This window comes from Panicum virgatum, chromosome 3N, assembly GCF_016808335.1.
Source record: "Panicum virgatum strain AP13 chromosome 3N, P.virgatum_v5, whole genome shotgun sequence".
Classification (NCBI taxonomy): Eukaryota; Viridiplantae; Streptophyta; class Magnoliopsida; order Poales; family Poaceae; genus Panicum; species Panicum virgatum.
Window position 1 is genome coordinate 34558902 of NC_053147.1, and position 72089 is coordinate 34630990.

At 44.2% G+C, this 72089-nt stretch overlaps 2 protein-coding genes and 1 long non-coding RNA gene across 4 annotated transcripts; 1 reads left to right on the plus strand and 2 right to left on the minus strand.

Annotated features, from left to right (window-relative positions):
• Positions 1-19282: 19282 nt before the first annotated feature.
• LOC120668129 (LOB domain-containing protein 12-like) lies at positions 19283-20336 on the plus strand. Its single transcript, XM_039948056.1, has 2 exons — positions 19283-19630; positions 19753-20336. Exons 1-2 carry the CDS (start codon positions 19475-19477, stop codon positions 20224-20226), a joined length of 630 nt encoding a protein of 209 aa, XP_039803990.1. The 5' UTR covers positions 19283-19474; the 3' UTR covers positions 20227-20336.
• Positions 20337-32057: 11721 nt separating this feature from the next.
• Positions 32058-38775, minus strand: LOC120667764. The gene is made up of 5 exons (XM_039947768.1): positions 38768-38775; positions 38702-38710; positions 34610-35081; positions 33627-33724; positions 32058-32497 (listed from the first exon to the last, which is right to left on the minus strand). The coding sequence occupies exons 1-5, from the start codon at positions 38773-38775 to the stop codon at positions 32488-32490; spliced, it is 597 nt and encodes a 198-aa protein (XP_039803702.1). The 3' UTR covers positions 32058-32487.
• A 448-nt stretch (positions 38776-39223) lies between these two features.
• On the minus strand, positions 39224-40393 carry LOC120668130. 2 transcript variants are annotated; one of them, XR_005672248.1, is made up of 4 exons: positions 40340-40393; positions 40173-40245; positions 39486-40095; positions 39224-39383 (listed from the first exon to the last, which is right to left on the minus strand). It is a non-coding gene; the product is annotated as an uncharacterized LOC120668130 (long non-coding RNA). The 2 variants fall into 2 exon arrangements; XR_005672247.1 differs by lacking the exon at positions 40340-40393 and having other exon boundaries at positions 40173-40333.
• Between the last annotated feature and the right edge of the window lie 31696 nt (positions 40394-72089).

Sequence of the window (72089 nt, forward strand, 5' to 3'; positions counted from 1 at the left end):
AGGATAAGGCATCGGGAAACACTGCATCCATATCCCCCCATGCTCCCATGCCGGATTTGTTGCATTTGAAGCCGGTGGCATCCACGACATGGTAGCATACATCTTCTGAGGAGTATATAACGTGACAACATCACCTCTGCGCCTGCTGGATTCCCTCCTTGGGGACGCTGGCCGATCTTGACGCGGTGGTGAATGCGGTCTCTTTTTTAACGGCCGATCATTTTGAACGGCCTTTGTGTACTTGTTCAACAACTGGTTGAAGGTGGGCTTCTTATTAACAGTTCTTCCCTGCACCTTCACTTCGTTGGTCTTCCAAGTACCCACTTCTGGATGTTTTGGCTTGAAGGCCCGGGGACGGTCACCAGGGCGGTCTGACCGGTTGGAAGAACCGGCCTGAACGGTCGGACCGGTCTGACCGGTCGCAGACACCGGTCTGACCGGTCGTGCCTGATCAGCAGACCGATTTTTTGGTGGAGAGCTTCCTTGCCCCCCGAGTCTGGGATTTCTGACAATGATCTTTAAAGTATCCTTGCCATCATCAGTTTTTTCTTTGACAACTTCACGAGGAAGGATTTTATCACTTGTATCCATCGGTCTTGGATCACCGATGACAACATGCTTCCCCTTAGCTCCTTCGGCTTGTTCCGGCCGAATGAGCACCTTTGGATTGTTCAATTCCAGCGTATGAACAGGGAAAGGAGCTTTGTCAATTTGCATCTCAGAAAGTACCAATCGTCCTTCATTAATGGCCGATTGTACCTGTCGACGAAAAACATTACAATCATTAGTAGCATGAGATGTAGAGTTATGCCACTTACAATATGCATGTCGTCTAAGTTCGTCGGGAGATGGAATAGCATGTGACAATCGGATGTTACCATTCTTAAGGAATTCATCAAAAATCCGATCACACTTAGAAACATCAAAAGTAAATTTTGGCTCCTCTTGCTGATTCTTTTGAATCGGCTTGAGAGACGGAACCGAACCGGGTTTGGCCTTTGATGGCCAAACAAATTCAGCGGCATATACTTCCTTACTATAATCGTCCGAACCATCTGAATCAGGATCAAAAACATGTGTGTTGGACCGATGAGGCTTGAAAGTATCTTTAAGATTTTTATACTTAAATTCGGTGCCAATAGCTCGCATTTGCAAATGATTAACCGTAATGTAATCAAAACCTTCAAGTTTTTCCTTCAAGTAAGAACGCAAGCCATTAGTCGCTAAATCAGCCAAATCCTTTTCTGAAAGAGATGAATTAAAACACCGTTTTTTCAAAGCTTTAAATCTCTGAAAGTAATCCAAAACTGTTTCATCTCGAGTTTGTTTAATCGATGTCAAGTCTAGCAATCGAACTTCGGCTTTCCCACTATAGAAGTGATCATGAAATTTGCGCTCTAATTGATTCCAATTTAAAATAGATCCCGGCGCAAGTGAGGAAAACCAAGAGAAAGCAGTTCCAGTCAAAGACAAAGAAAACAAACGAACCCGCAAGGCATCATTAAGACCCGCTTCTCCCAATTGCAAGACATATTGGCTAACATGTTCCCAAGTCGTACGAGAATCTTCACCATTGAATTTGACAAACTCGGGAATACGCCAACCAACAGGATATGAAATAAAATCAAACTCAGGAGGATATGGCTTTTGATATAAACGCGACCCACCCATATCAATCCCAAGTTTAGATTTAAGCACCCCGGCTAAATCTTCTTTAAATCTACTAAAATCGGCCTGATAAGCTCCACTGGCCGAAGTATTCGGAGAAGATGAAACACGTTACATGGTAGGACCGGAGTAAGCCATGTTAGTGTTAGAAATCGGCCCTCGATGAGGTCCATATCCCTCTTGTGACGTAGCATGAGGCCCTGTATACATCACCATCTCATTAGTTCGGCTAGGGACGGCCGAACTAGGGTTAGACGTATACGGTACAGAGGGCACTGGTTGCTGTCCGGTCATACCGGTCTGACCGGTCGAGGTGACCGGTGGGACCGGTCGAGTAACCGGTCTGACCGCCTGCACCGGTCTGACCGGTCGAGGTGACCGGTGGGACCGGTGGCGCATGAACAGTGGACGGCAACGGAGATTGCCCTGGAAACAAGTTTGGCGGCATCCCATAGAATTGATCTTGGGTAAAAGATGTGCCAGCCGAATCTGATTCCGTGAATTGAGCGCCACCCTCGACAGTTTTACCTTTTTTGAGTGCTGCAATTTCATCATTAAGCCCAGCAAGAGTCTCTCCCGAAGCTACTTGCGCAGCAGATATTTTCGAATCTACCATGAGAGAGAATTGCCTAACTAGTTCAGAGGGATCATTAGGAAGTACCTCGACCTTGTCTTGGTTTAACTTGAATGATGGCATCACGAACTCCCCGACCCTCTTGACTAGGCCTCCTCGCTCCTTCTTGAATCCCTGAAGAAACTGCTCCTTCAGGTGCTCTTCAGCGACGAGGTAGGCCTTGCGCTCCTCTTCAGCGAGCTCCTCCATGGTCGCCTTGATGATGTTGTCGTTGTGGATCTCACCATGAGTACCCATCTTCTTGGAGAATCTAGACTAGATCGGTTTTTGAAACCAGATTAATCTGTTCCCCAGCGGAGTAGCCTAAAAAGTGTGTTGACACAGAATCGCGCCAACACACTCAAATGCACTAGAACGCACGAACGATCGTCAAAATGATCAACACCCGCGAAACCCTGGGCGGACCGGTCTGACCGGTTTCGCCGACCGGTCTGACCGGTGCAGGCAGGGGCTCGCTGGAAACCTAGAACAGCGAGCTCGGGAGGGACCCCGTTGGAGCTCGTGAACGTAGGGTTGCTCTGAGGTCAGTAGGCCACTCAGAACGTCTTCAAACGCCGCCGGGACGAAGGAAGAAAGCAATCTAGGGTTGGAAAAGACTAGGGTTTGAGAGGTAAAAGTAATGCGATTTTTTCTATTGATTCGATTGGGAATAACCTCAATCGGCCTTAGCCTTTATATTTATAGGCCGGGGAAGACGTACCCCTTCACGAGTAGGATTACATGAGGACTCTTTACAAAAAACCTAATTCTACTCGGACTGCACAGACCCGACCGGCCGGCTCGACCGGTCAGACCGGTCGGCCTCAGCAGATGCCAAATTTGGCTGTCAACACATTCTAAGAGAACTGATGGTCACAATATACTACTAGAGACTTTGTAAAATACTAATGCGCATATTAAAAACAGATGGGGGGTAATTTTGCCACAAGTTAATGAGTTAAAATTCCTTGCAAAATGCAAATGCGCGCATCCTGTTCACATAGAAGTCGAGGCATTGAAAATCTCTGGTTGTTATGGCTTGGGTATAGGGATGAAAACGGTCGGGAATGGTCGGGAAAACCTCCTAACTGTTATTGTTCCTATTTTGTTTTGCCGTGAACGGGAGCGGGAACGGGAATTACGGACAAGAAAACGAATTCGATATTACAGAATATCGGGAACGGAATATATCGATCGGGAACATGTCAATTACGACCGGGAAATATCAATTACGATCGGGAACACGATACAAGTAACCACTTCATACAGTTAGCTCGACGTAATAGTAAGGATGGCAATGGGTCGGGTTCGGATCGGGTGGAGTCTCCGTGCACCCAAAACCGAAACCCGAAATCGAAACCCGAACCCAAACCCGGAACCGATTCGGGTGGAAATCCATCACCAAAACCAAACCCGTGGATACCCGAAACCCACGGATAAATATACACATATTCACATGTATAAACAAGAGGCAACAAGTAATAAATATTTTCATGAGTCAACTTTCAAAAAATTAATAGTCCATGTAAACAAGTTATAATTAACATATTATAAAACATTAGTTTTAATTCCAAATGATTTATTTCGGATATCCATTGGATATCCATGGGTGGAAACCAAAACCCGAAACCGAACCCGAAACCAAACCCAAACCCGAACTTGAAAACCGTGGGCGAAAAACCAACACCAAACCCGAAATCCGAAAAACCAAAACCCGCGGATACCCGCACCGAACCCGATCCGCTGCCATCCCTACGTAATAGTTACAAATATATATGCATCACACATAATCAAGGTAACAGAGAGGCAGTTCAGGCGATGCTTTGAGGCCGAAGAAGCATCTTCAGATCTACAGTGGCCATCGCGCGCGCCTTGAAGCCCGACAACAACAATGTGCCATCGCTCGGCCCGCCCGCCCGCCCGAAGGCGTCGTCGAACGACCGCGCCGAGAACTGGCCACCGCCGTCGTCGCGGAGGATGGGCGGATTGTGCCCGTGCCGCCAGTCGCCACCGTCCAACCTGCCGCAGTTCCAGGACTCCTCGTCGAGCTCCAGGTCGTTGCCGGTCTCCTCGTTGTCCGGCTCAAGCTCAGACTTCTCCTCGAATGAGTCCACGAACACGATACGGAGCGGTGCCCGCCTGGTGGTGGTGGGGTGGCGCGCTAGCGGCAGAGGGGCCTTGGCGACTAGGCGCGGTCGCGCAGGGACCGCTAACCTAGGGAGTGGCCGAGTGGGGATGGCCGGACGGCGAGATGGATGAGGCAAGTGCGGCGGCCGACGTTGGGAGGAGAGGAACAGAGGGTTGCAGCGGCCTGCGACGGGAAGAAAGGAGTGCGGCGGCCGGCGGCGGCCGGTGGTGGGAGGACCGGAAGAGAGGGGTGCGGCGGCCGGTAGGGTTGGGTTAGGGTGAGTGGGCGGGGAGGCGGGGATGGCCGGACGGGGAGCCTCCGAGCCTGCGCTGGCGCTGGCGCACGGCCGCCGGGCTGCGCGGCCTGCACGGCTGTGCCTGCCTGGGTGGCGAGCAGCGGCTGGTGTAACACCCCTGTGTTAATTGTGCTCGCTAATCACGTGTTTAATCGCTAATCATGGCTTAAGTGCGTCATTAGTGTTAACCGAGTCCGCGCGTTAAACTTTGTTTTAGCCGTGTTCGTCTACGTTTTTCTCCTTGATCCGAGCCTCAAATCAACTTTCGCCCAAAACGAAAGTTGTAGATCATCTTTTCCTCTACAACTTTTATTTTGGCCAAATTTCAAGTTGTTATGTGAAATTATGAGTTTTGGGTGGTCAAATCGGGTCAAAACTTTTCAAACGTTGGCACTGTTCTTCTCCTGTGCGTTACTGTGCTCGTACGCGAGCCCATCCCGTGACCGGCGATGCGCCGGCGACTCCACGCATCACGACCGCCGGCGATCCTCGCCCTCCGTGCGCCGCTCTTATCCTCGTGCACGCCCTGGAAGCTTCCCGTTCCATCCAGTCCCTTCCCTTCCCTTCCCTTCCCTTTCTCGAGCTCGCGTCGTGCAGAGCTCGAGCAAGCCGCCGCCGAGCCTTGCGTCGGCCATCTCCTCGCCGCCCCGCTTGAATCTTTCGCGCTAGAACCTCCCTCACCTCACCCCGCAGCTATGCCGACCCATCTCATGCCCGTTCGAGCCGCTCCCTGGCCAAATCGGCTTCCAGACAGTTGGCCGCCATTGCCAACCTCGCCGAGCTCCGCCCCTCTCTGTCGAGCCCCCTCTCCGGCCGTCCTCCGCCCGATTCGAGCCCGTGGTGAGCTTCCCCGCAATTCCCTCCTGCTCTCCGGCTCTTTCCCCCCTCGAATCCGCGGCCGCCGGTGTCGGAACGCCGCTGCGCCGCCATGGCTTCCGCGCGCCACCGCCGGCGCATGCCGCGGGGCCCCTCCTGTGCATGCCCGCACGCCCCACCGCGCGCCCCAAGGCGCGCGAACCCGCCCTGCCTCCCCGCCGTCCTTCGCCGCGCCGGCGAGGACATCGCGCGCCGCCGTCGCCCTGCCACGGCCCCGCCGCGGGCCGCCCTGCGCTGCCCCATGCTCGCGGCCTGCTCCGCCAGCCCGCCTTGGCCGCGGCCTTGCCGCACCGCGCCACCGGCCGAGATCCGCCGGCGGGAGCGCCGCCGCCGCCGTGCATACCTGTGGCCACGGCCATGGCCACGGCGCGGGCAGAGTAGGGGAGGGGGAGCTGGGAGCTGGGCCGGCGCCTACTGACATGTGGGGCCCGTCTGTCAGTTTCCCCCCTTTTAATGTTTTATTTATTGTCTTTTTTCTGAAAACTTTAAGAATTTGTAGGAAAATATCAAAAAATGAGATAAATGCAAAATAAATTTTGTTAGGTTTCTAAAATCGAGATCTTCATAAGAAAAATACTTGTTCATGGGAAATGTCACTTTTGCCCATGCTAAAAATTCGGGTTGTGTTTAAGCTAGTTTAATTATTACCGGTTGTTCTGTTGCTCTAAAAATTATGAAATTTATTCAGTAGATTTTTCTTTGTATGTGTAGTCCACTGAAAAGTTTTCAGGTGCATGGCCTATGTGCATGTTTGTGGATCTATTGTTGTTTGATTTTCTTTGCTAGGGTTAAAGTAAATACTTTTCTATATCAATAAATGTTGGTAATTTTATTTATGCACTCCTTATCAGTAGTTTGTCATGATAGAAAGGTTTGCTACTAGATCCTTGTGGCGTGTTAAGTTTTGATCTTTAATTAGTTTCTAGCTTCAGTTTTTATCCCCGATTCTCGTGGTTAGTTAAATTTTCAGTCTGTAGTTTATATTTTTCCTTGTGCTCGAGGTGTGCGATTAGTCATCCTATGTAAGTTTAATAGCCTTGCTTGAAAGGAAACACTTCAGGCTAAACTAGGTTGGAAATTAAACTTGCCTAGCAGCGCCAAGCCGTTTCCTTTATTGCTTGGTTTCTTTGTTGTTCGTTAAAGGATTGCCAGTCATGTCATCCTTTAATCGCATTGCATTGCATCCTGGCCGCCAGGCATCGTTTAAGTTAGTGCATGACATTCTTTTTCATACATGTAGACGCCACGAACGATGCCGTCTACGAGCTGATTGCTGAGCCGATCCCGGAGCCGCAAGCAGGGGAACCGCAAGCCGAAGCAGCCGCCGAGCCAGATCCAGAAGACCTCGTTAACCCCGCTGACCTACAAGGCAAGCCCCGAAGCATAACCCTAATTTAAGTATTCAATGTTTAATTAAGTAATTGTGCATTTACGTTCTAGGAGTTGTATGGAAATCTAGTATGCATGTTCTCCCTAGATAACCGAGGGTCAATACTAGTATGCCGATGTCGATAGAAATGCTCTGCTAAGTAGGATCTCGGTAGAAGTCGAGTGATTCCTGTCGCTCGCGAGAATTAAGATCTTGTTACTTGTGGCAATGTGGTTTGAGAATGAATCAATGAGGAAAAAGAAATGAAGACCGGGCGGAGATGAAATGGGTTCTGGATATAAAATGGATGGAATTTAGCCTCCGCCTGTATCGATTGAGGACCGTACCGTTGCTGGCATTGATGATCGAGGATTGAACAGTACTAACCATATGCCGGAAGTAGGAGGTAGTCAAAACCGGTAAGGTAATTACCTGACTTGCACCGATACTTTGAATCGCGACCCGCTACTCTGGGAGTGGAATGATGGCGGGTGTTGGATAGTATGTCGCCTCCTGGTTCTCCGGAAGTTCGCTGTGAGGGACCCTTCACCCGGGTTTTGGCAGGCGTGATTCAGACGTCGGGGTGATGATGGGAACAGTTGACGTGTGGGGCCCGATGGGGCTTACATGTGTCGTGTTGGTTAGGTCCACCTTGCAAGGTTAAATCGGATCGATTCGCCGTGACTCGCGGATATGAGAGTCTTGGTCACTGTGTCACATCATAGTAAGAAAGTGGAATGAGAACGGAATGGAAAAGGCTGGTTTGGGAGTTACTGAAGAATAATCTGATCCACCATGTGTGCTCTAGATGTTTAGGCGAATTTAGTTAATACTCGCTGTACTAAATGGAGCTAAAATATTGAAAGTAAGGATTCACTGCTAGCAGCCTTTCAGCAAAAGAACTTCAGAGCCAAAAAGCTTTGCATGTCTAGGTAATGGGCTAAATATACCCAAAGTCGGGTAAGCCTTGCTGAGTATTAGTATACTCAGGGTTGTTGTTGTAACCCTCCTGAGCAGGTTGTGTCCCAGCTGATTTCGAGGAGGTCTGTGCGTCCTGGATTGGACAACCGCTTCCTCCTGGGTGGACCGTCGAGTGGGCCCAGCTGTCTTCTCCGGGAAGATCGGGCAGGTTGGCATTACATCGGTGGGCAAGATGTGGAGGTCACCTTTGAATCGTCGTCGTGGTTATCGTATTGTATTTCGAACTCGGTTTTAAACTTTCGCTGTGTTTTTGAACTCTGTCGTTTCTATTTAAACCTTTTATGTAAAACTCGTGTTGTAAATTAATTTGAGGTTTTCTGTATGCTTGTATCACCAATGCTCGTCTTCGTACGGGTCTACTAGTGCAATTGTGATCCTGGAGTATAGTAGTTAATCGGGATTTACTTGACAGCCTGTCAGATTACACCGTTTTAAGTGCATAGTAACTTGATTAAGTATTAAGATGATAGTTAGTGCATTTAAGCCGGTCTAATTTAGGCGGTGCTGCTACAGCTGGGTGGCCGGGTGGGAATGTGATGGGAGTGGCCAGTGAGAGCTAGGTTTTAGAGAGTGGGCAGCAGTTTTGTTGGAGTCAGATGGGCCAGGCCGCCAGTGAGAAGCCTGGGCCTCTAAGGGGACTCTGGACTGGGCCTCAAAACGGGTAGATCCTGACGGGAATTCCCGTATAAAATCCAGTTACCGTGAAAACGGTCAAGAAAATACTTCTCCTGTCTCTGTTCCTTTTCCTGCCGGTTTTTTCCTGTTTTTTTTTCCTGTTCTTGTTTTTTTTTGCCGAAACGGTATACGGTTGGTTTTCATCCCTGCTTGGGTATAGAGAGGGAATCCAAGGTTTCAGCATCTCATTGAACTCAGCATTGGAGAATGCAGTCAACGAGTGAAAGATGTCTGTTCCATTCGCAAGCTTTATTCAAAGTAAGACACTATCAAAATATATAAACGATGGATGATGAAATCGAGAGCGTATCGGGCGGCTCTGAGTAGCCCTTGCAATCCCGCGCAGCACACAACAGCGAGGCGAGTTCGTGCTAGGGACTCTACACATGTGTACCTCTAGCTAGCTGGCTACATGTGTACGCATAGAAAAACATGTTTTTTGTTTTCTACGGGAATCCATGACAGCGCTTTGGGGTCCGGTGTCAGAGTGCAATTAAGAGGCTCCGACCATTTGATTCTGTCTGTTCTTCTTCGATGGCTGAGTTGTTCATCGAACCCTATGTCAGACAGCTTAGCTAGCTTTGCATTCTGTCCAAACAGTAGTTTACTCCTACATATGCTGCCAATATATTTTGCTTTTTGGTTGAGCATACTAGATGGGATCAGTACCACTGGTCCTAGCCAATCAACAACCCAAAACTGAATAATCTTTGAACAAGTGAGAAAGAAGGCTTTGTTTTTTGATACGAGTAAAAAAAATAGAATTGATAGGGAGAGAAAGATTGTTACATGTACAGCCCATGAATATAGCTTCAGCACAATATAATTCAAGATCCAATTAACGGTTGAAATCACTTGATTATGAAACCCCACAAATGTACTAAATGGTTTAAATGCTTATTGGTGTACTCAAGTAATACTCGTTAGGTCGCACATAAAGGCATCTGTGTTTTGCCACAATATATACAATTTAAAGGCTAAAGGCTTAGTGTTAAACAACCGTATTCAAGCTTAAGCACAATTATAAGATATGGTGTTTTAACATGGTTAGACAGGTTTTATATCATCCCCTGTTTCCAATAATATTCATCAAGACCAAAAAGATTTTCCAGCATGCATTACATTGTTACCGCTGTGGAAATATTCAAAGTAATGACAAAGAAACTAAATAAACCAAGACCATGTGTATCAATAGTTCAATACGGGTCATGCAACTTCCACAATCTAGGAAATATATAGTATACGTACTTCGACATTTACGTTTGTCAATGGAGATGTCATGTCACAATTAAAATAGTTCAGTTTCGTCAACTTAGTGTACTAGTGGTGCAGCGAACAGCAAACCTAAATGTAAAAGGAAATCAACAGTCATGCATGGTATCAAAATTATTTACCAGAGTTTCATGTATTATGGTGTTTTCGGCCCTGAATGAAAGAAACACAAATCAAAATTCGGTATTAGTCGGTATTAGGTAGCTTTGTGTCTATGCTTTGTTGCAAACATTGCATATTATATTATATTGATCTCTGACTCACAATCTCCTTTTGTTTTTGTCTAATAAATTTCTCCTAATATATGCATGGATACACGATAAACAAACGTGCCAAGATTTAAAATACTTGAGAAATAAATAATGTATATATTGTAGAAATCTGCATGATATCCGGCCTTCTCACACGCAAACAAGAAAAACAAAAGAAAATTCAAAACTAAGGATATCGTATATAATTTGAAATAAATATTAAACGTATATGTACCTTCACTGATAAATCATAATGTTGGAGAACTTGCTACAACTACAAACATTTCTACTGTTGGACGACTGCTACAAGAATTTAAATATATCTTGCACTTGCACGCATATATGTAACCCGCTCTCAAGGTGGACCTACATGTCCTATGGCTAGCTATATATATGTTAATCGGGACTTTACCACGGATTAAAATGCAAAATATTAATCGGGGGAAGAGATGAGGAGACGTAGTGCCCACGTGAATGTCTCCCAAACAAACATTCACGTCGAGCCTTCCTCGATCTGTATATATCTCGATCGCCCTGTTCGATTTCTAGGGTTAGGTTTGCTGTTGGTAGGGTTTTCCAACAAGAACACACATACACATGCCGCCACCCTAGCTCCGATCCTCTCGTGCTTGCAAGCTCGGTAATTATTGTGCTTGGACTCTTCCTCTCACTATCTGCTCGAAGTTTCCGTAAAGAAATGGGTCGAAGGAATCGTGTCAGGCCTTTGGTCAAACTGCATATGCATGCTGGCAACGTGAGCAGCACACCATGACAAGCACATCTATGTTTATTTCTACTGCTCCCATGCGAGGGCTCGTTTTAAAAGTTTGTACCTTAAGGCATGGAATTATAGTTCAAAGGTTAAACCTGCTTTGGCACACCAGCTAAAAACTCGATCCACATGTTCATGACCAACTTTGTTTTTTTGAGCTATGCATATATGTGCAACTTTTTTGTGTGTTTGTATTTGTTCAGAAAGCTTATATATGTTTGGCTCACAATAAAACTCATCATCAAGTTCTGAAACCATATATACTGGCTGGTATGTGTATCAATAAACACACTATTTGGCTCATTACGGCCAAGACAAGAAATGGACATGGTCTATATATGTGTCTGCTCTACGGCTCTACCCCCTGAGCTTAGTCTTAATCAACTCAACCCAACAAACTGATCTGACCTTGGCGCGTTAGACCCTTCCAAATTGTAATTAATGGCGCCAGAGACAAAGCAAGTGCAGTGTATTTATATATACTATATATACTACATGGTAATGTGTCGACAACATATATTTGTGCTCTGGTTAGGTCCCAAGTCGATCTGATTTTCTATGCATCGATGCTTCATCTCGTGCAGTGCACATGATGGGCTCTGTAAACTAGTTGAGCAAACGAATCTAGTTGCAGGTATTGCTTCAACTTGCAATCTCTGCAAAATTATTTGAACCATTAATGCAGTTCTGAGATGAGTTGTACTGATTGATTCTCTTCGTTAGCAAACTGAACTAGTACGTGCACGTTGTACTGATTGATTCTCTTCGTTAGCAAACTGAACTAGTACGTGCACTTTCGTCTTGAGTAGTTGCATGACTTGTACTATAACTGAAAACCATTTTGCTTCCTGGCGACCGAGTGCTATTATTTACTTTTACCTATTTTTATGAAGCTAACTTCAATAATCATAAAGCTCAAATAAACTTTGCGTAGAAATTGAAATCTATTCTATCAAAACTCAACGAATATAATTTATTGAGTTTTACTAGCTTCCAGGGGTATACACTATAAAGACTAGCTACTAATTAAGTTTATTTTTCCAACAGTTCCTTTGCAAATGGCCAGCAATTTCTAGTACATTTGTCAGCTACCTGCTATTAAACTATAAGCAATGATTTATGAGATTTTACAATCACTACTGGAAACCGGAATTTCCCTGAGGGTGTATATACCCACAGGGAAATACAAGAAACCGACAGGGAAATTGAAAAATAATGTCCTTGTGTGTGCACCGACACAGAATAACCACCAGTGATAAAACGACCGGGAAATTACAATTTGCCCGTCGATTTTTTTATCCCTGAGGGTTTGTTAAATTTCCCCGTTGGTGAGCTTCCCTCAGAGAAATTCCAAGCATCCAAACCTGACCATTATTTTCCCGTGGACAAAAACCCACAGGGAAATTCCAAACAACCAGACCTAACCATTCTTTCCCTGTCGACAAAAACCCACAGGAAAATTCCAAGCAACCAATAAAAAAATATATTTCATACCAGCTAAAACTGAAACATTATTGTTTTTTCTTCTAATGTTTCATTGATTGGGAATACATTTTCAGAATAATATGCTCAAATTTAATTTGACGGGTTCACAATCACATAAATTTCAATCAAACACATCGACAATTGAAACCCAGATGTAAACCAGAGCTCATCAAATATAGTATGTACAAATTCGATGTCAAATTGCTCGGCAGCAATAATTCAATTGGTGTTACAATATGGATGTTTATGGAAAAGGAACACTTCAATACTAAAGCTGCTTCACCAATTCCTCGATTACCCTTGAAATTCAAGAAAGAAACACTTCAATCAAAGATACATTAAACATTATGCAACAAACTGAAAATTAGTATTTCTGAATCTCAACAAGTGGTTTAATTGCAGAAACAAAGCTGCAAAGAAAATAACAGAAGTAATCTAGTTGCAGGCTTTAAAGAAAATAACAAGGCAGCTACCATCGATGAATCATATCTAATCTGACACTGGAGTTTCATAAAGTGAACAGATTTAATCACCCAGCAAGTTTGGTTTACACTATATAGAGTACATAGATTTAATCCCACAGCAAGCTTGGTTTACTAGCAAAAATAAGTGCAGACCACAATGTATAAAGTGCACAGACTTAATCACACGGCAAGCTTGGTTTACTAGCAAAATTAAGCATACTACCCTAGCTACATAAAGTTCTCAGCATTAGTCACACAGCAGGATTGGTTCATCACAAACAAAACTGAATCAGCACCAACATTAGAATGCGCAATAGGATATTAGCAATATTACCCGTGCAGAGACACCAATAGAACAAAAGGAACCAGTTGCATCCACGCAATTAGCCACCTCCCAAACAGTACATTTGTTCTGCAGAAATAAGATAGTTAAGAATCAGAGATAAAATAAAAAAAAGAACCAATGTCCAGCACATAGAGCTTCAAAATGAACCAAACATAGAATTTTTTAATCAGCTTCAGGATCCCCAAAGCATGGTTGATTTTCTCAATTCCTTCATGCTCTATTCGCATAATGACCTAGTCTCTTTCTCTAGCTGTGCCCTGTGTCCTCTCGTGCTGAAAATTAAATAAAAAGGAGACAGAATGCTAGAGATGAATTAATTGGATCAAAAGAAAATTCTCATCCTCCCCTAAGGTGAGATTCTGGGGCATATAACATGTGATTTCAAGGCAATTATTGGAGGACACAATATTGCTTAGGTAAGCTAGTGTATACAAGGGCTTAAAAACATCATGTGCTTTATCTCCATACTTTTTTGTTGATGTTCAATGTTTTCGAGCTCAAGCGAAGGGCTGTCGAAGAATGGCACTAGCAGATCTAGATTCTGAGAGAATCTAGATAGTCCTATGGGAGCAATAATGCACTCATGGTCACAAATTACTCAAATCTTTTTTTTCAAAAAAGGAGACATCAGACACAACAAACATACCCTGGGCGGCAGCCGTAGACGGCACCACGCGGACCAGGCGGCAGCTGCGGACGGCGGGCCACGCCGGGGAGAGGTGGAGAAGAGTCACCGAGTCGGGGGCCAGGACTGTCATCGTCGACCATCGGGGGTGGAGGCGGCGTCGAGCGTCCGCACAGGAGCCACCGTCAGACAGGAGGCGGCAGGGGGTGGTGGCGCTGGCCGCCAGGGACCGCGCGGCGGCTGCCGCCCTGCGCCCCTGCTTCCCGCACAAGCCGACGGGGACCCGCGCGCCGGCCGCCATCCCTGCACTCCTGCTGCGTGCGCCGGTCGCCGTCTTTGCACCCGTGCGGCTCTTGCCGGCCGCCGGGGACCGCGCACCGGCCGCCGTCCCTGCGCTCATGCTGCCCGCACCGGCCGCCAGGGACCGCGCGCCGACCGCCGTGCCTGCACCCCTGCTGGCCGCCGGGGACCGCGCCCTTGCTTCCGATTCGCGAGTGAGGCGGCGGGCGAAAGCCACGGGAGTGCGAGCTGGGGTTGCGAGGTGAGGCGGCGGGTGGAGGCCAAGGGAGAGGAGGGGAGGGGATCTGAGTCTGTGGAGAGGAAAGGGTTAGGGTTTCTGCTGCTTTTATATTACGAAAGTGTGATTGGAGCCATCGGATCAGAGATGAACGGCCAAAAATAGTTGGGCTCTTTGGGCTGAAATGGGATTGATTTGCTTAATATTTTTCTTTTTTCATTTTATTGCACTATTGTGAAATAACATACAAAAACAATTATCTTATCTATATCAATACTTTTTTACATGTAATAGACTGTATATTAGTTGTCTTTTTGAAGTTTCATTAATTTTGGAACTTATTTACTATTTTATGCAATTTAAATAAAATTATGTGTGTTTATTGAAAATAATTACAATTTGAACTACATATATCTCAAATAGTATTTAAACAATTATACAAAAATAGATTTTTAAGGATGCCTATTCTGTTATAGCTCATATCCTACAATGGATAAAAAGTGCAAATGTTTGTTAAGGACAATTAAAACTTCTATTTACATCCTCATTATACAATAATGATAATAATACCTAAAACATCTTTGAAAATTATGTAAATTGACATAGACTCATTTCATCGATGTATAAGCTTGACATTTAAGTTTCAAAGAATTATAACAAAGTTGGACTATACTTTGTTCATACATGAGTACATCACTCACTTAGTTTCATATAACTCAAGTCAAAATTTGAGATTTGAATGCCCTACAATATTTTTCGAACTCATATGACTCCCAAATTTGGACACAACCTTACATTTACTATTATATTAGAAAAATATGAAGTTACATCACTAATTATTATACAAAAATATATTTTCTATTTCCTATTAGGGTGGAAGAAAATAAGCCATATGTAGAAAACAAAATAACAGCAATAATTATACAAATAAATAACATTAAATGAAAGAACGTGATTTTAGAAAAAATAGGAAAAAAGAACCATCAAAATTGGAGTTCATATGAGGGAGAAATACAACATACAAATTTTAATCCAAGATTAAAAGAAGAAAGACGGACTATACATGTGTTACTGTGAGTTCATGAATTTCCCTGGGAGTATTTCCACAACCGACAAGGAAATCTAAATTTTCCTGTGTGTACAAGAATTTCCCTATGAGTTTTTTTTGCAACCGACAAAGAAAAGGAGAATTTTCTAGTGAGTTAGGTTATTTCCATGTGTGTTCTTTTATAACCGACAAGAAAATATGAATTTTCCTGTGGGTTAGATTATTTCCCTTTGTGTTTTTTTCAAAACTGACAAGGAAATATCAATTTCCCTGTGTGTAGTTGAAAAAGCCCTCAAGGAAATTGGACACACACAGGGAAAAGACAGTTTCCAGTAGTGAATGGTTGAAAAAAATAGGAGTCGTCCATCTGATAAAATTCTACGGTGGTGAAGGTAGAAAGTACCTAGGATAAAGTACCTGGTACTTCCAAAATATGGGACTAAGTAACAAAAAGTGAGACCAAATACAAATTTAATTTAATTTAATTTTTATAAATATTTTTCATAGATCAATGGCTAAAAAAAAGTTCAAAGTAAAAAACCTGATATATATATATATGTATATATTACCAATTACGTTAGCTAGGAATGCTACGGTAGAGAGCAGTTATTGACAAATCTCACGGTTGGAAATTTTTGAAATACACCATGTGTTAAGCTGACCAGCTTTTGTGGGCATCCAAACCCAGCTGCCCGATTAGGCCAGTATCAATAGGATTTCACAAATTTTGCTATTTGACAAGCTCATGAGAGAAAAGGGAAGATTTTTATGCGGTAGTGTATCCCTAAAAATGTTGTTTTGTCTGCCCCTACAAATCTTTTCTGCGGCAGTGTATCCCTGTGAAACCCAAGCCCCATAAAACATAAAGAAATGTGCACTAAGGATGTTATCGTTTCGTTGCATGATCCATTTGATCACAATATCATATAAGAATTAAATGCTGCAACTTATCTGTGAAATAGTGCAATGAAATAATGCAATAAGAGGCTGCTGTTTCATTCCATTGTAAAGTCTAATATGTCATTATTGGTAATAGTACAACAAGACTGTGCATTGAAACTGGTCTTAGACGTTTATCCGCTGAGAATGGTCTAATTTTTCTTGCGGGATGTACAAAGCGCAGCCAAAGGAGAACAAGAAATGGATCTCTTTCACGAGAGGGCAGGGAATAGATACATAGATTTGAGGCGCACAGAAGATCAGGAAAAACATGGCCTCGGGGGAAGGGAATTGTGAATGATTCTTGCCACAGCACGCAATGAGGAGGCATCTCTACTTCCAGCGATACGCGGGACCCCTAGCTCTTGCATGGGTTAACGCGACGGCGACGGGGAAGGAGGAGTAGACTCTCCGATCCACACTGCTCGATTGATTCTTTGCTTCAGGTCCACGATCGCGCACAGAAAAAAATGTCTGCAAGCTAATAATAAGTACACGGCCGGGTTACTTAGTCTATTTAATTAATTTAATCTACAGACCAATCAGCCCGTGTACTTAGCTTGCAGACTTTTTTTGTTGAATAATTCTTGCAGACACTTTTTGTTCCAATTATTATTCATTTTTGAGCTGCTGCGCAGCTGTGTGTCGTGCTCTGCCGTGCACGTACGTATATGTGTATTCTTCGATCGTGTGCCGCACACCACGTAGCACCGCACACGTACGAGCGGTCGATACCTCCAGCCATGAATCACATGCCTGCCTGTACGCAACACACCAATCTGACAGGAAATTAATTGGGTGTTTGAGCTTGCAGCAAGTGAGATTCCTGCACCTGTGCCTGCCTGAGTAGAGTAACACGGTGACTTTTGATTAGATGCTTCTCTGCCCAATGGAAGCCTGTCACCTGTGACGCCGCCTTAATTAAGCCCTTGTCGTCCAGCGGTCAGTACATACATACACGCCTGGCAAAACATGCATGCATCTATGTAGCTACGCTTCCGGGGTTTAGGTGATACCTGTACGACTACTACAAAAACTACCTTTTTTGAGCTCTGAGATGGAGGTGGTCATTTCATATTAACTGAGGCGGTTACAGAAACCACCTCGCAAAATCGATTAACACATACGGTCATCTTTAACGTGACCGCCTCTGTTTTTTTTTTTTGAGATTACACGGTACAACTCAGACCGCATTTCATGTGAGTATGCATACAACGCTTGGCCGCCGCCTGCCGCGCCTCCGCTCGCAGTGCTCTGCCGCCGCCGCTGGCCGCCCGCGGCCCGCGCGCGGCAACCGCCTTCGCCTGCAGCGTCCGCCGCCGCCGCCTCCCGTGGCGGATCCGCCGCCGCCGCAGCCTCCTGGGGCGGATCCGCCACTGCCGCTGCCTCCTGGGTCGGATCCGATGCCGCCGGGGTCGTCGCCCTTGCCGTCTGCCGCCGGGGCCGCTCCTGCCGCACTGCGCTCGGGACGAGTCGCCGCTGCCTGCCGCCGCGCAGCTGCCCGCCACCGCGCAAAAGGATCCGGGTGCGGCCCCGTCGGATCTGGCCCCCGCCGCTGAGCAGCAGCCGCCCGCCACCGCACAGCCGGATCAGGGCCCGACGCCGCCGGATCCGGCCGCCCCCCGCGCGGCCGCCCCTCCGTGTTGAAGAGAGAGGGAGAGAGAGCAAAGAGGAAAGAGGAGAGAGAGAGGTGCGGGAGGGAGAGGGAGAGGGAGAGAGAGAGTGTGTGGAGGAGTGGAGGAAAGATGACTGCGGGAAGGAGATATTTAGGATTTGGCACTATTTACTGAGGCGGTTACTATAATGCGTGCGGTGAAAATATGATGATTAACAGAGGCGGTCACGTTATATGTGACCGCCTCTGTTAATCGATTTTCTGAGACGGTTATTGTAACCGCCTTTGTTAATAAAAAATGACTGCATCTGTTAATGCTGGGCATTAACAGATGTGTTTATTTTTTGTGCCCGCCTCAGAGACCTTTTTTAAGTGCCTCGCAAAATCTAGCGGCGGTGCGGCAACGGCCAGCGGCGGTGCGGCAGCGGCCAGTGCGGCGGTGCGGCAGCGGCCAGTGACGGCCAGTGGCTCGGCGGGCTTGACTATTTTTTTTAATTTTTTATTTGATTAACAGAGACAGGCATCAAAACCGCCTCTGAAAATGTAGTATTTTCTGTGACCATTGCTTTGAGGCGTTTGCTATAACCGCCTCTGAAAATCAAAAATGCCTGCCCCTAAAAAGATTTATGTAGTAGTGTATGTTGCTGTGGAATTTCTAAAATATAAAATTGTAAGATGAAACTTAAAATTAGAAATACTAAGGTGATTGTATGGCAACATTTTTTTGCGAGCAACATTATATATGAAAATATGTTCATTTTGTTGAGAGAGAATTGAACGGCTCAATGATTGATCCTCCATGTATTTCTACTATAGGAATTTTGTAGTGTGATACTGGCAAAGGCTAATTAATTTCAGCACGGATGCTATTAGTCATAGAAAATTGGCGGAAGATATAAATAGATGGTCCTACTGGATGGTGATGTGGCGTGTCGTATAATAGGTTCCTATATGATGTGGATATATATCTTGCATGTTAAGAAAAATAGAGTTAATAATTTTAGTGGGTGTCATCTATATAGGATATATAGATTACCCTAATATTAGCTAGTATATTTTCTAGGATTTGATCTATGTGTTAGTTATTTAAGCTCCAGCATACATGCAATGCATGGCCAGGAGCAGGGCATCTCTTGAGAGGCCGGCTAGCTAAACATACACCGAGTAATTACCGTTGTCTGTCTGAACAGTGCTACTGTATTAGCTGCCACGACACATTCGTCGTCGTCGACTATAATCTTCCTATACCTACTCTTGTTATTTTTTACCAGCTGCGCAGGTGCGTGTGTGTGTCCATGCCGCTGCTTATAAATATCGCTCCTTCGTTTCACACCCTCGCCGGTCGCCATTGCATCAGTCATTCAGTCCTCACCACTGCTACACTCCTAGCAAGGAGCTCTACTGCCTAGCTAGCTCAAAGAGATCTATATATATAGCTACTCTAGTCTTGCCTTCTTTCCTAATCCGGTCGTCGTCGTCGCCGCTGCCATCGCCGGCAAGGCATAGGTATAGCTAGCAGGGATATCGATATCTACATGGGCGGCGGGTCGCCGTGCGCGTCGTGCAAGCTGCTGCGGCGGCGGTGCACCAAGGACTGCATCTTCGCGCCCTTCTTCCCGGCCGACGACCCCCACAAGTTCGCCATCGTCCACAAGGTCTTCGGCGCCAGCAACGTCGCCAAGATGCTCCAGGTACCTAGCAAGCTAGCTACACGCATGTGCATTACTGCTAGCTTTCTCGGGTAAAGTGAACACTGCTTAGAAGTTGCTGACGAGGACCGCCATGGATCGAATCCATGTGTTTGATCGATCAGGAGCTCCCCGTGCAGCAGCGCGGCGACGCGGTGAGCAGCCTGGTGTACGAGGCCAACGCGCGGATGCGGGATCCCGTCTACGGTTGCGTGGGGGCCATCTCCTTCCTGCAGAACCAGGTGTCTCAGCTGCAGATGCAGCTCGCCGTCGCGCAGGCCGAGATCCTCTGCATCCAGATGCAGCAGCGCCGCGACTGCGGCGGAGGACAGCACCACGACGGCCCCGACGACGTCGACGCGGTGGTCGCGGCCGCGGGCGGCGGAGGCGCCGGCGACCACCACCACCACCACGCGATGGCGGCGGCGATCCAGCAGCACCAGGCGGCGATGGTGGCCCCCGACGACGTGGACGCATTCCTGATGCAGAACGCCGGCGCCGGCGCCGGCGCCATGGTCCCGCCGCAGCTGATGGGCTACGGCGCCGCGTCGGCGGGCGGCATGGGGGAGCCCCTCAAGCGGGAGTCCCTGTGGACGTAGGCACACAAACTTGCAAGTCAACTTTGCATGTGCACGTCGTAGCTAGGAGCGAGCACACGGCCAGCTAGCGAGCTTATTAATGTAGCGGCAGCTTGTTGCTTCTGCTTCACTTAATTTGCTTGTAGGGGCTAGCTTAATTAGGTTATTAGCTAGTAGGCAGTAGTTTATCGGAGACTTCTTTTTTTCTCCCCTTTTTCGCCATTTTAACTCGGATCTCAGTTCTAATTTGTTTCTTCGTGTTCTTGTGGTGTGCCTTGTGATCAATCAGAAACTTAGTTGGAGATCATCCTTGATGCTACCTATTTGTGCGCGAACATGTATATATACTATCTCTGGCCTCATATATGTACATCAAGTTCACTCCTCTTTTGCGTGGGATTTTACAATATATATACAAGTAGATCATATAAGCTAGAAAAACGTGTGTATATATATATATATATATATATATATATATAGTCTATGCAGAGAGAGAGAGAGAGAATAATCTGCCACATGTGGGATCAACTAGTACTCATGTTTAGTAATGCATATTTCCAATAATAATAACAATACACTATATATATGCAAGGCACAGTAGCTAGCGTGCATGCATGTGCATGGGACCGACCAAGCCATCACATGCATGTATGGGGTGATTAAATTAATCAAAACATGGAAGAGAGGTCAACCAGCAGGGTCCATAGCTTCCTTCTCAGACAAACAACTGTCCCCTTCAAATCGAAGCACGAATGTTCAAAATCCAAACGGAACGGTGATGTCTCTCACGCGACCTACTTATCAAATGATCAATTAATTACCGTGTATAAAATAGCGGGCTATGATAATTAGCGGATAGCTCTTCTCAGCCGCTATAGCGCTATTTAGTACAACGGTGTTATAGCTGCAGTTGTTGAAAAACGATATACCGCTGCTATAGCGCACTATTTTGTACATTGATTAATTAGTAACAAACCGTATCGACATTATTATAATTGCAGCGACTCATGATGCTGAGGGGGTGATCATCACAATATATGTCATCATTACAAATTTCAGTAATAAGATCTCTGAAGTTTTTTTTCATAAACCGGTTTTAAATGGACTGTGCAGTTTTTTTTAACAAAAATGGACTGTGCAGTTTATTTAACTTCAGGAAAACCCAGTCGTTTGACAACCTTGGTGGAGGCATTTTTTTAACCCTCTGTACAAATGATTGATGGCCCGGATCAAATCAAGCCTAACCATTATTTTGGATAAAATTTAAACCTAACCTGGAATCTGGTCCGACAGGATAAGAACATCGCATGCAGATCATGTGAGAGCTAGCTACCACCGACAGGCTGCGCACTAATCATTGGATCGCACCTACAGGCAAAAAAAATATTTAGTTCCTCTGAATTATATATATACATTTTAAATTGAAGATTGGATATGCATCATATCTGTTTGTATGTATGATTTTGGCCGTGGGCCAAAGTTTTATGTACATGATGGGCCGTGGCAACAGGCAAAATCAGGATAGCCCAATAAAATCCATCGCATTATTATTGATATTGACGAGCATGGCTACGTGTCATTCATCATGTAGTAAAAAATACAAATTTTTTTATTCCTCAGAACTGTAGTACAAGTTGTAGTAACTGAACGCACGCCCAATACACACCACACACAACCCACTCACCTCACACACGCCTCTAAGGCGCACGCTAGACCTAAACTTATACACAGGGACACACCTACAATATATTCACGAAGACCAGGCTTCGTTTAGCGACGAGAACATCGCCTCCTATTGTGCTGCATAGGCGCCTGAGGATACAACCGCAGAAAACAGGGAATAAATCCCCTGATGGACACCAGGCGTCGAAGCACGGCTTCGAACGCGGGCGGGCAGAGAGCACACCGGCTTCCCTTGCCAACTGAGCTACGGCTCAGTCCAACTGCTTGGCACTGGTGGGTGGTGGCCCGTGCTGCTAGTGGAAAGAACTAGCACGGACGCGGCTTTTTTATTTTTTTATTTTTTATTTTCGTTTTTTAACAAAAATATATTTTTATTTTCGAAATTTAAAGGAATATATCCCGGACGCCTCTCTGCCGGGCGGCCGGGACCAGGGGCTTTTTTTTTAAATTTTGCGAAAATTTTTGTAGAGAAACTCCTGGAGGACCGGTCGCCCAGCAGCGGGGCGGTCGGTCCCCCAGGCCGCCCAGCAGCGGGGCGGCAGGCCCCAGGCCGCCCGGCAGCAGGGCGACCGGCTCCCCCGCCCTTATATAAGGGTTGGCTGGGTCCCCACTCCTCATTTGCATCACTAAAATTTCAGAAACCAAGAAAAGAGAGGGAGGGAGGGAGAGAGGCGAAGCCCTACCGGATTTTCGAGCCGGCGACTGCAGGTAACCAAAATTCTTCTATACTTTACAAATAGATTATGTTGTAATTATTTTTGTTGACACAATAGATTAGTAATCAGTTTGTGATACAATACATTAGCAATCTGATTGCGCACTTGTGATTGCCAGAGCTCAACACCATGGCCTCCTCAGGATCCACCTACATTCCATGGAGTAAGGTGAGGGAAACAGTCCCCCAAGGAGTCCAAGTGCCTATGTGCTTTTGCGGATCCTTGTGCAAGTTAATGAAATCCAGAGTTTTGGGGGACGATTTTGGCATGAGATTCTTCATGTGCGAGAATTACGAGTATGATCCGCCCAAGCATTACGGCAAGGATTGAGTAAAGGTACTATAAAACACTATTAGAGTTTGCCACTTTCGGATCTGGTAATGACTTCTAACATGATTTGGGGAAAGACTCCACCGCTTCTATGTGATTTCGTGCAGTGGTTAGATACCGATCAATCTCAGCAGGATAAGGACCATGTTGAGCGTCAAGCAAGGTGGGCTGCACAAAGGTGGCAACGAATGCTGCATGAAGAACAGATGGAGGAGAAGCGCAAGAAAGATCAGGAAGAGATTCAGAAGAGGATTGCAGAAGTGGAACGCCAGAAGGCAGAGGAACGTGAAGCTGACAGGGAGAGGAAGCGAGAGAGGGCCCGTCGCGCTAAGGAAGCAGGGCCTGAAACTATTAGGAAGGGAAAATATCCCCGGTGCACTCAGTATAGCACCATCATGTAATTCCGGCATTTTACATTTCCTAAGGCATGTCAGCTTTAGTCACAACACGAGGTTACCGTGTTGTATATGCCACTGTTTTTCATTGTTAAAGTACCTAGTTTACAGCAAAGGTCTCAGCGTTATTTACCGTAATAGTACGAACGCCTTAGACCTCTGCTTTGTAATCGTAGCATTGTTTACAAAATTGTATTGCGAGCCGGAAATTTATGGTTCGTAACCTACATTATCCTTATATTTTCAGTACACTACATTCAGTTAACAATCTAATTCAAGCAACCTACACATTTAGAATTGCAACCAAGAAACCTTACTACATAGATACTTTCGTATTGTTACATGCTACTAATCTGGTTCAAATACATATCCATACGTAACGAAATGTAATTGTCACATACAAGTGGGAATACATATTCATACATCTGGTTCAAATACATATCCATACATAACGAAATTTAAACGCGACGGACTCCAAAATCCGGAGGCAATCCATCGGTGGGATTCCCAGAAGATCCAACCTCGGCACCAGCATTATCTTCATACATTTTAGGGCACTTCTTGTAAGTGGGACCGTCTGCTCCACACAGGTTGCATCGTTTTTTCTTCTTTCTTGCCTTAGACTCATCCATTCCGTTACGGATACGAAGTGTCTGCCGTCGACCTACCCCTCTCCTAGCATCTGGATTGGGAATGTACATTGGAGGGATATTTGGTGTAGTGAATGATCCCAGACTGCCGATGCCATATATCTCATGGCCCCAAGTGTGCACAGCGGTTTCTTTTCTGTAATATTCAGAAACAAAAACCCCAGCTTCCAATTCAAATTCTGAACATGCCGCAATAACATGGGAGCATGGTAAGTGAAGAAGTTGTGGCTTCTTACATATGCAAAACACCTTGCCTTCCGGCATTATCAAGCAATCCTGAACCACCCTTTGTCTGCGGACACCCTGACCTGTCCTGTCCTTGCATAAAACTTCAAACCTTTGATCCTTTGTGCCCATGGAGACCACTCTGTGATAGTGAGCCTTTTCAATCTTTTCCTTCATGTATTTAGTGACCATATTACAAAAAACCACTCGTGGATCATTAAGTAAGACAGCAGCTGCCTGGTACCGCTCTCTGAAGTATCTTGTGCATCCGTACATGATGAACTCAACTATGCCAACAAGAGGAAATCCACGAACATGACGCATTACCATGTTGTAACACTCTGCGTGGTTGATTGTCTCGATCCCATATCAACGCCCACCAGTGCCATACATAATTGACTACTTCTCCTTAGGTGCATCCTTGATCCACTGTGTGAAAGGTCCGCCACCTGAACGTCTACGGCTGAAGGTTGAGGCATGTTCCTTTAGTAGCTCGGCGCACATATTATCTAGCACCTGCCATAAAGCATCGAACTTCCGCTGCTGATTTTGAGTGCACAACCTCTTGAACAAATTCATAAGTTCCTTATTCTTGAAGCGCTCATAAAAGTTTGCACCCATATGTCTTATGCACCACCTACTCACAATATCTGGCCATAGAGGAGGTTGTCCCCGACTTCCTTCATGTAGTTGCCTTATTGCTGCTAGAAGACCTGCATGCCTGTCACTGATGAGGCAAACATCAGGCCTTGCAGCAACAACGTGAATCTTCACATGTTCAAGGAACTAGTACCAGCTCTCTGTGTTCTCATTCTCAACAAAAGCAAAGGCGATGGGAACCATCTGCTTGTTGCAATCAACTCCAATCGCTGTCAGTATTGTCCCCTTATATCTCCCTGTCAAGAATGTGCCGTCGATACACAGAACAGGAAGACAATACATAAATGCCCTCACACATGCACCAAGGCAGAAGAAAGCACGGAGCAGAAATCCAGGTCCCCCATACAAACTCGGTACAATGTAGCTATCAGTCGCGCTTCCAGGATTTCTCTGCACAATTGCTGACAGCATGTGAGGCAGATTATCATATGATGCTTCATATGTGCCGAACCTCATCTCAAACACATTTTGTTTTGCCCGCCAAGCCTTTGCATAGCTGATTTTGTATTGAAAACAGTCGTCTATATCCATAATTATCAATTTTGGCTCATAATCAATTTTGTCGAGAATCACCCCATACATCTTCTTGGCCACGAAAGTGGATGTGATGTTACGGTGATTTTGCGCAACAGAAGTTAATCTACATGTATATGGTGTAACAATTGAACACTCACAGTGTGTCTTGTACTTGTCCTTGTAGGCATGTACTCACCATGTACAATCGCCATTGACACACTTCACCTCATATTGTTTGCTGCTAGACTTCACAACTCTGAATTCCATCCTCAACGATATAGCCAAAAACTTCACAGCATCCTTTACAGCTTCAATGCTAGGATACTTTGGCCCCTGCACAACCTCATTCTCTCTGTATTCGTACTCATTACTCCTAATATCCTGTATCACTGGATTTCCAAAACCCTTATCTCGCCATTCACCTAGCAACGGGTAGTCCTCATCGTCTGATGAGTCCCCACATTCTTCCATCATTCGAGCCTCCTGGTCTTCATTCTCTACAGCTTCTATTATTCCAGGTATCCGCTCCCCCTCATCAGCTAAACCTTGCGGCTCAGGTTGAATGACATGTACGTTCTGATCTTCTTTTTCTCCTACCTGATTAGCTATACCTTGCGGCTCAGGTTCTATGACATGCATGTTCTGATCTTCATTTTCTTGTTCCACTACTTGGTTCATATGAGATGATGTACTTGATGACCCTTCACGGAAATGAGTTGTCTTCTGGTGAATCTGAATTAGCATTGCAAGAGGCCAACCGCGGTCAAGAGCTTTTTGCATGTAAGTCCACCATTCTTCGGTATTTGTTATAAGCATCAACTCCCAGAAATCCTCTTCAGTTGCCCAATTCGTCACAGTCTGAACGGTTAGGAAATGAGTCTTTGGATTCACATTGAATATCTCGTGAAGGCATTTGCGTATGGAACCAAAACTCCTCTCTAAGAGTTTATCTATTCCGCACTCTCTGCATTCAAAAGCTGATAGATTTACTCCATATGTATCATGAGAAATATAGTAGTCACCATAATGAACTTGAAAACGAAACTTGCTCGACATATCTGGCCACACAATAATGATATTAAACTGATTGCTAATCTACTGTGTCAACAAAAATAATTACAACATAATCTATTTGTAAAGTGTAGAAAAATTTTGGTTACCTGCAGTCGCCGGCTCGAAAATCCGGCAGGGCTTCGCCTCTCTCCCTCCCTCCCTCTCTTTTCTTGGTTTCTGGAATTTTAGTGATACAAATGAGGAGTGGGGGACCAGCCAACCATTATATAAGGGCGGGGGAGCCAGTCGCCCTGCTGCCGGGCAGCCGGGGCCCGCCGCCCCGCTGCTGGGCGGCCTGGTGGGCCGGCCGCCCCGCTGCCGAGCGACCGGTCCTCCAGGTGCTTTTTTGCAAAAATTTTCACAAAATTTTTGCAGAAAAACCCCTGCCGCCCGCAGCGGAGCGACCAGGTCCCGGCCGCCCGGCAGCGGAGCGGCCGGCCTATATTCCTCTAAATTTCGGAAACAAAAATATATTTTTGTAAAAAACAAAAATAAAAAAATAAAAAAATCGCTAGCACGGACCGCATGTGAGGAATACTACGCGGCCCAAGTAGGCCTTAGCCATATAGGACTTCACGGCCTTTCAATTTTGATAGTGTCTACAATATAGAAGCTCAACATATGCACCATCGAAAATTAATGTTTGCAACATTAAAGCAAGTTGAAAATTTTCATTATCCATCCATCAATGGTGAGAAAAAAACGATGCAACATCATTTTCATGTTGCGGTGAACATTCTAAATCTCACGATTAAAATGCAACATCTAGATAAAACAATTATAACATGTGTCTGAAACACGTGTAACATCGCAACATCTAGATCTACTTTTGCAACATTCGTAAAAAATACTTACAATATTTTTTTAGCACATTTGAAACACGTGAAACATACTAGTGAATTTATCGGTACCATACCATATCAGTGGCATACAACTTTGTATGCCTCGCGTCGTTGGGGGAGCTCACCACTGGGGAGCTCGCGCGGCTTCGTGGGTCGCCGCCCCAGAGCTCCTGCGGTCGCCCTCGCGTGCCACCTCCCCAGAGCTTTGTTGTAGGGCCGCTAGCAATGCGAGCTCGAGCTCCGGCTAGCAGGGCGAGCACGAGCTCCGGCGCGGGCTGTGCTGCAGGCCGAGTGAGCTCGTGCTTCGGCACCGCGCCCTAGAGCCTGTTGGCGTTGTCGGGCGGGTGGGCGCTGCAGCGGGACCACGGGTCGGGGCAGCGGCGCGGCGGGTGCACGGAGCAGTGAGCGCGGGCGGCAGAGAAGGAGCAGACGCAGAAGAGGGGAGGGATAGCAGCTAGCCAACTGTAGTGCGACTGTGCGTGTCGTGACGGCACTGGGGACATGGCAGGCGAATGGGGAATGAAGCTTCTGGATAAGGATGGATTCGGATGTCTATTCGAATCTCAGATTTTTGGTCATTTTTCTTCGATTATGGACAAATAAGATATAGAATTTACTATGTAAATTCATAGCCTTGTATTTAACATTGATCTTGTAAAGATTCATAAAAACTAAACCTCAAATTTATTATATATATTCTCAAATAATAGATATAAAAATTCGAATACGGATCGGATACGGATACGAATCTTTTTTCACCTTTTTAATTGTAGGGAGCAAATAATACATAAAAAAATTTATACAAAATTTTATTCTTATGTGTAATAATATGCTTGATAATATAAAAAAAAGATTAGCATAAAATTTTAAGCATATCTATTTTAAAATATCAAATTTGTTCTAAGAATTCGGATGTTTAGATCCATCCCTACTTCTGGACGCTTGAAGACAAGTGGTCAGCAGATTTGTCATGGCCCACAGCACAGAAGCGTCCGAACATCTTGTATCTAGCATTACTATTTTTTCGAATGCGGCTGACGTACAGCCGGCCGTACTGCTACTCTATATAAAAATAAAATATACAGGGCTATTCTTTTCTATTTTAGCAAAAAAAATAGGTAGACCTGGAGAAAAAGGTAGCACCAATCAAAACTAAAATTTTACCGAGAAAGTAGCCCCGCACTACCGCCCCTCCTAATTTGCTTGCTTCTGGATGCTTCAACAAGTACAATAAAAAAACAAACTTTTCGAGTCCCATAAGCAAAGCTTTGAAAAACAGTAAGCAATTAGAACATATATATAAATGCATTTTCACCCGTCCAATTTTTAAACATTAACAATGTTTCAAAACTACAAGCATACATGTGATTGCCTGATTACCTCCACTGTTGTACATACCAACCAAACAAAAAAAATAGAGCTACTATAACTACTACCAAGCTGCTCATGAATCAAAATTGAGATTGAGCTGCAATTAATCTGTTGTTTAGGACAATCTGATGAACTTCCAAGCCACTAAACACAATGCTTTGAGAAAAAAAAGGAAAGTTGTCTTTATGATCCAAATTGAGAACCCAGAACTCTGAACTCAGAACCAAAAGATACAATGGTAAGAACCTTCCAACCGAAGAGCATGTTATAGTGCAAATTCACCAAGGAAACTTGCAGGTAGAAAAAGGCACATCAAGTTTGAAGTCCTACACACTGTTTTGTGTGGTTGAAGAGAGGAAAGGAAACAATTAGTGAAAGAATAACTAATGCAGTTAGTATTAGGAGTAAACGTCAGCAAGGTTGAACACCTATGGTAACAAACACTACTAGTTCTATATGACCTAATTCATGATCATATTATTCCTAATTCAAAAAACATATTATTGCCTAAAACAAATGCATAATATTCCTAATCTAGAACAACATTATTATCTAATGAAGAACACATCTAGACAAAAATGTCTTAAATGTACTTGCTCTCAGTACATATGTAATTATTTACTTGAGCTGGATCATACTGCACATCATATCTGCTTCATGCTTTGTACATAATCTCTCCTGCTGGATAATTTTTGAACCTGCAATGTAAGAATAGAAAAAATAAAGAGGAGTTTGAGAAGAAAGAATGTAAAAATTGCCCAATGATTTGCCTTGACTTTGCCACAATAATGCTTGATTATAGTATATTTATTTGTCTATTCTCATAGCTATTATTATTTTCTAATTGCCTAATGATGTTTGGTAACTAATCAAATGCACATGCAGGCATGTCAGGCATGTTTGGTTGGAGTCCTGGGTAGAATTGCCTGGAAAGGACCCTTGCCTGCAACCTGCCTGTACCTTGTTTGGTTCGAATCCTGAGACTTTTGCCTGATCCAATTTGCCTGCGTTTGTTGCTTGGGTGCCAGGCCGACGAAATTGGTCGCCTGGGCTCATGACTGAGCTGCCTGCTATTTAATTACTCTGCAACCCACATTCTTGTACTTCAAAACCACAGGCAACTTGATGAGCCAAACACAGCCTGGATGTTGTATCCAATCAAGTAGAGTTTTAGGGCTACAACCAAACATTTGCTGGATTTTACGACATGCCTGGTCAGGCAATCTTCCAAGCAATAGCAGGCAGCTTCCAGGCAGGTGAGAGATCTAGGCAAAGATTCCAGGTCTCCATCCAAACATGCCGTCATGTTGGTGGCATCTCAACTATAAACCCTGCTGCCCAAACTAGTCTAGCTACCGCTGGTCGTGCAACTACATCGCCGCGCATAAATAACCCATCAAGATCAAAAGTTGAACGGTATGAAAAAGAGAATAAGCTACAGCTAAGGGGATGAATGCACAAGCAAAGAGAAAAAAAGTGTAGGATTTGCAAGTCAACCAAGTCACACTGCTCAGATAAATGAGCCAGAGACTTTTGATTCAGAAAAAAGGCTTGTGTTTGTTCATCTATTGAAACCTAATCTATTTGGTCTATGTTTGTAATGATGTAAACGACTTGGTTCCAGATAAAAGGAGAGTCTATCACATGAGACTTATGAAAGTGGTTGAACTGAACATTTGAAATGCTATCTAAATAGTATTTAAATAGCTACTAAAATTCGTTAAAATGCTTCTGATAATGCTAGTAGAAAAGTTTGTGGGTTGCAGACATCTAGCATGTAGTGAGGCATGATAAATAAAATTGCCTAAGGACTTGAATTATTCTACATAGTTAATAACACATTGTTTCCTTATTTTTAACACATTATTGCCTATATATATATATTAAGTTGCACATATCAAAATCAGAAGGAATATCCAGATATATGCACTGATTTGCCTTGTTCTTAACACATTATTGCCTAGATTAAATGCATGGAGTTGTGCATGTGAAATCAGATAAAGAAATTGCCTAGACAAATGCACTGTGTTGTCTTTGTTCTTAACTTATTTTTGCCTGATTTTGCATAATGAAAAGATAATAAAAACAGAATCATGCTATCAGTATATACAGAACAAAATAAGCAAAACTACCATCGGCTAAAAAAGTATCCTTCATCAGCAAACTACCATTTCATGCAGTAGGGATCATGCTATCAGTAATGCATAATTGGTAAAACTACCATCAGCTAGAAAATTGTCCTTCATCACTACCATTTCATGCAACAGAGATCATGCTATCAATAAATACAGAAATCGGTAAAACTATCATAAGCTAGAAAATATCCTTCATCACTACTATTTCATGCACCAGGGATCGTGATATCAATGAATACACAAATAAGTAAAACTACCATCAGCTAGAAAATATCCTTTCATCACTACCATTTCCATATGACACAATGCTAGACTAAAATTCACAATTTGGTTTCTGATTTAGCATAGGCAACCTACCAATTGAATTCTGGTAAACCAAAATAGTTAATCAATAAACTATGTTATTGCCTAATAAATACAATATTACTGCCTACACCAGATTATTAAAATTGGTATTGAATAATCAATAAACAGCTTGGCTTCAACTTAACTTGTAGAAAATGATATATTTGAACACAACCAATCAGCAAGGAGTGATGTGCTCTAATATGTGATCGTGATCTCAATCCTAATAATGTCTATTATCTCATATTTCTTTCACAATTTCAAGCGAGAAAACTCGACTTACCAAAATCAGCAATATCCCCTGAAAAAAACTATGGATATGCTTAACTCAACTACACTAGCTTATTGCTGATACTAAAAGATTCCAAATAAACAATGTAAGGGGGAAAACAAGATAAAGAAACTCAATATCATTTGCTAATAAGTTTGTTGAGCAGCTGAAATAATTACGGAGTGTGTACAACCTATGTATGATAGTTTCCCAGCAGAAACTCAACTTTAAACAATGTCATTTGCATCCACTACTACAGGACATGTATGTAGTAACATCAACTTGTGTTACTATAGGTTAATAAATATGTTACTAGGTCTCCTTGTAACACATCTTATTAGTGTTCCTATTCTTGATGTTACTATGGTATCACCTATTGGAACACAACACATATGTTCTTTTATATCTAAAATAGTATTACAATGATTTCATTGTGTAACATTTTTTTTTAACTCTAGTAAAACTTTATATTGTGTCAGTAACACTTCATGAGATCACAGTTCAGAATAATAAGTACACATGGTTCATAACACATATTTTATCTATTGTAACACATTCAAGTTTTTCAAAAAAAATATTATTATACACCTACATATGGTATATAATGTTGATACAATTTTTTGAGAATATGATACATTTTAAAATCACTCAAACCACAAATTTGAATAATCATTGGAAGTTGTATTGATTGTGGGAGGAAACAATAATATTACTCATCACATGATGTGTACATAATGACACGATTCTAGAGAGAAAATGTACATATATAGCAATGGAGGGTACATGCTGTCTCTGTACTATATTTTTGAAAAGGATGTCTGAACTATTAGACATGCTATGGGTGCCTTTGGCATGGCTCCAATGGGCTTCGGCTCCACCTAACAATGCTACTGTAGCACAGCTAGCTGTTCACTGGAGTCCTCTCTCTCTCTCTCTACACTCCCGCCCCCCTCACAAAACCACAAGGAGCCGGCGGAGGCTCAGGGCCTTTTGGAGACCGGCCAAAGGGGCTCTGTATGCGATTTAGTAATTTTGTAATCCATTCATGATCCATTGTTGGCCCATAAAAATATATGAATTCAAGCACTGATCATTTCAACCTGCATAGAGAAAGCAAGTTGTAACATTGATCATTTCAACTTACATATATATTTCTAGGAAGTATATCAACAAGGACTAAAATAATACTACATATGGATCAAGAAACAAATTATATCACTGTATGGCCACTTAAGTCTAGGAACTATTTCTAAGTTTTTACTGCTAAATCAAAATCATACGGAGATGGTGATGGAGTACATCACATTTTCTTATCTGTAATTCATGATATATAACTTGTGCTTTGGCTATCCAGCATCAAGTGTTGTTCCTAATCATGTAATCATAGAAACACATGGACAAAATAATGAGAAATACTCTTTGGAACCACATAACGAATTATTCTTCATTCTGGTGATTAAAATCACATTGCTTTAATATTTCCAATATCAAGTCTAAAAAGACTATAGGACCTGAATGGGACTAGATTTTACAATGACAAGGGAGGAGCTGTGCCAAAATCAGGCGTGGATGGAACACTGATCTAGCCAGGAAGTTCCTTAATGGACTGCAAAAATGCAGGATGTTTTTATGGAGAAAGTTGTGTTGATGTTAAATGTAACCTATTAATGCATTTGAATGTTAACCACTGCAGAATATTATAGATCCAATCTTTATTCATATATCAACAGAACATGAAGCCATTAGTAGGTCAATCAGAAATTCTCACATAGTGTTGTACTATTGTTTACTGAGTACTTAATTTGGGAAATCGAACATCCTGTCAACTGAAGAAAAAATGAGCTGTTTCATTTCATCCCTTGGCAATAGAAAAGGATTAGAGTAGAAAACTACATCATACTTGATACATGATCTCACCGAGGTGTACTGGCAATTTCAGTTCGAGCTAAAAAGAAAAATTCACCACTCAATCAGAGCCAAGTATTCCTTTTGAACTCTTGTAATTTCGTTGATATGCGGTAATGAAATCATGGGTATAGCCCGGGGTGGAAAAAAATCAGAGCCAAGTAGCAGTGGAAGTGTGGAACACAGATCAGTAATTTTACTCAGAATTGGACACATCTAGTAGAGTGGGGTGGTTATTTACTCAGCCTTTCACAACCAGGAGTGTCAATAGAAAAAGGGCAATTGTCCATATGCTTATCAATAGAAATATGCATGGTTACTTACTTTGCTGCATGGGCAGGTGTGTCATTTTCCAGGTCATACATATCCTCATCCCAATCTATGAACTTTGCATACAGACTTTTGACAAAGTCCAAAGAAACCTACAAGACATAAAAAAGTTACATGTGAGCAGTAAGAGCTTCACATGGTATGACTAAAAATTAGTGTATCTACCACCCAATGTTTCCCTCTAGCATTGCGGCATCTTTCTATACTGAACCCTGGTCGCGTTCGCGGCCAGGGAGATGGGCCACGTCAGCTCCGAAAATATCGGCCGTCGGATCGCGATCCGACGGCTAGAAATAGATAGGGACGTAAATTTTGTAAAAAAAACCCGAGCTTTATTAAAATGAACACGGAGTCCATCAATTTAACGGAAAACCCCTCGTACTTTGTGGAGTCTTATTTTACAAAAAAAACCCCTGAACTTTTAGTAATCGTGCCGTACTCTCCATGAATTTTGTAAAAAAACCCTGGACTTTGTCAAAATGATTCTGAAGTCCATCAATTTTATGAAAACCCCCTTGAACTTTTAAGTAATCGACCGGTACTCCGTCGACGCCAAATTTACCAAATAACCCCCGCAGTCTACCAATTTTATGAAAATCCCCCGGACTTTTTACAGTTCAATTTCTTAAAATAAACCTGAACTGGAGGGCATATTTCTGCGCGGCAACGCCGCGCAATGTTCTAGTTGCCTACTGAAGAAATTAGAAACATGTAGCATTGCAAGCATATTACATTACAGATCAAAGGAAAAAAATAGGCAGAAACCAATCCATCTTCACGGGTTAGCTGGTACGAGGTGAGTGGATTCCCTGGTGCTCAGAAAAACTCTAGCACCAACATATATAAGGAGAACAAGAATCATTCAATTTCTATCAGGAAATTGACACATCGAGCTTCTTTGCAAGTACCTCTGGATTTCGTGCTTCAAAACGAGAGGATCTAGGGAAGGGGTTGAGGGAGGAGGGCTTAGAGCTTACCTCAAGGATGGGGCACAGTCGCTTGGGGGTGACTGTCAGGGGGAAGCGGCAGCGAAGATGACGCCATGGTGGAGATGAAGCAGCGCCCGACCCAGGGAGCCGTGAACCAACGGCGGCGGCGGCGACGCCCGCCCAGGGGAGAGACGAGCCAGTGGTGGCGCCGCCCGTCCCTGGGGAGCCGTGAACCGGCTGCGGTGGCGCCCGCCCCAAGGGAGCCGCGAGACAACGACGGCGACGCTGCGCCCTGGGGAGCCACGAACTGGCTGCAGCGGCGCCCGGCCTAGGGGAGCCGACGACCGAGGTGCCCGGCCATAGGAAGGTAGGGGGTGGCACCAGGGAGACGCGGATGCGGGGGGGGGGGGGGGTGCAGGGAGTTGCTCTTCGGAAGAAGGGGATGGAGTCGGGATGCACTCTCGAGAGGAAGAGGATGGAGGCGTGGGTGACAAGGGAATATTTTTTTCCTCTCCGGCGGCTGTGAGACGGAGGCGTGGGACAGAAATCAGCTGTTTAAGGTTTTTTCTTTTTCATTTTTTGGCATAATTATTATGCAGTACTACCTCCGTCCCAGAATATAAGCATTCCTAGCTATTCACCAGATTCAAAGCATCTTCTATGTATCTGGACTAATACTTGTCCACTAATATATATCAACACAAGAAAATAGCTAGGAATGCTTATATTCTGGGACGGAGGGAGTAACACAAGAAAATAATTATTTTATATATATCAACTTATTTTATATATATAAGAGACTATACATATAAGTTGTCTTGTAGTCACGAATACTTGATTTAGAGGTAAGGTATTTGAGTGCAAGCCGTGTGGCCTTGGTTCAAATCTCGATGCTTTTCCCCATCTTAGCTCGCCATGTTTTACAACTTATTTGTTCTTATTTGTTTTAATTATATGTAAATTCAAATTAAGACTTAACATAATTTATTTATGTAAATCTATTATAGATTGTGACACTTGCTAGATGTCATGGAAAAATAATAGCATTCGTCACCAATATGCCATTGCAACAATTTATGACCATTTGTGAGTGGTCTCAGTGACAAACATCTTATTTTCGTCACTAAACCATACTAGCCCGTAGAAAACGTCATAAATCAAGAAAACATTGTGACATTTTGATTAGTTGTCATGAGCAAATCGTCACAGAAAGTCATATTTCTTGCAGTGGAAGAACTATTAATGAGGGACAAAAATATTTTTTCAATATTTTATCTATACAATATTTTGAGTTACTAAACGATGTCTATTCATGATATTTTTACACCTTCTAGTAAAGTGTTACAACAAAACATACTTTTTGTAACATTTTAGTTGTAACATAAATTTTGTGTTACTATAATTGTTGTTTGTAACACAATTTTATGAAACAAGCTCTATGTGTTACAACATTCATTTGTAACGCATAGTTTTGTGTTTCTACGAAACAACTTTGTAACACATCCACATATGTGTTACAAGTGTGTGTTACCTTATCTATGTTTTGTAGTAGTGATCAATATACTATGATTTGACTTATTTTCTTCACAATTTAGGAGAAAAAAAAGATAGCCAAGCCAGATAATGCAGATTGATTTCTATATAAACATTTTACCAATCCATCCATGTCACATGTCCTTTTGCTGTTTAAAATCATAATTAATGCATATTGTCAATTTGGGCTGAAATATTTCCTCTGTCAGTTCTCAATCTGGTAAAACAAACACACGCTTCATCAATTTCTAATGAGGTGACAAAAAATCAAACGTACAAAAAATATGCTAGCAAAGTTAAGCATGCTGACAAGCTGAAACATAGCTCGAAGTTTAGTATCATACTGCTTCACAATCATTTCCCAATATATAGACCTAGGGTTTTTTGGTGCAAACGTTGTACATAAAACCATAATAAGCTGTTAAGACCAAAAAATACTGGGGATTGAAAACAGTGCTGGGGCTCCTTGACTCACCTTTGTTGCAGGGGGATGATGTGCTTCCCCTATCCAGGGTGGCTCAAATTCAAGTTAATCCTTGAGAGAAAACAAAACTGGAATACACAAAAGCGCTTGATCCAAAAATACTAGATCTATAATCTATGATCAAAACAACATTGGGGGCGGGGTGAAATGTGGGGAATACAGTAAAATCAGAATACACCAGATAATCCAGCATTTCTGCCCCACTACATCACCCATTCATCCATATAGAATTCAAGAACAAAGCAAAATAAGTGGTGTCGACTGCTTGGTGGTATGGTGTATATGGTTAGGGTTTCACGATGGACTGGGCTGAGCTGCCGAGGGATGTATGGCCTTATGGGCCAAGCCAATTTCAGTTGGTGACTTGAGAATTAACTTGGCTCGTTATGGCTTGTGAGAAGCTGGTGAGCTAGCTCAAGCTGGCTCATTATAAAACGAGTCGAGTTCGAGTCGAGCCATTAACGAGTGAAATGAGCGAGCTAGCGAGTTTTTTATCCAACCTTATTTGTTTCCCCAAATAATGGTAAGTTTTTATTTGTCGTTGGTGGTAGGTTGCTTCTTCTATATCTTTCGTCGCAGGGTTTTCCTCCTTGCGTTTTGGTTTGAGGTTGAGTATTGCAAATACTCTTGCTTCTTCCTAATGAAATGGTTCCTCCAAGAAGTTCCCGAATTAAAAAAAATTAATGGTGCTTTGGTAAAGTTCCTCCACCTGTGATACTTTTCCTTCTGTACTGGTGGAATGTATATCCTCGTATCTATGGTCAAGACATCAATGCTTGTCTGATCGTCAATTTTGATTTTCATTTTGTGATTTGGTCTCTTTACATAGTTTGTATCTACATGGTAGTCATCAGTTTGTAACACTGAGGATCTAAGGTGGAGGGGAGAGCTTATTTTTCGGAAAAAAGTCCGGTTTTCACCCTCGAATTATCACAAAAGTCCGATTCTCAACCTTCAGCTAAGGAATCATATAATGGAGGCCATCCAACTGTTCAAACCGGATAAATTTAGCCCCTTAGGTGGTTTTCTATTTTATGAGATATTCAATTTTAAATTAAAAAAATCATAAATAATTCATTTTAAATCAAAAAATTGTGAAATGGGTATTAAAAGTTTTCTAAAAATATAACCTATCTATTGGCACAACACTTGTCAATTATTCAAATCTAATTTTTTATATTCATAATATTTGTTTGCTTGTAGCTATAACTATGATTTTTGAATAACTAAGATTCAAATGGAGCAATAATAGATAGGTTATATTTTTAGCAAAATTTTGGTACTAATTTCATATTTTTCAAATTTAAAATGAATTAGTTTTGATTTTTGACATCATTAGATATTTTTATTTTCTTTAGAAAAATGCAAACCACCTTCAAAACCACCCCAAGGGTCAAATTTGCTCGGTTTCGACAATTGGATGACCTACATTGTCCGGTTTTGTAGTTGAAGGTTGAAAATCAGACTTTTACTATAGTTCGAGGGTGTAAATTGAACTTCTCCCTATTTTTCGCTCCTTTTTCTTCTTCCTCCTCCTTTTCTTCTTCTTTTTCATCATCCCTGCCTGGAAATTGTTGGGAAGCTTTGAGGCTCCATTAGGGCTAGTTTGGGAGGAGGGGGAGTTTTGCCCATGGAAATTAATCCCTCACGGGGATTTCCCTGTCAATTTGATTCCTAGGGTGCATTTCCCACTAGGGTAAGCTAATCGCTGCTGCTGTTTGGGGAACCAGAGGGATGGAAACCCCTCGTATCAAAAAAAATCTAAATATATCGGAAAAATTATGGAAAATTCAGCAAGGATTTTTTTTAAAAAAAATTGCAACCAAGTATCTAGCGTGGCAATTGCAACATGACATCTATTTTGACAAATTTATTTCTAATAAAATCTTCACAGACCGGTCTTACAAATACAAACATGAAACTCACAAGCATAAGCTCATGTGTTTTAGTAGCTGAAACTGTTCGACTAGATAATTATTTTATCCAATGAAGTAGTAAATACAGAGAAGTGGCGGTCCTCCATTAACCAAGTATCCAATACAGCAAACCAACAATGACTCCGATGATCTGCCCTTGCTAAAAACTGCATGTTTTCCATTGTGCTTCAGCTGAAATGCCATTACCTCAATTTTCTGCAGTGCACCAAAACAGCGGAATCAAAATCCAAAATCTAATGCAACTAAGCAAACCTCCCCATCACAGGAGTGGCTAATAACAGACACATATTTGAAAGACATGATTCATACGAGGCTCAAGAAAATAAAAACTGGCAATTTGATACGAGTAAGCGACTGATTATGCCTATGTCAAATAGGTACACTCAACATGCAATACAAGATCGCAAATGAATATCAGATGTAAACGGATGAAACAACAAAAGTGAACATAGTGCAAATGTATTGGCAATGCTCCTTCAAAATAAATGTTATGATTCATAATACAATTCAAATTGTAATGGCATATTTAAAAAAAACTCAAATTATAGTGGCATGGTCAGGTATAGTAATGACATTTTCAAAACTGTGCAGATTACAATTGCATGAATCCAATCAAACCTTAAAAATGGCATCATATATCAGCACCAGCATATACTCTGTAAGCACGGTTTCATCTAATCGCCCCATACAATTGAAAGATAATTATGAGAACTCAACTAGAGAGAGACTAAATCAAACAAAGCAAGGGCTAATTCTGCAGTACCATACCATCAAATCAATGTGCTGGCTAACTGAATTATCACTCCATGGAAGATGCCCCAGCACCAAAAGCACTGCCGCCACCATGGCCAAAGCTAGGTCTGCTACTCTGAACAAACAAAAATAATAATTCTTCAGTTTTAGTCAAAGTAAATAACAATACATTTTCCAAATATATAAGCAGTGATAGTGATCAACATGTTAGATATACCTGAGAAATTTTTCTCTTCAACCAAATAAGCCTGACGTTAGAGATTTTTGTACCCACAAAGATTTGCCTGTTCATTTCAGATTGGAATAGCTCATTGCAATCTACCTTCTGCTCATCAGTTAGTTCTTCTATGATGTCCACAATGTGAATGCACTTCTGAACAGAATAGTCATTTCACGTTTCTTCTTCTCATTGAGCTCCTTCATAGTTTTTTCAATCTGGTCTTTCCCGAAATCAATGTAGTCTCCAAGTCTTGCTGCCATTTGACTTTTCTTACGTTTCTTGCCATTGAAACCTTCTACATCCTTTGAAGTTTGATTTGTAGCAGCAGATTGAACTTCAGTGCTCTCGATGCCATCAAGACCAGAATTGAATGGATTTCTACTAGGTGTTGTGTTATGGGTGCTTTGCTCTGAGATACTTCTCTGAGGTGTAGGTTCAACTTGCTACTCAGTTCTCTGAGGTGTAGGTTCAACTCGTTGCTCAATTCTTTGAGGTGTTGGTTCAACTCGCTGCTCAGTTCTCTGAGGTGTAGGTTCAACTCGCTGCTCAGTTCTTTGAGGTGCAGATTGACTTGATGTAAAATTAGAATCCCCTGCGGCAATACTTCCTATTGTACAAGTGAGTTATTAACAAGTGAATAGATAGAAGTGAATTACTCAACTGTTAGCTAGATAAAAGTATTACCTTCATACAATGATTCCAAGCTGGTAAATAAAGGAAAAGCCTTCTTGCGGAACTTGCTGACTTTAGGATTATCCTATTTGAACACAACAAAATATATAATTATTACTTAGGAATCAGAATAGACACCTCAAGATTCCAAACCAAATCGATTTTTGATTAGTACTTACTTCTATCAACTTTGCCCAAATTTTTGTTTCAGCATTAATCATACCCAAAGTGTCATTCCAGCCAACACCACTTTTAGTTCTTGCTTGTCATATTATCTTATAGTTGCCCTATAGTTCTTTCTCCTTTTCTTGTACTTGTTGCTTGGTATTGTTCCTCCAACTTTCTGTTGTCCACCCATTCTGTCCCTTCAACATGGGGATGTTGACAAGCGCATGCATTGTTTCAACAAGTCCTTTCTCATAAGTGTAGCTCCACGTAGCCCTTGACCTTTATGCTGATATGACTATTAGAAATAAAGGGTGTATTAGCGTTAGAAATATAAAACATTAGGAGCATTATATGTATTAGCCATACAAAATGGAGCAATTAAGCCAACTCATTATTGTACAGAGCCCATTACATAGAGTATATATTACATGCCATAGAGTAAAACATTGAGCATATATTACATGCCATGGAGTAAAACATAGAGCACATCACATTACAATAACCACAAATAAGCATCAACTAATTATTGTACTGAGCCCACATCTGAAGAGCAATTTGGTCTCGTAGGGTGTTTCCATAATTCGATTCTGGTTCATTTGGGTAGTCTTCATCCCCATCTAGCAGGTCAACATAGTCCTCTGGGTTGATATTATTTGGTTGGTGATCCAACCACCTTCATCCCCGTTATATCCTCTAATGATATTGTGAAAGACTACCGCTATTGGTGGAATTTTAATTTGATTATCAATTGGATGGAAGATCACCACTTTCAGGGGGGTCAAATGGATTTTTTTTGCAAAGGTACCTGCCATCCAAAAAAAATATACTCATATATTTGAGGACCAATTTCAGTTTTCAGTTTTTTTAGAAAATTTAAGCTTGCAGTTAGATATACATAGGACAGAAAGTTGGGCCACCCAGAATTCGTTAAAGAGGGAGAAAGTTTATAGCACAACCGATTGGGACAACCGTTCTGTAACAAGAGTTTTTACGCCTATTCTATTACAAAAGATGTTGGTCACCTGTATGCCACTAAAAAGTTCAGTCGCACCCATATGCCATTACATGAACTTTCTTTTACTGTGTGTAACATTCCAGTTTTCATCACTATTGAGGGGGAGTGTTGAAATATACAATGCAAACTTCTAGAAGGTTCTATAAAAATAAGGATAAACCATGACATAATTTTGTTCACCATGACAAGGTTCTAGAATGCTCCACAAGAATCATAAGAAGACATGAAGCTTGGATATTTTCTTGTCATGGTAAAATTTAGAATTTTCTAGAAATAGATATTTGTAGGGAACCTCCTAGAGTGTGACATGTGTCACTCATCCAAGAGGGTATGTGTGCCTATATAAGGAGGGTGCCACCCCTTGCCATGCCATACTACTCCACTCCATCCCACACACATCCAAGGGCATGGCAGAAGTGAGCATAGGTAGAGTGTGCTAGGTTAGCCACCACAAGGTGTGTGTTCCTTTGTAACTTTGTTGCTCCAATAAGGTAAGTGTCTTTATAAGTGTTAGTCTCCCGGTTAAGCTTAGTACTTAGTGTATAAGTTGTGATCCATCGAAGGTTGGCTCTTTCACCCGGGATCACAAAAGGGTCTGGGCTTCATCGAAGGTTGGCTCTGCCACCCGGAAGCCAGCTTCATCTGTTGGTAGGCTCTGTCTCCCGGAAGCAAAAGGCGGCTCTGCCGTCAAAAAGGACCCAGTACACTAAGTAACTAGAGGCTGACCGACTCTGAAGTGAGTTGGTGTAGATCCTCAACTTAGTAGGGCCACCTCAATTTCCAACAATCACTAAAATAAAACTTATGTTGCAATTAAACTAGTAACGTAAAATAATACTAATGTCATATGAAGTATTACATAACTACAAGACAAACTATTTTATACTCTTGCCTTGCGTTAGTACATTTGTTCCCTTCAGTAACCAGCATACGCATGCTTGCACCTACGACAAAAATCATCTCGTCTCTTTCCATAGAAGCCTCTCGAGTCACCGTACCACGCCATAATTCCCAGACAATCATGACAACACCTACCTCCTTCGCCATAACTTCATCATCCCCTGGAAGCCACAGAGTACCCCCACCATTGACCTTGAAATGACCCGTCATGGCAGCACTCACTCCATTTCCTGGAAGCCGGCAAGAGTGCTCACAATATTAAATAACCCTTCATGCAAATATGGCGGCAACCACCTCGCCATAAATCGGGGTCGTCGCGCACAGTGCCGGCCGAGATTTTTTTCTCCGCCGCGTGAACTGCCTCACCTCGTCTATAAAAGAAGCCGACGTTCCCTCCCTGCCGTCCTCACCAGCGCTCACTCTCGCTCGCGCACGCGCGACACGCCGGCCCCACGACGGGACCGCGCACTGCAGTCGGCACCACGCCGTGCCGCCCACCTCCACGTCCCCACCTCACCCACGCCGCTGCAGCGTCCTCGCCGGCTTTGCCGCCTCGACGCTCGTGCCTTCAGCGCTGCCACTGTTCGCGTTGACGACGAGCTGCCGTAGCTCACGCCGTCGCCCGTCCCTGCGCGATGCCGCTGCTGCTCTCCTTTCCTATAAAAGGAGCAAGGCCGTGACGAGCCCCGTCACCAGCCCAAGCACGCCGAGCCGCTTCGCGCCGCTAGCTGAACCACTCCTCACGAGCCCAGGTCACTCACGAGACGAAGCTCCAACAATTGACCCTCTTCCTCGAGCTATTCCGCACCAAGGTGAGATGACAGGCAGCTCCCCGACCATTAACTCCACAACACTAATAAAGGCCCAAAACATCCACCAGGCTGTGATCACTTAATCCAAATCATTCTATTTTCGGAATTAAATACTGACCAATACTGTAAACTCAATATCTCCTTCATATCAACTCCTTTTCACGTAACTCTTTTTCCTAAACTCTCCTCAAATCATATACTATCTATTCCTCCCATTTTCATCTCCATTTGAGCTTATTTTATAGCTTGCTTGTGTTTGTTTGCCGGTTGTGCCGTTTTCGCCCGTAGATCACGGAGTGACCGAGGAGGAGCCTGCCAAGGAGTATGAAGGCCAGTACCGCGAGCCGGAGCTAGAAGACCCGTACCGCGAGCAGGAAGCCGCCGCCGCCGACGCGTACGTAAGCGAAGGCAAGTTTCATCGACCCCTACGTGAGCGGTTGCATCCATGTGAGGACGTCTAGTTGTAGCCCTGGTTTAGGATCGATTACATATACCGGTACTTGAGTGATTGAGTGTGCTCATGCATGCATATGAGTAGTTATGCATATCCAGAGTTGAGACTAGGATATGAAGGGTTTTGGCTGAGGCTAGGGCAGCTGGGTATGCTGGAGCCGGCGCTACCGTGGTGGTAGACTGGCAGGTGAGTGCTACCGTGGTGGTAGGTTCGAGTTGACATGTTGATGGAAGGTTGCTGCCCTGGCAAACCATAAGGACCGAGTTGTTTTGACTTCTCACCTAGCTTACTTTAGTACGACCACAGGTTCCGGTATGGGCCGGACTTAGCCTAATCCCACTGGTTAGCCTGACGGTCGCAGGGATGGTTTACGGGTATAGACCTTTGGGGTCAGGGCCCGAGGGTTTGTGCGGCCGGGCTGGGGCGTGACCACGGCTGGGTGTCGGCTATGTCGGTTGTCCGTTCGGGCAGTCGAGCGTGTGGGTACAGTGTACGACCTCTGCAGAGTGTATAATCCATTCGAATGGTCCGTGTCCACGGTATGGACATGCTACGGTGTGGTCCTGACAACTAGTGAGCTACCTACTGTGGGTTGTGTCGGGAAGAGTTGCATACCATTAGATGCATTGCTATTAGATTGTGCTTCATGTGTATCATGCATGTCATTCCCCTCTCGTAGGGCGAGGTGGAGCTTGCTGAGTACTTTTGTACTCACCCTTGTTGATTTTTCTCCAAAGGATCCTGACTTTGTGCCAGAAGACTATGAGTAGATCGTGTCTGCACCCAAGCTGATTGAGTGGAGCCCTGATGGATGAAGAGCTAGTCCTCCATGCCGTCATGCTAGTCGTTATCCTATGGTTGATCTGTGTAGCTCTGTGTTGTCGCTTTATCCCTCGTGTACATGTTGAATAAAGCTCTGTATGACTCTGGACTCCACTTGATGTAACATGTATTATGCCGGAGACTTTATTCGGTAATTAATACATGGTTTAGCATTGATCTTTGGGTCGGGGCGCTTCACTGTGCACCATTCTGTCCATGTTCTGTCAACTTCTCACCATTAGGCGGCCCTGACATGTGGGCCCAAATATCAAAGATGTTCAAAATGCCCTTGGTTTCTCTTCTGGTTCACCTGATCGAACCGGCTGCCTGGCTAGTCGGCCTCCGCGTCCACCTGCTTGTAGGCCTCCGCTGCCAATCATGATCTCGGGCTGCCCCGCTTCCTCCACCTTCGCCGCGATGGGAAATGCACTCCCTGCAGCCAGCGGCATCCCCCGTGTGGCGCCGGAGCTCATCTGCGCAGCTGGCAGCATCCCCATGCGGCCACCAGTGCTCATTCGCGCGGCTCGCGGTGCTTGCCCTCGCCTGCAAGCCCACGACGTCGCCCGTGCCACCCAGGGGAGCTCTGGGCGGGGCTCGCCTGCCGCCATCCGCCTGGCAGAGCTTGCCAGCCATCACAAGCAGAAGGCGCCCAGCGAGCTCTTCGTGACGCTCCTACTAGTGATGCTCTACGGACCTCGACCGCAGCCACTCGCGCATGCAGCTCTTGCCCACAGCCGCTGGGCGGAGCTCACCCACGGACGCCACGCCTGTGGCTCTTGCACTTGCCGCTAGGCAGAGGTCGCCCACAGAGCATTGACAGGAATAGCCAGAGGGGTAACTCCACCTCTATGTAGTACTGGGTTGGCATATCACTCGTAGCCAACCAACCAAATAGAAGCTAACTGTTGGCGGTCGATATCGATGATTTTCTCCGCCAACGCTCTGCCTGATTTCATGAAAGCTAGGCCATAACCATGCCAAAACCATTATTACTAATGAGTTACACAAGTTTTGGTGTTTATTTGACTTCAGGAACAATATATCCAAAGATGACCCAAAACGGACGCTGTTTGGACCGGAAGGCCCGAATCTGGCCGGCCGGCATACTTTCAGTGGAATATTGGCATGAGACTTTACCAATGTCACCTAGAGGGAGAATTCAAGCCATTCCAATGGGTTGGACCCAAAAATATACAACTTGTACTCGGAAGGCTTGAACCCATATCCAAAAGAGAAGATAACCTGGGCCATGATCAAGCACGCAACGTCCACCCCATCCAGTATTGATCCATGACCAAAGAGGAGCATGTCAGTGCAATGGAGGACTGAGAGGCCGCTAGAGGCAGGCCGCCCGGCCAAAGATAGGGTCGTTTGATCAAACCGCCTAAAGGACCGACATCCAGAGAAGATCAGGACCGTCCCACAGGAAGGCGGAACCACGTGGAGGCAGGGCCAGGCTGGCTAGCCTATGCCAGGCCGCCCGGCCCCACTTTCTAGCCTCTGGTGTCCAGCCTTCGCGTGAAGATCAAGCACCGCCTCTACACTTGTTTACAACTGGCGCTACCTGCATTAATCATCAAGAACCGACCTTGGCACACTATAAATAGGACCCCCTCACCTCACTTGTGACACACACCTTTGGAGCTTGAGTGCCTCATAGTTCAGTTGTTATCTTAGTAGAATAGGGAAGTGTGAGGTGAGAGCTTTGGCGGAAGCCGGGCTAAAGGGGCGGAGTCGAGTTCCCTCGACCTTACCCCAATTTTGTACCCACCTCAGGGGAATCTTATAATCAAGTAAGTTCCTCGCTTATCTTTAGTTTCTCGCTAGTTTTACTTTTTACTTAAGTTACTTGCTTAGTTACTTTCTTTGATCTGCGGGATCCCTGTTCTACGTGGGTAGCAAGTTCTATCCATTTGGGGTTTCTTCTAGCCTTACTGCGAGGCGGAAGTCAGTAACTCGATAGTTTAGGCGTGGTGCTTAGGCTTGGTTAGTTACCTCGGGTTGTGTTCCACCCCATGATACCGCAATGGTAGGCGGCAAGTGGTGACAGCCTTGTCCATCCCTAGTAGTCCACCATGTTCGGGTGCTTTCATAACAGTAGTTGCCGAAGGACGTCGGGCTCCCTTCTCATCTCTTTCTGAGCCCTTCTCTTAGGCCGCCAAAGTAGATCAAGTTAGTAGTCTATCAAGTATCTTAGTAATTAGGATTCTATCTGAGGATAAGCCATCTACCCTCGTACCTCTGCTCCTTGGCGGGTCCGGTTGAATCGCACCATACCACTAGTCGAAGCTTATTGTTCCTTGGATTCGATATCCCAGGCTTACTCCCCTAGTGAAAGCTACAGTCGGTCTCTGTGCGCTTGTGGAGTAATTCGTTAGGCTAAGGAGTGCCAACACTAACTAGTATAGGTCTATCTTCAGCAGACATCCAAACACTAGCAGAAGCTTGGCTAGCCTAGCACAAGCAACCAACAGACCCACTATGTTTTGGAAGAGGACAAAAGAAGTTTGCTCCACCTTGCTGTGCTGCTGCCGGAGCGTAGTGGCGGGCGGAGCGGCGTGCGGCGGACGACGTGGCCACTCGGAGTGGAGGTGGTGTAACACTCAAGGTGTTTAAGATTCCCTAATGGTCATTAAGTTGTTAAGCAAGACATTTGGAGATGAACGAGTCATTATGAGCTAAATGTCATTTTTGTTTCAAAGTTGACCAAGTCAACATTTAAGGTTTCAAAAGTTGGAAATTCGATAAAAATAAATGATGGAAAGTTTGAAGTATTTAAAACTTGGTGGAAGCAACTTTGGAATTGAATCCAAATTGTAAATGCCTCAAAAGAAAAGACAAAAGAGGAGAAATTGGAGTGTGATGTTTGAGGTCTGAAAATTGTTGTCTGAAAACAGCAGTGATTAACCAAGTATGGACCCACTTGCTAAATAAATTTGTATGTAAACTTTGAGATGTGAAGTACTGAAAATAAAATTGGAGTACCAAGGATTATTTTAGTCAAGTAGTTAGTGTTAAGAATCATATTTTTAATCAAAGCTCCAAGTTGCAATGTTGGGCTGTTTCTGAATTCAAGAGCTAGCTGAAATTAGTTAAGTCTGAATTGCTGAAAGACAGTGATAAATGGCTGAGTTTGGGAGTGAATAAAAGGATATTTGATGTAGCAACTTTGTGTAACAAGTACCAAAATGAAAACTTGGTTGCTCAGGATTCACAGTGGTACTATTGGTTTTTATATAAAAGTGCAGAAAGGTGTATAAAATTGAATTCAAAAACTGGTAAATGAAATGAAATTGCTGAATTTCCGAAACTCGTCTGAACTAGCCATGTTCAGAGCAAATTTTGACTATCTTAGATGCTGAATTTTAGGAGGTGCCTGAAAGGAAATTTTTAAACAAATGTTAGGGATACAACTTTTATTTTGGACGATTTCAATGTTTGGTAGTGGAATGTAGAGGAATAGAGGCTCAAATTCCGGAGTTTTTCACTGAACAACAACTGATTCAGAACATTCAGTCAGCAGGAACAGAGAAGGGGGTCAGGGGTAGTTTTGGGGTCTCGATTCTCGAATTTTAGTGCTCCAATTACCACGATGCAAAGCTATAAAGTGGAATTGAATGATTCATTTACGAGTTTGGGTAAAGGTTTGGATTGAACTCGGATTGGGAGTTGGGAGTAAAGAAAAGAAGAGGAAGGAACAGAGGCGCGACGGCTGCCACGCAGCGGCTTGCCGCCGTCGAACGATGGCAGCAGCGCCGTGCCTCGTGCCGTGCGAGCACCAGGACACCGCCGGACGTAGCAGCAGGAGGTGGCACGGCAAAGGGCGGTAAGTATTTGAATGAATATCGCTCTCCCGTCTCGCGCTCATCCGTTTCACTGCCGCCACCCGTTTTCATCGTTCCTCCGGTCGCCGGCGAAATCGACCGCCGTCCGGCCGCCATCAGCCAAACTCGCTTGCTAGGACCTGCGTTGGGGAGTCGCGAACCCATCTCTCGAATCCCTGTCCATCCCTGTCCACCCAAGCTCGAGTGCGCCACCGTCTTCATCAAGTCCGGTTCTCTCTCGGTTGTGGTAGGTCGCCGTCGTGGAGCCCCTGCTTGCCGTTGTCTTCCTTGGAGTTTTGGGGTTTCGGTGTGTGGCTTATGAGTTGTAGATCGTCTAGATGTCGCTGGTTGCCTTGGTTGCAGTCGGAGTCAGCCGGAACGTGCGTGCGCGCCGTGGCCATGTCGTGGCCGTGGGGGATCACTGTGGAGCTCGGTGCTCCGCTGGTTCTGCGGTCTTGCTGGGGGCCCTGGCGTGCTCCCCGGGTTGCCGTGGTGCTCCCAGGCTTGCTGGGAGAGTCTTAGTGGTTGTGGTTCAACGCAGCGCCGTGGCCCGTGTTCCACGGGAGTTTGAGCCGCCGCCGTTGGCCGTCGTCTGTGAGAAGGAAGGAAAGAGTAGGGGCTAGGGGGTCCTCGGGGCACAAATCAAGATGGGGAAGCTTGGAGAGGGCAGGCCCGGCCGCCGGCGAGCCAGGAGCTGCCTGCCTGTGCTGTACGTCTGCAGAGAGAGAGAGAGAGAGAGAGAGAGAGAGAGAGAGAGAGGAAAGGAGCTGAGGGAAGAAGAGAAGAAAAGAGAGGTTTTTTAACAGAAAAAGAGAGGGGTTAAGTGAAAGAAACAAGGGTTTAGGTGGAGAGAATGAGAAGCTGGAGGGGTTTTCTTGCAAAACTACTTAGTATTTATTAGAATTTAGATTTCAATTCTGTTTCTTCCAAAATTCCTAGAAATGTCTAAATATAGTCAAACCAATTTCTTTAGATTTGTTTTATTTTCTTTTATGCATTAAAAGTTTTAAACCCTAGGAAAAAATAATAATAGTATTGAGTATTTATTTCTATACCTTTTATGTAAGGTATTTAAATAAGTACTTAATAATTATAAAAGTTATAAAATTTGAATAATGCTTTATTTGATCACAAATGCTTTATAATTCATAGGAATTAGGTTTTGAGTTAGAAATTAATTATGAAACCCTGTTGTTTAATAAAACAAAATGTTTAGGATAGGGTAGTAATTAAGAAAATGGTGGGTTAAGCTTTTGTGGGTAGAATAGTGTCGACTTGCAACTTTATCTTGGAGATAAGTTGTACAGTCTTCTTTTATCAAAAGTTTTGCACTCTAACACGGACCTGCATCCTATCGTAGAACCTGAAGCACCTGAAGTGGAGTTTGTGGAATTATCTGAAGATCACATTAGAGATCATGCCAGACGTGGGGTCCCATGTGGGGGTGCGCCTCTGGGTTCGGATAACTTTGTTTCCGGTTCTTGGGTATGACTGATTGAAAGGTTGTTACGTACAGCCTCGAAACTGTACATAACTAGTGATTAGGTATCTCCTGCAGGATGTAAATCGGTCCGGATCGCCGCAATTCTCGGTTTTGAATGCACTTGAGAGGATTTGAAGATGCCTAGGGGGGTGAATAGGCTATATCTAAAATTAAAACACTTAAAAATTGGATTAGTAACAGGTGACCCGGACTGTCCGGGGTTAGGTCCGGATACTCCGGACTGTCCGAACTATCCGGGTGAAAACCCAAACTATCCGGGTCACAGTGCAACGTGCGAAAAGAACAGATAAAGGGGGTATGAAACTTGAATCAAATAAACTTGAAGCTACCAGGAGGTGCGTCTAAGACTATTCTACCAGACAAGCTTGACAAGAACCTTGTAACCAAGTAGATCGACCTCAAACCCTTCCTGTGGAGCTCACAATGCAGATTGAGCACTCACAAGAACGCCTAGCCGTTTAGGAGCTCAAAGCTCCAAGAGTAATAGACTTGAATACGCGGGCTCGACGAAGAACTAGTGCTCAAGGGTTGGAATGGATGCTCACTAGCTGAAATCTCTTCTCTTGCAAGTCTCTCACTTGAATCCCTCAAGAAATCTCACAAGAATCAAAGGGGAGGGAGTGAGAGAGCTTGTTCTAGGGTTTGGAATAGGTCAGGTTCGAAAATGACCAAGAGAGCCAGAATTGAAGGGGTAAGAGGGGTATTTATACTCCTCTCACAGGAAAGTAGCCGTTGGGCAAAGGTTACCCGGATACTCCGGGTGTCCGGACTCTCCAGGCTGAAACCCGGACAATCTGGGTTTAGCAGGTCATCTCACTCAAGATCGTTTCTTTGTGGAGTTTGTGTGACAAAGATCTCTCGTTGGTTTTGTTTATGTTCCTTGAGCACTAGAACCTAGTCACAACCTTTAGATTGACGTCCCTCTTAATAGTACAGCATTACTAAACTCAATTCATAAACCGAAAATCTAATTCTTGAATTTATATCCAACACCGCTTTTTCATTTCCTTTTCGTGGGGTCGTACTTCATCATTCTTGATCTCTTATCCAAACGTAGCTGCTGCACACATGCTTAGATAACACATCAAACGTACTCGGTTTTGTCATCAAATACCAAAACCTACTTAGTTTCCTAGATTCCTTTCAATCTCCCCCTTTTTGGTGATTGATGATAACACCATGTACTTCATTTGATAATCGAAACGAATGTAACTCACTAGTATATAAGGAGCTCCCCCTAAAGGTATGCCATGAATTTGAATTTCAAATTTGACTTCTCAAACATCAAATAATGGCAAAACAACACAATTTCAAGTCGCTCTTTATATAAATTACAGTGGGGTGAGTGTGTGTGCGCTAAAATACAAGTGTGAATGCATATGACATATTATGCACACAAAAAGGTGTATTTGCATCCAAAAACCCAGACACTCCGGGTAAGGGCCCGGTAACTCCGGACATGAGTCCCGGACTATCCGGCCCTGTAACCCGGACTATCCGGACCTGGCACAACAAAATACAAAGAAGGCATTCACCATTGCATTTCTAGAGAAACAAACTAACACAAGTTTGCCTTCAAACATGATAAATAGATGATCTAATCACAGAGTAGCACACAATACATAAGTTTTCAAGTTCTCAATACATAAATACATAAGCCACATAAGGTACTTACACGAATAGATAGATAAAGTTCTCAAGTTCTCAATGTAGTGCCACAAACCACCACACACGATAGATATAGATAGAGTCATACAAGCCGATACAAGAGAGAAGCGCTAAATGAGTACATGAGATCTTTTCACTCTCCCTTTGTCAACAAGCGCCACAAAGGGAATGAAAAACAAGTGAAGCGTCACTCATCGACGTCGGGAACATCATCGGAGGTGTCCTCGTCCTCATCGGAGTCATGGTGCTCCTTGTAGCCCTGGGGCTCTTCTTCTTCGGTCTCCTCGTCCTCATCGAATATCTCTTGACTGGCAGGAGGACGACGGGGAGCATGAGCGGTGCGGCTAGTCTGGCGGCGATGCTGGCGAGGTAGTGGGACAAAGGCCGGCTCGGGAGCGGCATTGGCGGCGTCCCACTCGGAGAAGGGATCGTCGAAAGTCGGAAGCTCATCATGAGCGTCGACGGGAAGGCCCATATGAGCCTTGATAGCTTGAATGTCCCAACGATTGTCATTTACTTCTGAGGCAATGGTCTTGCACATGCAAAAGATGCTACGGAGGGCCCTCTTGATGAAAGAATCACTATGGTCACGGCGAGAGGCGCCCGAGTAGTGAGGTGCAGTAGAAGAGGACGGTGCTGAGTTTGGCCTAGAGATCCTGGTGGCCCCAACATGCCTAGGAGGAGGTGGTGGTGCGTCACCTAAGCGAGGAAGGAGGTGAAGGGGCTCATGCTTGTGATCCTTTGGGAATGTAATCTTGGTCACCCTCTCAATCATATACATGATATATGGTGCATATGGGAGATGGTTGTCTGGATCAATCATTACCCTCCGAAGCTCGTTCCACATGTTATCCATGATGCAAAAGGCCTACCACCAAGCAAAGTCCTTGCCAAGAGATTTACGGCATAGTGGCAAAGAGCTATACCATCTCCTTTCTTGGCATCAACTGTGTTTCTGAAAAACCGATTCAAGCCATAGTAGCATGGCTGAAGAGTGCTTGCATTTCCCTCATTTGTCAGCATAGGATTGAAGAACAGCTGTGGCACTTGATGAATTCAAAGCACCTGCTCAACATGAGTTGGGTCACGTTCCTTATCTTTTGATCCAAGTCCAAGGAGTCTCAAAAAAGTCATGTAGTCAATGCCATACTTTTCTCCCTCAATAGTCAATAGAAAGTGACTCGGTGTGCATCATAGTATAAAGAGGAGAGAAACTGAGTGAGGATTTTGGTGTTCCAATCATACATAAACCCCATAGCTCATAAAGTCCAAATTCCTTGCAGATCTCCATGGATACATTGTAGTGTGGATCATTAAGCTTCTCAAAGTAAGCCCAGTCAACATACTTGCAAGGGACAATCGGTGCCTCTGACCCCTTGAGCACAATAGAAGAGTAGAAGTCTTGATGAAGTTGACACCAAAAGCGCCTCTCAAGGCCCTCTGACTTCTGAAGCATATAGACATCCTCTTGTCTTGCATCTCTAAGAGCTACCTCCTATCCACTGTAGTTTCTCCCCAACTCAATGGCAAAACCTTCTACAAGCTATGGATGGGCAAGTCTAGGAAAGCTGTTTTACCTTCTCTGCTCTGGAGTGAACTCTGCTTGTAAAAGAGGTGGTGTCCGAGGACAGATGTCATAAGCAATACCTCGCCTCTGTGGACTAGCTCTGGCTGGAGGAGGATTAGGCCTGCTCTGCAAGACATAAGGAGCACGACGAGGCTCACGAGGAGCATGAGGTGGAGGTGCTTGGCAGCTGCTGCCTCCGGGTTCCTTGCTGGGGCGATGGCGAGGGCGCAACTTGCGCTGAGGAGGGCTAGGAGGAGACTCTTCCTCCTCCCTCTGAGAGCTAAGATCATGGCGCTGCTTCACCCGGCGCTCTCTACCCATGGCCTTGAAACCTTCAAGAACGCGCAGGAACTTCAAATCCAATGATTCTCCGGAGTTTCCGGAGTGGAGGAGAACCTTCCCTCAAGATTTTGTGAGAAAAAAATGGAGGGAAGGTGGAAATCGCCCCTAGGATGAAACTGGGCGAGATGAGGTGGCGTGAGAGTAAAAAGAGAAAGGAAACGATAAAGACCCGACCCCCACGAAGTATATTTACCCCTGAAAATTATAGTCCGGACTGTCCAGGGTTGCCCGGACTATCCGGGTGAAAGTCCGGACAATCTGGCTCCCCTGAAGGTTTGCATATGTGTTTGAAAAAGAGTGATTTGGAATAGATATTGATTGAAGATCTAGTGACCTGAGATAGGTTACTTACTTGAGATCAGCCAACAAACAATTGTTGGGGGTCACCGTCTCGGATGCCGGAGGTTGCGCGAAACCGCATGACAGGAGCCGAGGAGCCGAAGGTTGATAAAGTCTGAAGGATGTTTTGCCGACCGAAGGTTAGCAGATGTGCTCGAAGGTTCCCAGAAGAAGCCAAAGGTCCCCATGAGCTACCGAAGGTTGCTGGAACCCGAAGGTGACTTCGCCGCCCGAAGGTTCCCAGAAATTACCGAAGGTTCAGGGAAGCGCACGAAGGTCAACCGCCAATCCAAAGGTTACCGCGGCATCTTCGGGGTAGCGTCCCGATCACGAATCGGACAGGGTAGACAATTTATACACTCCAACCTGTATGAAATGACCTACGGCCCGGAATATTCCGGCAAGTAGGGGCATTATAGTCATTATATAACAAAGGTTAGGGGTATAAATACACCAACCAATCTGTACTGGACACGTGCATATGTGAGGGCGAAACTCTACCACTTTACCCTGTTCAACCTTCGTGTATGCATTTTGATTGGGTGATAAGAAAGCCGAGAACCCAACAAGGGCGCCCACCGTGTTCCTAGCTCGTAAACCAACCCCTGATGGCACCACACAAGAGGAAACCCACAGACCCTCCTTCGAAGGACAACCAAAATGATTTCCGAACCTCCCAGGAACACCTATCCACGCAACCTCCAGCACACGACAACCAACCACTTAATACCACACCCGAAGTTACAGAACCTCCAACACACTCAGACCAACCATGATCAGTGTGGCAGCACCGTCCAAATTAAACCAGCTTAAGTGCGCTAACTATCATCTTAAGCGTTAATCAAGTAAACACGCACTTAAAACGGTGTAATCCGGCAGCTTGTTGGGTTAAGGATCGAAAACACTGGAAGTCTCGCACGAAGACGAGCACAGATGATTACAAGCAGATAAAAGTTCTCAAATTTAATTTATAATGCGGAGTTTTACAAACAAGTTATGTAAAATATCAGAGTTCAAAATACAGCGGAAATTAAATAGAAGTTTAGTTTAGAAAAACAACGATTACTACGATGACGTGAGGACGTCACATCGAGCCCACCGATGTGAATCCTGGTTAGCTCCAGCCATCAGTAGTTACCTGAAAACAGGGTGACAACAAACCCTGAGTATACTAATACTCAGCAAGGCTTACCCGACATGGGTATACTTAGCCCACTATCTAGACATGCAAGCTTTTGGCTCTGGAGTTTATTTTTGCTGGAAAGCGACTAATGGTGGATCCTTGCTTTCATTATTTTAGCTCAAGTTTAATGTACAAATATCAACTAGGTTTGCATAAACATCTAGAGCAAACATGGTACATCACATTATATTTTCCAAGAGTATCATAAACATATATTCCGCCCTCGTCTTTCACTTCTTATTCCACTTCTTTACTACGATGTGACGCAGTGACCAAGGCTCTCATATCCGCGAGTCACGGAATCGATCCGATTTAACCTTGCAAGGTGGACCTAACTCACACGACACATGCAACCCATGCCGGGCCACACGCGTCAGCTGTTTCCATCATTACCACGACATCTGAACCACGCCTGCTAAAACCCAGGTGAAGGGCCCCTCACGGCGAACTCCCGGAGAACCCGGAGGCGACATCCAATCCAACACCCGCCATCATCCCACGCCCAGGGTAGCAGGACGGAATTCAGAGTATCGTCGTAAAGTGGTACACAGTTTACCGGTTTCGACTACCTCCTACTTCCGGTATGTGGTTAGTACTGTTCAATCCTTGGTCATCAGGGCCAACAACGGTACGGTCCTCAATCGACACAGGCGGAGGTCCACTTTACAAACATTGCATATCTGTAATCCAATTCCTCTCCGCCCGGTCTCCATTTTTCTTTCCTCACAGATTCATTCTCAAGCCACTTTTCCACAAGTAACAAAAACCTATAGCTCGCGAGTGACAGCAATCACTCGACTTCTACCGGATCCTAGTTAAGCATGGCAATACTAACGACACCTGTATACTAGTATAGACTCATAGGTACCTAGGGAGAAACATGCATAATAGGGTTCCATACAACTCCTAAAAACGTAAATGCACAAATAATTAAATAAACATTGAATACTCAAATTAGGGGTTATGCTCCGGGGTTTGCCTGTGTTTGACACAAAGTCAGTTAGTTAGCTTGTAGTCTTGCACCGGCTTGACATCATCCCAGTCCAAGCATGCACTCCAGTCGGTCCTTCCATCTTCTGGGTCGGTTCATCAATACACCATCTTCTGGATCGACTCCAACATCACCCTTCAGTTCCACGCGTCAGACATCTAGCGTACCTAAATGAGATGCAACAATGCAGGATATATGAATGCACAGAGGTACAATAGACAATGCATCAAAAAGAGCAAGCAAGACAGACACAAGGTCACGACTGAGCATCCATATGAATGAAGGTCATGAGCTAGCTTTAGCAAACATGCAAACAATATCAAGCTTAAACAAGAGTTGCATGAGCAACATCTACACATATAAGGGAGCTATAACCAAGATAGGTGCTCGCATTCAAACACTACTCACAGCAGTAAGGTTTACATTAAACATGCCATAGGAGCTAAGCCTCCACCTAAGCCACATTTTAATTACTCAAGCAACCTATGTAAAAAATTCATTAAACAGATATCCTGTGCATTGCTTCTTTTGTTAAAAGAGAGCATGCACATCTCATTTGAAAGCTCAAACAGAACTAACACAATTGAGCAACATACTAACATGTCATACATGACTTATGATCACCAGAAAACATAACATCCAACCCCAAATTAATTTATTTAAAGCCTTTCTTAATTTATTTAGATAATAAGACATATAGGCATATATATATATATGATCATACATGTAAAGTGCACAATAAATTCTACCAAAATCACAGTAGATCACCAATACTCCTAATAGTCTACTGTACAAATTTCACATGATCAGGTTTTATATTTTATTGATTATAAAAAAAACACAAATCTTTATTGCACTTAATCGTGTGAGAGCAAGTTAAATGTAAAACTTTATATTTTCTGTAAACACATGGCCATATTATATTTTCTTAGGCCAACATAACATCATACAAGGGCAGTGGAATCCCATTTTCCATTTTTACACATTTCTATTATTTATAAACTATTTACTTAGCATTCAACAAGTTAAATCTAAAACTCAGTCATACTGCCCTCAATGAACTTGAAATTTTTATCACAGCACACACATCACAAGAATAGCCTACCATAAAAATTTCATATCATTTAGAGCATTATAACTGCAGTTATGAAAAAGACAAGCAACACTAGCATTAAAACCTTAACAAGCACAAATCTATTTTTACAGCAAATAGTTTCAACTAACATCCATTATTTTATGATTCCACTGCATAGATCTACTCACAAGGATTCCAAAAAATCTTAATTTTCTATTTTAAGTTTTTTCTACTATTTACTATGCATTTTCAAATTTTCAAGCGGTTTGGTCCCTGAAACACTATTTCTATGAGTCTATGACAGTGCAGAAACCCCCCTGCACTTGTCTGAATTGCTGCACGAGGCCCTCCACGTGAAGTTGGAACAGAGGAGGTGCTCACGAGCTCGGTTTGGCAAGGGGAGGCCATGGCGGTGTAACACCTCCGGTGTTTAGCACTGTATAAAACAAGCAATTGACATGTAATGACACGTTAACCCCCCCCCCCAAATTCTCAATTACTTCAAAGCCCGAAATTCTGTTTAAACACGCCAAAAAGTCAACCCTCACACTTTTGCTCAAATGAACTTTTGCCCAAAACGAAAGTTATAGAGTTTGACAAAATAAACAACTTTCGTGTTCAAGGTTTTTCAAGTTCTAACATGAAAATTTGAGAAAACCCCCGAAAAACAAGCGGGATTATTAAACTTAAATTCAAAATTCAAACTTCCAAATCATCGCTCAAATGAAGTTTTGCCTGAAAGGAAAGTTTTAGGAAATTTAATTTCGAACAACTTTTGTGTTCAAAATTTTTCGAGTTTCAATTGCAAATCTTGAGTTTTGACTGAGTCAAACCGTTGACCTTTTCTTTCCTCTCTCCACTCTCTTTCTCCCTCCCCTCTCTCTCTCCCCCTCTGACCCTCCCCTCTCTGCTCTGCGCGCGCGCAGGCACTTGAGCGCGCGTGCGCTCGCTGCCGCGCTGTGCCGCTGCCGCGCCCTCGCTGCCTCGCTGCCCTGCTGCCTCGCGGTGCCGCGCCGCTGACGCCCCCCCCTCACTTGAGCGCGCACGCCAGCCTCGCCGCGCCCTGCCCGTTGACTGCTCACGCCGCGCCAAGCGCTCGGCGACGCGCCGCCATCGTCGCCGTGGCGCCCAAACAGGCCAGCCGTGCCCTGCCGAGCCGCGGACCGTGGCCGGACTTCATTACCGCGCGCTACCGACGCCACCAACCCGCTCGCTGCGCCCTGACCCGCCTTCAAGGCCGCCTGGCAAGCACGCCACCGCCAGGCCGCGCGCACGCCGCCGTTTCCATTCTTCTAAGCCCTCCTCGTCCTGCCGAGCTCTCCCTCCCCCTTTGCTTTGCCCTAGGGCGTTCCACCCTCACACTCAGCTCCCTTTCCCTTCCCAAGCCGAGCCAAGCCGCCCCCATGCCAGAACGCGCCGCCGCCCCGCCATTGCCGCCGCCACTCGAGCTCACCGTGGAGCCCCTACCCCCGGTGCCCCTCGGTCCAAATTAAACCCCGGAACGGGACCTCCTCGACACGGTGAAACTCCACGGCCAAGCCTCGGCCATCCCCATCGCCGCCGGGCGCCGCCGTCGTGGGCAGAGCCGCCGCCGACCGCCGCTCGCCGTGGAACCCCGTCTTCCGCCCTTCCTCGACCCAAATTGACTCGCCCACTGAGCTCCCCCACCTCCCACCGGTGCTCGGCGACCCAACTTCCACCGCCCAGGGCCATCGGAGCATTGCCGCCGCCGTTGACGCCCGCCGCCGCCCCTACTGCTACGCCGGCGAACCGCCTCCGGCCATCCCCGTCGATGACTTCACCCGCCCAAAGGTAGAGCTCGGTGAGCTCTCACCCCTGAGCGCCATCCCCGCCGCCGGCGAGCCTCCTCCTCACCGGGAACCGACCGCCGCCGCCTTCCCCTGTCCCAACTCCGGCCAAGGGCTGATGTGCAAGCCCCCAATTCTTTCCTAAGGGCCTAGATGCAAGATTACGTTTCCTTTTTCTTTTTGTTTTGAAAAACAGCCAACTGGTAAATTAGTTTAAAAATCGTAGAAAAATCAGAAAAATGCAAACTCAACTGTTCTGGAATCTTTGCAAAGAGATCTACAACTTTTGTTACATTCACTTTTTCATTGCTCAATAGTTTTTACTTCATTTAAAATACAAAGAAAATGTACTTTATATTATATTTCAAGTTACAAGCATGAGTTGTTAGCCATTTTTGGCCAGTAGGGTACATGTTAGATGTATAACCTTTTGTAAAAGTTTCATAGACTTTTGATATGCCTAGCTATCGGTTTATTTAAAACTTGGTTTATGCCTAGTTTAAATTAGTTTGTTTGTACATACTGTTTAACTTGGGTTACTGAGCTCAAACTTTTACAGTGCCTTTAACTTGATGTTTAGTTACTGTAAAAAAATTTTGAGAAATTTTAGATCGGTGAAACCAGTCCAACTAATTAATAGTAGAGATATTTACACTAAATCAAGAAAAATAGTTTCTTTGCATAGAAAAATCTGATAATTTTTCTAGGAGATAAAATTTAGTTTATAACCTGTCTGGTAAAATATGAGGCTCTGGAACTTGCTGCAAAAGTCTGTGGAATTTAATTTTTATCCATGCAGCAATACATTGTGCTATTTTTCATGCCCTGTAAAATGCTTGTTTAATTATGAAAAATTTATGGAAAATTCATAATTAGGTATACAACCCTCAGTTTAAATTTCATTACCAGTAATTGCAAATTTTGACCTGTAAAATTCATTTTTTTTTCCAGCAGTAGCTGTTTGTTTTATTTTTCGTGATTAATAGGCTGCATGAAATGGGCTGAAAATTTCACAGTAGGCAGTTTACTCAGAGGTGTATCTTGCATAAAAATTTCAAACCCAGAATCTCTGTTTAACATTATTTGTGATAAGGACATGCGTAACCTAGTAATAAATGAGAAAAATCCTTTCTTTTGCTGCATAAGGATAAAAGGTACAATCCACCCTAGTTACTTTGTGGAGTCAGTTATAATGATTATTACTCTGTAAAGGATTGTCCAAAATGATGTAACATAATCCTTTGCAAATCATCTTGAGTTTGTGTTGGATTACAACTCTATAGTAAAGAATTGATTAATTCGTATCACTAATATAACTCACGCATATGCATTTCATATAGATTCGACTACTCTCCCTGACGGTACGTACGAGTTGGTGCCGGAGTCCGAGAGTGAGCAACGTGAAGCTCAAGTGAATCTAACTGAAGCCACTGAAGACCTGAACCAGAGTTCAGAAGAGCCCAAAGCTAGCTCCGCTCAGGAAGGCAAGCCCCGGAGCATGTCCTACCTATTTTAATTTATGCAACTATTTGTATTCCTGTTTATTGTGCATTTAAGTTGCAGGAATTGTTTGGAACCTTAGTTACATGATCCTAGGTACCTATGCTTGAACACTAGTATGTGTAGGTCGCTAGTTGGCTATGCTAATGGTTCAGTAGAAGTCGAGTGATTTCCTGTCACTCGCGAGCTCATAGGAGTTGAATACTTACTACACACTGCAATATAAGGTTTACGGGCGGGGTTGTTGTACTTGTGATACCCCGTCTGTTTAGTAAAAATGGATAAGGCCACGGTGTGTGGTAGTGGTGGTTAAGCATTTGAACGTACTAACCACATGCCGAGAATATGGTAATCGGTAAGCTTAAGCACCTGATGGAACCGGCCGTGGAACATACTCCCCACTGTCTGGTCTATGGTCACGCATGGGTGCAGGGCACCCTAGGACGGTGGGCCTATTTCATGCCCGGGGAAAAAGGGGAAAAGTCGTGTGGGTGATGGCATTCCCCATGCGTGTGTTTAGGTCTGCCTGGCCAGGTTAACAAATTCGATTCGAATCGTCCGTCTCTCACGGATATTGAGACTGCTTAACCCTTTTGCCACATAGAGTAAGAAGTGGAACAATGAGGATGAGAAATATGGTTGAATGATGAAAAATAATTGCTTTCCACCATGTATGCTTTAGGATAGATGCTAATGTAGAATGGTTAATCATAATAGAACTTGAAAGCTAAAATCGAAAAATAAGGACTTACTGCTTTTCGGCAAAGACAAACCCTCTCAAGCCAAAAGCCTTGCATGTCTAGTTAGAGGGTTAGTTATATCCTAGTCGGGTAAGCCTTGCGGAGTATTAGTATACTCAGCCTTGCTTGTGGCTCCATTTTGTTTCAGGTGATACATTTGAAGATCAGATAGCTAGTTTGACTTGGCCGTGTGTTTTACCTCCTGGTTGGTCGGTGGAGTGGGATACGACTCCGGCCAACGATGGCAATGCCGAGTGATGTCATGTACGGGCTTCATCATGGCATCATGTATCGTCAGTTTAGAACTCGTTTTATTTCCACTGCAATGAACTCTGAACTACTTTCAATTTGAACTTCAAGTACCTTTCGGAGATTTCGAACTTGGTTTGTAATAATTAAGTTCAGACCCTGTAATGTAATGTATCTGTGAAATGTTGTACTCTCTGGACTCACCTTCGTGTGGGTTGCATGTAAGCTTTGGCTTCGATCGACGCTAAGGTGGATTATTCGGGACTTTACCCGACTGCACTGCCGAATTACTCCGTTTGAAGTGCGTATTAGCCGGGATTCTCTTTAAGATGATGGTTAGCGCACTTGAGCCGGATTAATTAGGGCGGTACTGCCACAGCTGGTATCAGAGCCGAACAAAGCGCACACCTGAGAGTGCGACTAGATTTTAAAAGTTTTACTTAAAACTTATCCACATAATCGCGTTTGGTAAATACGTTGGTTCGTTAAGGATTGAGTATAGTACGTAAAGCCCTAGGGATATTATGGGAGTTTTTAGGTGGCTATCTAACTTATGGTTTATTTATAACTGACTTCCAGCACATTCTTCTGTACTTTAAATTCAGCACTTTACATTATGTAACGACGCACCTACGCTAAGGTAAGACGGTAAGAATCCTCAGTCAACTGAGAGAGTTTGACCTTCCCGTCGGTGATGCGAGCCGAACGCTGCCCTCAAGCAGTGGCTTACTTGAGGTGCTGCCAATATACCAACTATTAGTTGACTATATTGGGAGTAAAGTATACTCAGTCAACTGAGAGAGATTGACCTTCCCGTCGGTGATGCGAACCGAACGCTGTGCTCAAGCAGTGGCCTACTTGAGCTGCTGCCAATATACCGACCATCAGTCGATTATATTGGGAGTAAAAGAAACCGTGAATACGTCACCTCGGTAGCGTATGAGCGCTGTCCATGCAGTGTTGGACGCATGGATGCCGCTTCTATAGTGAGCGGTAATGTGTGTGAACGCTTTCATGTGTGCTGGCATGAAAGGTTCAATGAAATTTATATCTGTCAATTTTCTGCAGGTACACTAACCGCGATTACGTAAGTTAAGCACGGTTAAAACTCGGCTAGAAATCTATATAGGGAGAGACGTAAATTGTGCCATGCCACCGGTGCTAACCCCGTAAGCCCAAAACTATTTGGCAATTGTTTTTCTTGGGAGGACGATTAGGTCGTGCATGCATCATACTCATGTAATTGAAAGCCACGGAAAGTATATGTGGATTAGTCAGCAAGGTTAAGGTTTGCACGTGAGCACGGTTCATCTTCTCTCAATTAAGGTCTATCTAGAAATCTGTCATTTCTGCTATACCCTGGAAGATGAAATTATTTGACATGGTAGATGGCCCTAGATGTAGAAGTTCCAGTGGAAAATTTTGCTCCAAACCTTGTCTACTTGCTGCTGTTTAAATTTGAAAAATTTTCGACTAGTATACAGTGGGTAAACACTAGAAACATTGACACCCTGTTTTTCTGACAGCTTTGAACACCTGTGTTGCACGAATTTTTTGGCCTTCCTAGAATTGTTTTATGCAGATGTGTTCAACACAAAACTTGTGCAAAATTTACTCACCAAGCTTCTGTAAAAATTTGGTGATTTTAGGCTTAGTAGTTTGTCCTCAGCACTCAGTTTACTAGCTCTCTGGTCACTGAAAATTCTGGGCTGACAGCAAAGCAAAACCATAAGGATAAGACCTTCTTAGGCTCTAATCTAGCTCTTGAGTTGACTAGAAAAGTTGTTCCTAAGAACCTAAGGAATGTTCCTGTAAATTTTGAGAATTTTTAGAGCTCCGTGCTTTCAGTTATACTCGTTTTCGTGCACTATCCAAAATCTGTTTCAGCCATCACTCACTTGTGCATATCTATTTGTACAGATGGCTGCCCCTGCTCTCCTGGTGTTTGATGAGGATGAGCGTGCACACTCCGAGTGCACACACTGGCAGGGTTTTCCCTCCATTCTTTGGGAAGTGATGCATGATGCCGGATATCCCAGTCCCCCGCGCTATGTGGGCGAGGAGTTCCATGAGATGGGAGTCGCGTGCTGTCGTGTGCGCATGACTCATGCTCCCCACCCTTTTCCCACTCACTGGGTGTAACGGCCCAGAGTTTTAAATAGCCAATTTAGGGTAATTAGAATCAAATTATGCATCATGTGCTTGAATTGCTTGAAAAAGGATCTTTTTGTAAATATAAAGGTTATATGTGTAATTATGATTTTATGCAAGGCCCTTTCTATAGTTATGTTGAATAGGTTGTGTAGTTATAGCTTTTGTGGAGGGTGTTTTTGCAAAATTCAGAGCATTTATTGCATGGCAGCAAATTTTGCTTTTAAGTCTAAATTTGAAGTGAAATTGCATTGAAAAAGACAAAATTCCTGGAATTCAAAATCCCTCTTATGTTTTAAAAATTAGCTCTTAAATCTTTGATCAAATAAGTTTTTGCACAAAATCAAAGTTGTAGATCTTGAAAAGTTGAACAACTTTCATGTTGGGCACTTTTTCATTTGAGCCCTAGATTAATAGTTATCGATGTTTTACAGATAGGCCCCTGAAATTTTGGAAATTTCATTTGGGTCCCTGTCTTTTTCCCCTGCCTGCTTGCCTGCTTGCTCGCCGCCAGAGCCGTGCGCCGCCCGCCCTGCCTGTGGAGAGCCACCTCCCCGCGCCACCTCCTGCTCCTCGTAGCTTCCATGCATCGGCCAGAAACTCCCTGCCGCCCTTGCCATCGTGCTGTGCCTCCCCCTGTCGTGCCACGCGCCCCCACCGAGCGCAGAGCCGCCCGCGCGGCCGCCACCTCGCCGCCGCGGTGGCAAGCCCGCGGCCGAAGCCGCCGCCCTCCCCTAGCACGCGCAACAGCACTACATATACCCCCGCAAGCTAATCCCCTCGTTATTTTGCCATTTCCTCGCTCCCAGAGCTCAGAACGCCGCCGCCGCTCCACCTTGAACACCGGCGAGCTTGACACCGCCGTCGAGCCGCCTCTCTGCAGCTCCTCCGCCCACTCTGACCCCCTAGCGAGCACCACCGTGACCCCGCGCAGCTTCCCAGCCCCTTCTCTTCCGCCCTCGACCACCGGAACCCCCTCGCCGTCGAGTCCTCTCCACCGCCGACCGCCCTCCTCCGTCGATCCGCCATATCCGACCACCCTAGCCTCGATTCCAAGCACCATAGGGTGCGGTTCGACCTCCTCTAGTGTTTCCCCAACTTTCCCCATGTCACCGGAGCCGGACCTCGCCGGGAAACGTCGCGCCCTCCCTGCTCTGTTCTTGTTTGCCGGCCAGGGACCTCGGATTCAAATTCAAGAAAACCCGGGGGGGGGGGGGGGGTTATCTGCATGGCCCAAGACACATTTGAATAGTGCTTCAAGGACCTCTTTGTTATTTCTAGCAGTGATCTTTGAAATTCTAGATCAATTCGTAGAAAATTCATAAAATAGAAAATCTTGATGTTTTGGAATCCTCTTGAAGAGCTCTATGCAGTAGAACCATAATATGTTAGGCTTTAGTTACAAGTTTTTGCTGTAGACCTTGATTTGTGTTACTAGGTATATAAATACTAGATGTTTAGTCTTTTTCTTATTTAATGCTTGAAAGCTGGTCTTGCTCTGAAATTTTTGTGGTAGTTTACTCATGTTACACTAGCTTTGCTATAAAAATTTCATGATCAGTTCTCTTGTGTAGCTTTTTCTTTGATTTAAACTTTGTTTAGTACACTTTATTTATGATAAATAGTTTCTTTTCTTGTTAAATCCTGAAAATATTCCTGAGTGTTCATCTGGAATACCTTAACTTTTCCAGGAAGTTTAAGCCTTAGTTCATGGCTAGAACAGAAGCTAAAATTGAATCTTTCTAAAATGATGTCTGTTTTGTTTATTTTCTCAGAATTAATTATTTGTAGCTAAAATCATGAAAAATTCACAGTAGATAAATCATCCCTGTGTAGATCTCCTGTTAAAATTTGAGCTTCTGTTTTGCTCTATTTTTATCTGTATAATTCAAGCTTGTACTAGGTGTTGCCTGCATAAATGATTTATTGTGATTAAATGGTTACATGTCTTGATATGATTTTTGTAGGGTAGATTGCTTTGTTCATGTTATGTTTAGTGTAATTTTGGTAGATTTTATTACTATTTGTATTCTGAGTTGTTGATTTATTTACAAACCATGACTTAATCGTATAGGAAATCACCACCACTCATTTTATGAAGTTAGTTAACTTCTTTTGTGCTGTTGATCATGATGCCTTGTGTAGTTAAATTTGTTATTTAACTACTCTATAAATGATTGCCCATGTGTGTTTTTAATGTTGTTCTTGCATTACATTTAGATACGACTGCCTTATCGGACGGGACGTACGAGCTGATTCCGGAGTCTGACGGTGGTGATCTCGAAGCTCAAGTGAACACCGCCGTACTAACTGAAGCCCCGGACCAAAGTTCGGAAGAGCCTAGAGCTGAAATAGTTAGCAATTATCGAGAAGGCAAGCCCCGGACATAACCTATATTTCAAATTAATATCATTTACTATATTACTTACTTGTGCATTTACAGTTCTTAGGATTTGAATTGAAACCCTAGATGCATGATCCTAGGAACCTATGTACTGAACACTAGACCTGAGTTCGACTACTTGCTAAGCTTATAGGACCGGTAAAAGTCGAGTGATTGCCTGTCACTCGCGAGCTTTATAGGAATTGATTGTTTACTTTCTGTCATCAATATAAGGACGACGGACGGGGTTGTGTTCGATTTCATGATCTTATGTGAGACCCCGTCTATGTTGATGAACTTGCTAAGGTCGCGGTGTGTGGTAGTGCCGGTTAAGTTTTTGAAAGTACTAGTCACATGCCGTAAATATGGTACGCGGCAAGCCTAGTAGCCGATCGGACCGGGGAGTGGATATACCTCCCACTCTCTCTTAGGAGTAGGTTTTATTTTATGTTGCGCAACACTACGACTTCTAGGGACAAGGTTCGGCCTTGGAGCCCTGTAGTCGGGGAGAGTGGCACTATCCACAAGCCGGAAAGAAAGGTCAACGGTTGTTTGGGAATGACCCGACGGTGTTCCAGACGTGTGTGCTAGGTTGTCCTTGCAAGGTTGAATTTCGATTCAGAATCGTCCGCCTCTCACGATGAAATGAGACTGCTTGATTGATCTGCCACACAGAGTAATAAGAGCAACAATATTCTTATTAATCTTGATGTTTGCTTAGAAGTTCCACCATGATTGTATAGTAGATGCTTACATAGAATGGTTAATCAACTAGAATCTTGAAGCTAAAACTTGAAAGTAGGACATACTCTTTATTGCTTTTCAGCAAAAAGGAAAACCAGAGCCTCACAAAACCTTGCATAGTCTAGTTAAAGTGGGCTACTTATACCCGTTGACGGTTAAGTCTTGCTGAGTATTAGAATACTCAGCCTTGCTGTTGAAACTCTTTTTCAGGTTTGAGTTTTGAGGATCAGATCGCTAGCTTGACCTATCCTTGCTCGTTGCCTCCTGGCTGGTCTGTAGAATGGGATACGTCTTCGGCCGGCAATGACTATGACGAGTGATACCATGCTTGGGCTAGCTTGGTATACTTTTGCGACGTGTTGTAGTCATCGTGTTTCATCTTCCGCTGTTTAGACTCTGAACTTATAATCATAACTTGTATAACTGTTCTATTTAAGTTGGCTTTGTAATAATGTTTTTAACTGGTATGTAATCGTTATTATGACTGAGTTGTAAAATTGTGGTTGCAATATCTCTGAACTCGCCTTCGTGCGGGGTATGCTTGTTCGATCCGAGAATCGGTGGTTGTATCGGGACGTTACCCGACAGACCAAAAATTGTTCCGTTTGAAGTGCGTTTAAGCTAATGTTGCCTTTATGGTGATGGTTTACGCACTTGAGCCGGGATAATTTAGGCGGTTCTGCCACACTGGGCTTCCTTGGAGCTGGAGGTAGTTGGACACCGTCTGGTTGACACTTGGGAAGTTGCAGCCATGACAGCACTCAACAAGTTTTGTGAAAAGAATTATGCAGCTGTCACACTAGCTCCTATTGGCCTCTTCCCAGCAGAGCAGCCCAATGACCCTAACTGGCTTAGTCGGGTCGGACACACTGGGTACCTTCAGCAGAACAGAGCTGCAGAGACTATCTCTATGTCAGTGAAGTGCATGAATGCACTCTACCACTTGCAGACTTTACAGGCCAAGGCCATGACCCAGATCATTGCTTCTGCACAGACCAGCCATGAGATAGTGATTGCTAAGAATGAGCAGATCAGGGATCTTGATGCCCATGTTGGCCAACTGGAGGGTCTAATTGAGGAGCGTGATGTTCTCTTGGACAACAGGGATGCTGACTTTGCACTTCTGGAGCAGCAGTTCACTGCCCAGCAGGTTCAGCTAAATGCTGCCTTTGATCACATTGAGATGTTGGTGGCTCAGCAGGCCCAGCCCGAGGCCATGGAGGAGGAACCCCAGGAGGTTCAGGGTATCTCAGGACTTGACACTACGTCTGGAGTGCCCCTACCACCACTTCCGGGAGCTCACTCTCCAGTGAGGAGCGAGTCTTCAGTCAACAACCTGGACGACTTTTAGATGACGTCTTAAGTAGTCTTTCGCGCAGACTCCTCTATAGGGTAGCCTAACTTTGGATGGTGATGTAATAGGCTAACTAAGAGTTGAGTACCTCGCTTTTGTCAAAGAGTACCACTCATATGTAGAAGTACCTTAATCGCTTAGGCTTTTACTAAGAACTTGATGGATGGTTGTAATGGTGTAATTGCAGTGGAGTTTATCACTGCAGAAACTTATCTGAATTTTTATCCATGCTTATTTACATTTCTGGGCTGTGTGTTGAATACCAAAGTTGATGTGAACTTCATGATCTATGTGCTCACCAAATTTCAGCATTTTTAGACCTGTGTGCCAAAAGTTATGGCCCGAACATTGCCCCTCGGCCTGCTGAAAAGCAGACTGGACAGAGCGGCAGAAATTGCATTTTTCGCTCACCTTAACTGTCGATTTAGCTTTGGAGTTGAATACCAAAGTTGTAGTATGATAAATTGTCTATCTGCTGTAAAAATTTGGGTGCATTTCGATGAACAGAGTGCAAGTTATAAATTTTCTTGTAACAAACAGCGTTGCTGTCCCTATTGTTATCGTGCTCCTTTCAGTTCTGCTTTTCCGCGCTTACCCTTCTGTGCTTGGGGAAGTCATATGTCACCCTACTAATGCGGGATTTTGCCATTCCAGATGGTGGGAGCGACACGTGGCAACCCTGAGGGTTTCGGGGACGCGAATGGTAGCAGTTCGCAGCGACCGCCACCACCGCCACCCAACTTTGCGGAATATCTAGCCGCCCAAACCGAGTTACTGCGTCAACTCATCCAGGGACAGCAACAACAGCAACAGCAACGGGGTGGACCCAATGTTCATCAACCTCAAGCTGCTGGTTACCCGGAATTCTTGGCAACTCAGCCCCCTCTGTTCAACAAGACCGAAGAGCCACTGGATGCGGATGCTTGGATTCGCACAATTGAGTCCAAGTTTTCACTACTTCTGGCACCATGCTCAGAGCAAAACAAGGCTCGATTTGCCGCGCAACAGCTTCGCAGTTCAGCACGTCTTTGGTGGGATAACTACCTTGGCATGCTCCCAGCTGATCACGTTGCCACTTGGGATGAATTCAAGGCTGCATTCAAGGGTCACCATATTCCTAGAAGGACTCATGGATAGGAAGTTGAATGAGTTCCTGGCTCTGACTCAAGGGACACGTACAGTTCTACAATATGCCCAAGCTTTCAACAATCTCTGTCAGTACGTGGGCTATCATGCTGACACAGATGTTAAGAAGCGTGATCGTTTTCGTAGAGGCTTAAACACCAAGCTCAATGGAACGACTAAACCCCATTAGGGTAGACACATACAACGAGCTGGTTAATCTCGCACTCACTCAAGAAGACTGTATCATGGCTCACCGTGCTGAGAAAAAGAGGAAAGCGTCAGCTGGACCCTCTAGTGCGCAGCCACAGAGGTATCGCGTAGTGCAGAATGTTGCACCCCAGATTCCTCAGAAAGCCCCTCAGCCAGGGCGTTGGGTTATCAGGCCTCCACTGCAGCAGAGCGTTGCACGTTTCCCTGTTCCTCAGTTAACTGGCCCAAGGCCAACTGCTCCACCGCCAGCTCGTCCAAGTGAGGGAAATCGTTGCTTCAATTGTGGGAGCTCAACTCATTTCGCCCGTGAGTGCCCGCAACCCAAGCGACAAAACCAGGGCCAAAGCTTTAGTCAGAACAACAAGAACAAGGGCAGACGGCAAACTGTTCAGGTCAAGCAAGGGCGTATCAATTTCACTACTCTTGCAGAACTTCCTGAGGGCGCACCAGTGATGACGGGTACATTTTCTATCCACAACAAGCCTGCAGTTATATTATTTGATTCTGGTGCATCGCATAGTTTATTGGTGCAAAATTTGGTGCAAAAGTGGGTTTGGATTTTATTCACACGAAAGGGTCATACATGATATCAACCCCAGGGGGTAAAATTGCTTCGAATTAAATAATACGGCTTGTGCCAATCAAGTTGGGTAGCCTAATCATCAACACCGACCTTATACTCCTACCACTTGAGGGTATAGATATCATATTGGGGATGAACTGGATGACTCAGCATGGGGTTATAATAGATATTCCCGCCAGAGCTGTTGAACTAAATTCACCAAAATACGGAGCCACTACTCTCTATTTACCCTTTCGAGAGTGTGTCAATTCTTGTGCATTTGCCATGAGCACATCCAACCTAGAAGAAATTCCTGTGGTATGCGAGTACACCGATGTATTCCCGGATAAATTGCCAGGAATGCCACCAGATAGAGAGATTGAGTTTATTATTGAACTACAGCCAGGCACTGCCCCTATCTCAAAGAGGCCATATAGAATGCCACCCAAGGAGTTGGCCGAGTTAAAAATCCAACTTCAAGAGCTTCTGGACAAATGTTTCATTCGCCCCAGTGCATCACCTTGGGGTTGTCCAGCTCTCTTTGTAAAGAAAAAGGATGATAGTTTGAGGTTATGTGTGGACTACCGACCTCTCAATGCGGTGACAATCAAAAACAAATATCCCCTTCCCCGCATTGATGTTCTCTTCGACCAACTGGCTGGAGCTAGAATTTTCTCAAAGATTGATCTTCGCTCCGGCTATCATCAGATCAAAATTCGTCCATGTGATATTCCTAAAACCGCCTTCTCCACACGGTATGGACTCTATGAGTATTTAGTCATGTCTTTTGGTCTCACAAATGCACCTGCCTACTTCATGTATCTCATGAACTCGGTATTCATGCCTGAGCGCGACAAGTTCGTCGTGGTTTTCATTGATGACATCCTTATTTATTCCAAGAATGAGGAAGACCATGCTAAGCACCTGCGCATTGTTCTCCAACGTCTTCGGGACCATCAGCTCTATGCTAAATTTTCCAAGTGTGAATTCTGGCTGGGTAGTGTGAAATTCTTGGGCCACACTATTTCCAGCGAAGGCATAGCCGTGGATCCTAGCAAAGTACAGGAGGTGATGGACTGGAAACCTCCTAGCTCCGTCCATCAGATTCGCAGTTTTCTTGGTTTAGCCGGATATTATCGCCGATTCATTCCAGATTTCTCCAGAATTGCTAAGCCAATGACTGAACTATTGAAGAAAGGAGTAAAGTTTGTGTGGGATGAAAAATGTGAAAAGGCTTTCCACACCCTAAGGGAGCAGTTGACTACAGCACCTGTCCTAGCTCAACCTGATAATACCAAGTCCTTTGACGTGTATTGTGACGCGTCGGGTACTGGTCTTGGTTGTGTGCTCATGCAAGACAATAGAGTTATTGCTTATGCGTCACAAGCTCTTCGACCCCATGAGCAGAATTATCCTACTCATGACCTTGAATTAGCAGCTGTCATTCATGCTCTAAAGATATGGAGGCATTATCTTATGGGTACTCATTGCAATATCTACACCGATCACAAAAGTCTCAAATATATCTTCACTCAAGCTGACCTAAATATGAGACAAAGACGGTGGCTAGAATTAATTAAGGATTATGATCTTGAGGTGCACTATCACCCAGGCAAGGCTAATGTTGTAGCAGATGCACTAAGTCGCAAAGCTCATTACCATTGCCTGTCCGTGGAATCCTATTCTGAAACCCTCTGTCATGAGATGAGGAAGCTCCAGTTGGAAATGATTCCCCAAGGTACATTAAATCACATCTCAGTTGAACCAACTCTTCATGATCAAATCATTATGGCCCAATTACATGATAAAGGTGTTGGGATCATCAAACAAAAACTCTCTCAAGGAGAAAGGAAGTATAAGTGTTTTCGTCAGGACCATAATGGAGTCCTATGGTTTGAAAGTCGTTTGGTTGTTCCGAAAAATCATGATCTTCGGAAACAAATTCTCGACGAGGCACATCTTTCCAAATTTTCTATTCACCCGGGCAGTACCAAGATGTACCAAGATCTTAGGCAGAATTTCTGGTGGACTAGAATGAAAAGGGAAATTGCGAAATATGTCTCGGAATGTGACACCTGCCAGAGAGTAAAAGCCAGCCACTTGAGAGTAGCCGGTTTGCTTCAACCTCTACCTATCCCGTCGTGGAAATGGGAAGACATAAGTATGGACTTCATTGTGGGATTACCCAACACATCCCAGAGGCATAATTCCATTTGGGTTATCGTGGATAGACTCACCAAGGCGGCACATTTCATTCCGGTACATACTACTTACACTGCCAAGAAGTATGCTGAAATCTATCTCGATCGTATTGTTTGCTTGCATGGGGTACCCAAGACAATCATTTCTGATCGTGGGACACAGTTCGTTGCACGCTTTTGGGAACAGTAGCAAGCATCTCTTGGGACAAAATTAATTCGAAGCTCAGCTTATCACCCA

Bases quoted from the DNA above. Each gene is read 5' to 3' on its own strand.
- LOC120667764 (XM_039947768.1), bottom strand. The intron at 33,725-34,609 runs GTAAGCTCTAAG...TATGTCTTGTAG, and splicing joins GACTGTGCCCCATCCTTGAG to GTTTCTTTGGACTTTGTCAA.
- LOC120668129 (XM_039948056.1), top strand. From the start codon at position 19,475: ATGGGCGGCGGGTCGCCGTGCGCGTCGTGCAAGCTGCTGCGGCGGCGG. The intron at 19,631-19,752 runs GTACCTAGCAAG...TTGATCGATCAG, and splicing joins ACGTCGCCAAGATGCTCCAG to GAGCTCCCCGTGCAGCAGCG.